We start from the raw sequence: 60,948 nt of genomic DNA on the forward strand, positions 1-60,948 counted from the left end.
TTTTATTTTTATATAAAATTAACTTAAATCAAGTTTAATATTATTATAATAATAAAATTTTAATTTTAATTTTAAAATATATTTTAAAATATTAAAATAAAATATTATACTATTCAATATTACTAGACATACATATTTGATTATTTATATTTGATAATATAATTAATAAATTATTTAATATTATAATTTCATTTTAGTAATAAATTTTAACAATAATAATTTTGAATTTTAAATTTCAAATAATATTCTTAATATATTGTTGAAAAAATATTCAGATTAATATATTAATAATGTATATTACAATTTATAAATATTTAATAATAAATATTTTATAGTATAAAATATAAACATTTTAATAATATAAATATGAATATTTGTTTAAATCATGATTAAATTCATTTATCCTTCAAACTCTAATGTGTCACTATCCACTTGCATATATGTAATATATATAATTTTAATTTTAATTTTAATTACACATTGTTTATTATTAAGTTTATATATGATATTGATTATTTATAAAATATTATCTTATTATAAAATAAATTTTAATTGTCAAAAGAAAATGCTATTATAATATTTTGTAACTAATATATATGTTGTGTTTTGTTTCACTAAGAAAAATTGCCAAACAACAAAAAATATTTTACGTAGAATCATCGAAATAATAGTAAATATCAATTTTCTCGAAAACTAATTTACTTTTTAAAATTATATTTCTAAAGATGTTTTCAATGAAATAAATGGGGCCTAAAGTGCTAATTAAGTCTAACTCAAGAAAGTACCAATAGCCCATTTATTTTACAAAGTAAAAAAAATTATTTAGAGAGCATTTATCTTTTGTATTTTGATAAATATTGAAAAATATATACATACGATGAAAATAATGAGATTTGTACACATATCATCATACATTTTAGTATTTTAAATTTACCATTTCAACCATATATTTGGTTTTATAATAAAATTTTTATAAACTTATTACATAAATGTGTGTGTAATAAAATCCTGTATTTATAATTTTTAGGTTTGTAATAAAAATATTATTTCATGTACATGCTTCTTAGGTATTTATCACGGTTTTAGAGTCATAAATTCCATGTTTATTTTATGATGAGATTTGCTTGATGGTTAAGAGATGTTCACCTTCTAGAACACATTTGAGTAAGCGGTAGGTTTTTATTTGAGTAACTCCTTTTAAACGTAGTGTGTAAAATAATCCTTGTACTCTTTGAAAATTTGGAATTTAGTCCTTCACTTTTATTTCTAAGAATTTAGTTTCTCTACTTTTTAGATTTTAAAATTCAGGTCCAATTGTTGACACTATTAATTTTTTTAAAAAATATTCAACTTCATTACTTTATTTTTTATTTACATGACTACCAAATAAATATTTTTTATTTCAAAATATTACGTAAATAAATATAACAGTGTTAATAATTAAACTTGAATTTTAAATTTTAAAAAGTAAAGAATTAAATTGTTGAATAAACGTAGAACAACTAAATTGATGACATATTCTAACATGTGAAACATAATTGATTGAAACAATTGGGATTAAAGATCATTTAGGTAAAGTTTAGGAATGGATACAATAATGTGTGGTCCAAAACCAATTAGCTGTTTCCTGTTTGATTCAGATCTTACATGTTTTTCCATTAAATGGATAAGGTGATGAAATAAAGAAAATTTTAATGGAATCAAAGCATCTCACAACAAAATACATGCATTATAAATTCCTAACATTATCCACTTTATATACAATTGTTCTTAGAAAATTAAAATAATTTATTCCCAAAAGGAAAATATAAAAAAATTACTCAAATTTAAATATGAATATATATTAGTTTAAATGACACGTGATATTATCAAATTTTAGTATGATAGTTAATTTAATATTTTTTATAAAGATGTGGTTACAATAATTTTATTATATTAAATTAATAGAAAATCTAAAATTTGAATTTGAATCAGAAATAAATATAACAAGAATAGAAAATAAAAATATGAATTTCTTAGGGCAAAATGGAAAGGTTGAAGGATTAAAGATACAATTTCACCAAAAGTGAGAATGACTCTTATGTAAATATCAAATTTTAGCAGGGGCAAAATAGTTATTTTAAAGTGAGGATTTTTTGACAAAATTATTAAAGTGTCCTTGATCATGTGTATTGAATTTGAGCCAATGATTTTACTCGATGAATATGGAATTAATATTGGCATTTAAATTAAGATAGTTATATTTTTTAAAATATGGAATTTTGGCAATATATTAATTATTGGATTTTGATGAAAATTGAGATGAAATTACGACCCTTAAATTGAAATTATGGTGTTGGGATATTTTTATTATTATTTTAAATATTCAATATTATATAATTATTAAAAAAAAGTATGAAGAATTTTCTTCATATTTCCCATACAAGAAACGTCGCATGCATGGAGGACGAAAAAAATTTCTCCATCCAATAAGCAAATCTCCACTAAAAACCTTTGATTTTTAAGTAAATTTCTAAGTGAAATCAAGTGGCTAGCAACATCAAAAGCTTTGTTTTCATGTTAGAATTCATGAGTAAATGGATGGAGGTCAGAGAAAGTTAAGAAAATAATAAATTTTTGGTGAAATTGTCATGGAAATTCCTATACTAAGAGTCAAATTATATTTTGGCCCCTCTACTTAAAAAATGGGTAAATTAATCCCTTTACGTTAGATCAAAGAGCAAACTAATCATTCAGTTAAAATATTCATCAATTTCTACTATTAAAAATTGATCCATGTATGTCAACATGAAGTACACGTGGCATGTCACATGTCACTGTCTGGTTATTTTGCCGGTTACACCAATTTTTACTAATACAAAGGGATGAATTTTTTAACAGAATGGACTAATTTGCTTTTTGATTTAACATATAGGGACTAATTTACCATTTGTTAGTAGAAGGGGTAAAATGAAATCTAACTCTTAGTACAAGGACCTCTATGGTACTTTTACCATTTTTTTTCACTTCAGTGCAATGCAAAGATTTAATTATATTTAATAATTAAAATATATTAAATTACTTCACATAATTTTTTTTAATTTAAAAGGATTTGCAAATGATATAAGTAAAAAAATTTAAAAATTTATTAAATAACTTTATAATATATATGATATACATATATACATAGACAAATATATACACATATCAAAATTTTGGTCAAGCTTCTTCGAGTCTTCAAACAACTTGGATTCATCTCCTAGGCTAACAAGATTCATTCTGTATCATTTGGTATAAAATTTGGGTGTTTTTAGTTGTTTTTCTTTATGCTAAAAATGTTTTCACTACTGCTCTTTTGAAAAGCCTTAAAAACACTATTTTACCTAAAAAAATTCAAAATTTTAATTTTTTGAGTGGGTAAACGAGCTCGTTTTGAATTAAAATTTCATAAAAAGATCTGTGGCACTATGATGTAGATAAAAAAATATGTCCATAAGAAAAAATTGAAAAAAAATTAAGAAATTCAAAAAAGTATATATATTATATGAGTGAAATTTTGTGTCGAAACTTTCTATATATGTTTTTTAGCATATCAGAAGGCTCCAGACTAAATTTGGTGATTTTAGCACTTCGGGAACACTTTGAAGAAAAAATTCAAGTTGTTTTTCCATTATTTCGGTTTCTGCCGAGTAGTTTATTTTTATTGACCCTGGTCATGTTTTTAATCTGTGGTTAGCTTATTTTTGTCCTATTACGCATTCTAACACATTCTTGTTTCTTGTGTTAGTTGGTGCGAAAAGGGTTGCCTTTCCTTCCTCCGTGCAACTCAGTTTCTATTGGAGTCGAGCTTTTCTTTGGCTTCTTAGACGAATTCTATAAGAATACTAAGTTTGATTACTCTTTAAAATTTACAATCGAGATTATCTCATTTTATTCTTTGCCTCATAAAATTGTTTTTTTGTTTGCAAGTGCTAACGACGAGGTTTGTTTTTACTTAAATAGTTTTGTGTTTTGTTTTTGTGATTTCATATTCTCATAATGGTACACACATAGTATTGAAGAAGAGAATGATAAACCAACACTTACCCTTGAGACTTTTGCGAGAATTGTAACGACCCAAAATTTACGGGTATCAAAAATTTAAATTTTCGGGTCATAATTTCTGCAAAATGAATTCGTAAATATTTATTAGAAATATTTAAGAAGCTAGTAGTATAGTTAATTAGACTTTGGTTAAGTGAATTAGCTTGAATTAAGGCTAATTTAGTGAAAGGACTAGATTGAATATAAGGTAAAAGTTTAATTATAGACTAAAGAAAATTGAAGGGACTAAATTAACAAATAAGCCTTATGTGACAAGTGTGTGGTAAGTATAAATACATGTGTATTATTTTAATTGGTACAAATGTATGTATATATATGTATTTACTTATTATTTAAGAAATAATAATTATAATTAAAAAATATAATATAATAATATAAAGTAAAATAAATAAAAGAAATAATAAAAAGAATAAAGAAACAAAAGTAAGAAACAGAATAGAGAAGTAACGAAAATTGAGGGAAAGAAAGAAGGAAAAAGGGAAAGAAAAAGAAAAGGGAAAATTAGGGTTTTGAAGTTTCAAGTTTGATTGGTAAGTCAATTTAATCTTTTTTCTCGTAATTTTGATGTTTTTGGAATCTTAGAACAAAGCTCTACTTGAATTATGTTGAAATTTAGAAAGTTAGTGGATTTTTAGATGTTAAATAAGTTGAATAAATAGATGAATTATGTTATAAAGTGATAGAAATTCAAGTTAGAAATGGGAGAAGGATTGAATTGTAAAAAGAGATATAAGTTTTGTTATAGTAGGGACTAAATTGTCTAAATTGTAGAATTGATGTTTTATATTGAATATGAAGAGCTGAAACTTGTTTAAAGTAGATATTAAATGAAAATATGAGATTTATTTGAAGAAAAATAATGGTTATGGTAGAAGGACTAAATTGGAATTTTTGTAAAAGTTACATGGAAAATAGAAGAGTGTGTTATTAAATAATATGTATTGATGATTTTAAATGTTAATTTTTCCGTAGCTAACGTAGCATCGGAAACGTCATCAAAGAAGGGAAAAGAAAAAGTGAGAGAAGATAACGAATAAACTCGAGAATTACGGTTTGTATTTCTATAACCAAACTTAATAGTTATTTTGATACATATTATTGATATTATGTATGGCTATTGAAATTAAGGTAAGTATTGATATTGTGGTATTGTGTTGATTTATGAATATTTGAATTGAAATGTATATTGATTTTTGATAATGAGTTGAAAGTGAAATAAAAACCCTATTGACAGTGTCGGGATAGTCGGATATAGTTGGCATGCCATAGGATTGGAAGTGTTCAGGGATATTCCGACTTTGTGTCGATGAGACACTATAAGTGTCACCATCATTATCATTCTCGTTAGGATTTGTTCCGATAAGGTACTCGTGTACCGCCATCTTTCATTCTTATCGTTATTGTTACTGCTACGGTGTATTCCGGCTTCGGTCGATGAAACACTGTACATTATCTCGGCGTGTGGGTTGGATCCGTGTATCCGTCCAGGTCCGAGTTATGTTAATAGGGGTAAAATACTGCACTGAAGACTGAATGATACTGACTGGATTGTATATCTTACTGGTTTCGATTCTAATGATAAATGTTATTATGAAATGAAGATAATTAATTGAATGTTCAGGATGTGTTTATTTATTGAAATCTAAGGTTTAAGTATAAATGCATAAATTAAGTATTGGTTGATAGAAATACCATTGAGTACATACTAAGCATACGATTTGTTTCCGTGCGCAGGACTAGGTACGAAAGAAAGCTAAGGATTCAGCATCCAAGCCAATCCCGGACTCAAAATGGTGAATGCTTTTCTTTTGGTAAAATGGCATGTACCTAAGTTGTCAATGTGTTATTTTGTACATGATAGTGAATGAACATGAAAGATGTTGAAGCATGGTATGAAATATGTATATTTTGGAAGTTAAATTTATATGAATTTGTTTAGTATGATGCTGTAGTATAATTTCAATATGAATTGTGGTATCCATGAGGGTACATTGCTTAGATGATTTAATGTTTAATTGAACATGTATTAAGTGTGTTTAATTGAGTTTTGGTTGAATTAAAAGTTGAAGAAATTATTAGCTTAAAGCTTAAGTTATGCAGGGTTGGTAAACTTGAGACGAAAGGCTCATTTTGAGTCTACACGGCCTGGCACACGGGCGTGTGATCAGACCGTGTGAGACACATGGCTTGCACATGGGCAAGTTGATAGGCCGTGTGTCCCCTACATCCTTAAATGTGAAGTCAGGATAGTACACGGGCAAAAGACACGGCCGTATGTCTTGGCCGTGTGAAGGACACGGGTATTAAGCATGGTCGTGTGTCAAAATTATATGAAAATGGCCTAAAATGGTGAAAAATCATATTACCACACAGCCTAGCCACATGGGCGTGTGCCCCTCTGATGCCTAAGAATTTGTAAGTCAGATCTGCCCACTGGCTGGCCATACGGCCATGTCCCAGGCCATACGGGCGTATGCCCCTATCTTCAAGGAAAAATTTCCAAAGTTGCCAGTTTAGTTCCGAACCACTTCCAAAGCATGTATTGGGCCCCGTAGGCCCATATTAGGGACTTTATAGTGAAATTTGAAAAGAATTGATCTGGAATGTAAATTTATAACTCGGTTTTGTATAAATGTTAGTGTATAAGTCCGGTAATGCCTTGTAACCCTATTTCGATGACAGATACGGATTAGGGGTGTTACAAGAATGATCACTAAAGTACAAAAAGACGTTAGTGAGTGGAACGACAAGTTGAAAAATGATGCTAATGGTGATTATGAGCCAAGACAATTATCTGATCGTAGTAAACAAGGTTCTCATTCTCATATTGAGAATTCAATTTCAATGGCAAAGTGAATATGTCAAATTTGCTCCAAACTTGCATGAACATGTTCAATGTAGCTTAACCTACTATTGTTCATGGAGATGTCAAGAAAGACATGGGTAAAATAGTCATAGCAAGTTCTATGAGCTTGAATGACTTCTAGCGGAACAAAGAGAACATGAAAGAAAGTTGCATGTTTTGTGATGCAAGGGATCACAAAGACACTGCATGTGTAGCAGTCTCAAAAGATCTCTTGTCGATTTTGAAATGCCATTAGTGTGGTTCAAAAGATCACAAGGGTTACCAATGTCCAATTCATTACCAACCTAACAATGAAAGTGGTGATGAAGAACATACGTATGACATTGAGCTTATTGATGAGACTTCTTCTAATGCTTTCGTTGAAGATGTAGATATGTGTGAACAAGAGACTTCTAGTGCAACGATTTGTGAAGACAGTTTTTGTGACCCTATGCCTATTGTTGAGACTTTTTCCTTTACTATTGATATTTTTAAAGAAGAAAGTTGTGATGGTAACCTTAACAATTGAGAATACATTGATAATGAGGAAATTTCACATGCGACCATGCCTTTGGAAGAGCTTGCCACGTTGAATCCTACCACAAGTTTGTCCTCTAACACATGCTATATTGAAGAGTTAATTTATACCTTCTTCAATGACACACAAGATTTGAAGATGAATCTTTTTGAGGAAGGAGAGGGGCGGGAGATACAAGTCTGAGGCTTAAATTCCAACCCAAGAACATGTTTGACTTAACTTTTTACAAGCCTAAAAGATCACGAAAATTGAAGCCCAATTTTGGATGTGATACATGCGTGGGTGGGGTAAATTTTATTAACTTAAATTCACACCAAAGTTGTTGTTTTCCAAGCCCAAAAGATTAGTTGATTTGCAAAGAGTTTTTGGATGGGGTCCAGATATTTTTGGGTTGAAATGTCTTCATATAGATCAAGGAGCTATCTATTAGCTTCAAAATGCACTTCGAATAACTCGATTCAGAGTTCGAAAGCTCAAGTTATGACCGTTTTAGTGAAGATTGCGCGAACAGAATTTTTGGAGGAGATTATTACGAATAAGGTTGTAAATGAACTGAGCTTGAACGAATAGCCCTCTATTCATGTTCGTTTGTTTATCATTAAGCTTGTTCGTGTTTGGTGTATGTTTATTAAGAATTTCAAAATTTTTTGTTCATGTTTGTTTATTTAAAATTATGTGTGTTCATATTCGTTTGATTAAGTTAAACGAACATGTTCATGAATGCTAAACGAATATGTTCGGCAAACATGCTCATGAACATATATAATTGAACATGTTCACATACAATATTCATGAATAATAATAATAAACAAGCAAACAATAAATAAATATATATAATCTTTTAGATATAAAATAATCAAATATTAATATTAATAATTATGTTATAACTAAAAAAATAAGCACACAACCCATAATAATTTCATTAATTTATACCAATGGAACAATAAAAGAGCTTTAAATGATTTATTAAACGAGTTTGCTCATGAACATAAAAGAACTAAACAAGATTTGTTCCTGTTCAGTTTGTTTAATAAACGAGCCTCAAAATCTTGTTCATATTCATTTATTTAGCTTTAATAAATGAACATAAACAAACAAAACTAAACTATTCATTTATTGTTCATCGAACACTTTATTCATTTACATCCCTAATTACGGGGAATTACAAGTTCTGAACTTTAATTCAAGTTTAAATCATACCTGATTTGTTTTTAAGCCTTAATTTTGACTATACGTGAGCTTAATATTGTATTTATTAGGTTTTATATTTTGGTTGATTTCGTATTCCGAATTTTAGGATATTTTTTTAGCATTTCCAATTGTTTAGAACTTCTATGTTTCTTAGTCAATAAAGTTTAGTTCCACTAGAACTATTTATTGTTTAGGTTAATTAGAATTTCACCATGGTTAGGAGATTTATTTCTTATTAATGAACTAGCATATATATAAATGCATCTTTATTATTTTTAGAAAAATCGTTCATTATATTTGATCATTTGATTCAATACAACTCTTTGCAACATATTTTTCTTGTGATATTTTTTTAAAACTTATTTTCTTCTTGGTTTTTCCAAGAACTATGGAAATACACTCTTCACCTTCCAATTTACTAAAGTTTGACCTTAAGGGTTGGTTAAAATTATTTGTGAAGCTTATTGAAGATTTGTCTTCAAAAATTTCATAGGGCATCGCGTTTTTAACACAATCCGGCAGTTTTTTTTATTCCATCATCCATCTTATTTTCAATTCTTTTATTTAATTTAATTGGTTAATTTTATTACTTCATTCATTCGTTTTCTTAATTTGTTTTCAATCTAATTTAATTAGTTAATCCAAAAAACTCATCAAGATAAAAAAATTTGGTCAAACTTTTTTTATTCTCGAAACAACTTGGATTCGTCTACTGGTCAAGCTCTTAAAAAAAAAAAAAATTCGTTCTCACATTGTATTTTTTTGCCATTTGGCATTTTAATATTTATTTTTCTTCCTAAAATTCCATGTATAATAAAAACTATTAAAATATTAAATCCACTTAATTAACTAATTAATTGCAAATCTAAGTTCTAATAGAAAATTATTTTAAATCCACTTAGATTTTGAATATTTTGTTATAGCTTTTCTTTTTATATTATTATATATTGTATTAGCATTTTGAAATGGAGTTTATTTTTATAAATATATTTAAAATGTGATAATTTGATAATTAAATGCATTTATCTTTTCGAAAAATTATTTAATATTATTAAATAATTTTAAAAGATCATAAATAATGTGATGGAAATGATCTATAAAATAATTTCTCAAGTATATGGTATAGATATAATAATAGAAATAAGGAAAAAAGCTAAACAGGAAAGGGAAAATTTCCTGGTTATACAGTTATATATACATTTTTTTTCTTCTAGTTTTAGTTTAATCAAATGTGGTAAACTGGCTTTGCATGCTTGCCTACCGAAATTTAATTAAATTAAGTGATTTAATGAAAGTTGCTACTAAAATTTTGGTTTAATAATAAAGTTAATACACTGAGTTTTTTTTTCTTTTTTGATTTCTCAAATATCCGATGCGAGCCAAGTAATTAATCTTCCGTATTTTATAGGTATATTAAGGGGATAGATGCTGGTAATGAATTTTAAAGCTGTTTCACATGCAGGGCAGGAATCAAACCCTCGACCATTGGTTAATGTAAGAGAAACTCTTGTCATCGCACTTAACTCTTATGATTAATATACCGAGAATTTTGATGTTCCAAGTTATCAAGTTGTAAATTTGGGAGGTTTTTTATTTTATTTTTATGAATAATTAATTTGGTAGTTGCTTGGAAACTCCTTATTTAGTTGTTTGGTGATTTGTGGTTGAATTAATAAATTCCTTTAAAGAAAAATAGTGGAAGACTTTTGAATAATGAAAAGTAGACTCAAACTTCTTCGTATCTTCCCATTAAAGAGATAATAGAAAGTTTTGTTTGTAGAAATTCAGAGACTGGAAAAGGGAGAATATGCAAAAGAAGAAAAAAGCTTGCCTCATGGAATTGAAAATCATCTTATGACTTTGTTGCTCTTAGATGGAAAATGTCATTACTTTTCTCCTAATGATTTAATTTTCATATGTAATAATGAAAAAATTGGTTCATCAAAATTGTTTTTGATTAAAATGTTATTAATTATATATTATAGTGAGATCTATGATATAATAAAATGTATATTTATATGGTAGATTATAATATATACAATATAACATTTATATACATATTACTAATAATATGTTATTTTGCTTATAACGAAATACATGATATAATCACATATTTTAATCATATGGTAGATTATAATGAAAAATATCAATAATTGTATAATATTTATTATATAATACATGTATACAACTATTGATGTAGAATATATTATTTTATATTATATTTATTAAAATTTATGGCTAAGTTTAGTTAAATTATTAATGACTCATATTATATTAATTATGTCTATAACATTAATTTTGGTATCATTAATAATAAGCAATACACATATTATATAATTTTCATCGGTTATATATGATAATGAGATCCACTATATAATATCTTACTTATCAAGAAAACTCTTTTAATCCACCTATAAATTCTTACTAAACAGATTCAATGTCAAGCTCTTGTATAACACATTAATTCAAATATTGTTTTCAAGAAGATTCTAGTTCAATCTCAATTCACAAAGCATGGACTTTACTTCTTTGCTCCTCTTGAATGTCTTCCTAATCCTCCTCATTTCCCCTCCTATCAGCTTGCTCCTTCCAATATGCAACCAACTTTTTCAATCCAGCCACTTCTTTTGAGTTAATGTCTTCATTACCCATGATCAGTTCACAACTCAAAAGTTAAGTTACGTTTGAGGCTGGAGTTTTTATCCTTTTGCTTCTATTTTTAATTTTTATATTATATTTTACATTTATTTCGGTTTTATTTGTATAGTTTAGTTATATTTTAAACTTTTTTTTTATTTATTTATGCATGTTTGCAGTTTGCACAAGTCTTGAGTACAAAATTATCCACGACACATCCGTAATTCTTTAACTATAAATAGAGGTGACCATGGGTTGGGCTACCCGACCCAGCTCGAAGGCCTGTCCGAAAAATGTGAGGGTTCAAGTAAAAATACAGGTTCGAAATATGGATTTGGGCAAAAAACAAGGCCCGTTTCGGGTAAAACTTTTTTGGCGCCCGAATTATATACTAAATATATATTTTTTTTATTTTTAATCATATTTACTTTTTTATTTTCAATTTTAATATAACCACTTTTTATTATATTTTCAATTTGTGTATTGTTTTAAGAATAATTTGTCTCATTTTTTATTTGTTTTTTGTTTTAATATTTATTTTTATATTTTTAAATGTATTTGTCTTATTATATTTTTAATTTTTTTAATCAATGAAATAAGCTAAAAAATTAATACGGGCTGAAGGTGGGCCTAAAAAATGGGCTTAAATTTTTGCCTGGACCCGGCCCAAACCTAGCCCGACCTTGCCCATGATCAGCTCTAACTATGAATTTAAATTTTATTTTATACATAAGATTTTTTTTTTAGTGAATTTGGCACTCATCCGTAAATCTTAAAATAGACAATTTTGTCTCAATATCCAAGAGAGATATTTTGGTTTGCTTCTCTTGCTTTTTTCACATCTTAGAGGAGATTCTTTGACGTCACATTTATTATTTATAGCGAAGGATTATTACATGGTGAAAATTAACGGTAAGTGTTGATAAGTATACAATAATCATGGAGTTGAGTACCGTACATGAGACAGAAAGTAGGAACACAGAAGTTGGGATTGAAGACAAATCCAGCGCGTCAACCTTATTCTTCAACATCTGAGCGTAACAAGCTACGCTTCCTTTTCCAAAACACTTATGGTGAAACCGTTGGCAAATCCCAGAGTGGGTGCACGAACCACATCTCCCCCCTTCATCTTTTTCCACCTAACCCAAATTTACGTACTCTTTTATTCTCAATTTTATCATCTATATATGTACATATAGTTTCTTGCATAACATATTAATCAATATACCTGTACTTGGTTACCAAAACGTGTAAAAATATAGCCATCAGGACCTTGCTGAACTCTGCTCCCGCACATGTCCTATTGCCTCCTCCAAATGCCATGAAATTCTTTGCCGTCGCATTGCTTCCAATGTTCTTAAAAAAGTAGAGGTTAATTGCTTATCAAACTCTTATTATTATTATTTTTATTTACATAGTTACACAAGTAATTAAATACCTTCCATCTTGAAGGGTTGAAGGTAAGAGGATCTTCGAAAGCCTCAGGATTAAGCTGTAGGGCTGCAGGCACAACCATGATAGCCCAACCTTGTGGTATTATGTACCCTGACAAATTAAGAAAAGTTAAATATGCACACACATATATAGAGAGATATTTAATTTAACAATGTATATATGGTTAGTACTGTGTGTTTAAGAGATGATTACCATTGACATGAATGTCTTTTATAACCCTTCTTAAGATCCCTGGAGCAACATTTGCTAATCTAAGCGACTCATTGATGACCTTATAAGCACAAAATTACATGAATTAATTATTAAACATCACCCTTGATTCTTGATAAAACCTAAATAAAGGAACAAATTAAAATTAATTAAAGAATATATATATATAGGAGAGATTTATTTTGTATCTTTTGTACAATTAATATAAATAATACATGCCAAATTTGATGCAAATTTAAAATTTCTAATTATTTATTTTATGAAAAAATACCAACTGTTGAATATATATTTTAGATCGATATAATAGAGATATTGGATCTATTAAAAACTTATATGCGTGATATAAATAATTATATCGATAGATTCAACTGTCGAATAATTATTTTTACACTAGTGTAAATGAATTCTCCTTAGCTGTATATAAAGGAGAGAGATGATATATATATAACTAACGTTATTAGTAAAATGCATGGATTTGTAATCCTCCCATTCAAGTCCATCTTCAAGTCCAGGATTACAATCTCTTCTTTTCTTATTAAGAATCTGCTCATGCTCCTCCTTGTCAAGAGTTAAGAAAGAATAAATAAATTTACAGATAACGAATTATACAAGTATATATATATAAGAAAAAAGAAAGAAAATATTAAATAATTATAAATCTTGATTACTTACGTACCGTAAGTTGTTGTAGTAAAGAAGGATGGTCGGATAAATACTTGATGGCTAAGGCAATAGTGGAAGAAACAGTCTCAAAGCTAGCCAGGAGGATTCCAAAGAGAACATGAGTGGCAAATTCCTTTGTCAAGAATGATTCTGTCCTCATGTCTTCGACAATTTGGTCCAGAAAATCTGTTTTGCTAATTCGTCCACCTTCTCCCGAATTCATTCTCTCTTCCACTAATTTACTTATTACTTGTATTACTTTTTGCTGCCTCTGCAATGTTTATATATAAAAATTTTAATTCCGTTTTGGGAATTCTAGTTTTCTTGAATGGCTTACCTTTTTACATCTGTAGAAAGCAGTACCGGGGACGCGTATAGGAAATGCCATCAGTCCCTCCAAGAAGTTGGATAGGTTTAGGGCTATAGTATCTGAGGATTTTTCGGGTTCGTAACTAAGCATGTGCTTCGCAGTAAATTCAAATATCATCTGCAAATAATTGTTTATTAGAAAACTAGTGGTTCAATGAAGAGAAAAATTAGTAAATATATTGAAAGAGACTTACTGCAGCTGTTTGGTCTTTGAGTTGTACCTCCGGCTGCTTAACCCACTCCTGCAATCTTTGATTTATGGCACGTTCTAGTTGAGGCAGCAGCCTGTGTTTAAGAGTCTCAACACCAAAGTGATTCAAAACAAGGTGCCTCAGATATTTGTGTACATAGCCACTTGCTGCTGTAGTATCTTGGCGAAGCAATTTTGCGAAGGAATCCATGTACCACACCTCAACAAGTTTACCTTCTTGTTGAAACAAGAAACTATTGAAATCGGGATCCGCCGATATCACAATTGATCTACCTGCTAAACTTGTTTTGAACAGTGGACCATACCTACTCATTCTTTCCTTAAAAAAAGGATGGATGTCTATGGACTTGGCTGTGACAAGTAAACTGAGGGTCTCTCCCAAAAGTGGGAGTCCCATCGAACCTGGAGGCAGTGTTCCTTTACATTTAGGGTTCCTCCACCTATAAATCCACCTAATACTTGTTACAAGCAAAGGAAACACGAAAAGCCAAACAGACCTCACCATCATCTCCATCAAACTCAACTCAAGTAGCGAAAAATATTTAAGAGGAAAACTAAGATCCAAGAGTGCAGACTAGCAGCCACATTGGGTTATTCTATTTATATGCTTCAATGTTCTGAGCTTAGTCCTAATTTATGTAGACTAACTCCATTCTCATTATTGTGAATGGTGGACATCTTCATTTCCACATATTTTCTCAAACTTAAAATATATATTTTAAAATTATATTTTATAGAGAGAAGAGATTATATAAAATTATGATTTCACTCCATCCCTTTCCAATGAAGAAAATAACAAATCAAATTTATATAATTAAAACTTGACAACTAAATTAATAAATTCATTAAATTAAAACTTTTTATTTTCTGTAATGTGAAAATATAATTTAATGTAAAATAAAAGTTTCAACTTATAATTTTTTTTCTATACAGGAACTTTAATAACTGTTTCATTTAAGTTAAGATCGTTTTCAACTTATCATATTAATGCCTCTATCTTCTTGAAAAAATTATTTAAAAGTTTTGATGTATTTTCAATTTAATATTTAGTAAGTTAATTAAGAAAAATTGTTTAGCAATTTTATTGCAATAAAAGAATGGTATTCATGATTTATAAATAAAAATGGAAAAATCCATTATATAGATTTTAAAAAGGTTAATATGTTTAGGTTTAAACTTTATTGTTAATATTTCACATATATATTTCGTTAATACATTTGAATTTTGAAATATCTTATACAACAATAAAAATATTATATTTATAGTTCGCCCTCGAAATTAACATACTTTTCCAACTCTTTTTTTGTTATGAGATTTTTTTTCATTTTGATAGTCTTTATTTATATTTATACACATTTCACTACATTGCGATGCATGGATTTAATTTATATTTAATAATTGATATATATACATATGCTCAAATATAGCTAGGTATATGGCGAAATTATTTTATGAATCATTCCCAACATATCATTTATGATCTTTTCTAATTATTTAATGACATTTTAATAATTTTTTCATATCATTAATACATAATTTTGGTAATTATTTTATCCTTGAACCCCAAATTTAGAATCCTAAACCTTGACCCTAAACTTGAATTTCGAAGCCTGAACCTTGAATCCTAAACTGATTCAAGGTAAAAATTATCAAAATTATGTATCAATTACATGGAAAAAATTGTTAAAATGTTATTAAATAATTGAAAAGAGACCCTGAATAATGTGGTGAAAAGAGTGCATAAAATAGTTTCTCAGTATAGATATAATTATGAAAATAAGGAAAAAAAACAAAGCTAAACAGGGAAAATTTCCTGGTTATATAGTTATATATACATTTTTTTATTCTTCTAGTTTTAATTTAATCAAATGTGGTAAAGTGGCTTTGCATGCTTGCCTACTGAAATTTAATTTAATTAAGTACTTTAATGAAAGTTGCTACTAAAATTTTGTTATAGTCATTAATTTGGTAGTTGCTTGGAAACTCCTTATTTAGCTGTTTGGTGATTTGTAGCTGAATCAACAAATTCCTTAGAAAAAAAAATAGTGGATGACTTTTGAATAATGAAGAATAGACTCCAACTTCTTCATATATAGAAAGTTTTGTTTGTAGAAATTGAGAGACTGGAAAAAGGAGAAAATGCAAAGGAAGAAAAGAAGAAACAAGGTTGGTTCATGGAATGGAGGGAGTGGAAAAGCTTTCCAAAATCATCATATGACTTTCTTACTCTTACATGGAAAATCTCATTACTTTTCTCCTAATAATTTAATTTTCATATGTAATAATGAAAAAAAATTGGTTTATCAAAATTATTTTTGATTAATTATATATTCCGTGTGATGTATGGGAAATTCGTTGTTTTAAAATTTTTGAATTTTATATAATTATAAATATTAATTTGTAATAGATTGTAAAGTTTAAAACATGTATTGTATAAGTTAATTGAGTCTTATCTCGGTTGGCATTGGTATTGTTGTCGTGCAAGAGGATGTGGGTTTGAGTGCGTTGAGCTGCATTATCCTTCCTATTTAAGGATTGAGGAGGGGCAATGGATAGTTTTAGATATTATATCAAAACTCAATAAATGTATTTGATTGTTAAGTTTTAGTAAGTACTAATTTTTTATTTTGATATATTAAATTAAATTTATTATTGTAGAATAGATTTTTTTTAAAAAAATTGTTTAAAAGTTATGTTTATTTTAATTTTTAGATGATTTTTAGAAAAGTTGGAAATAGAATCGGATACAAGGTTGAAGGCAATTGAATCCTGAAACACCTCTAGATTTTACCAATTTATTTATTTATTTTATAGGTCCACCAAATATGAAAAACACAAATAAGAGGCATAGTGTTATGAATGGGATGATATAAACACAAATATGTAAAAATATTAAATATAATAAAATATATTTGTTTGTAATTACATAAACAAATTCAAAAAAAATTATTCACTTATTTAAATATGTAAATGTGTAATTATCACAAAACTAATATTATATTATATTAATTTTAAGTGTGTTTTATATTATATTAATTTTTACAAAACTAAAGGAAATATGTACTATAAAATATTAAAAATTATGAAACTGTAATTAGATATGTAAAAAAAAAGTATAAAATTAAAATATAGATTGTAAATTCTTATAAAGATTAAATAAAAAAAATTAAAAAAAAAGAAGAGCATTTTTAATAAATATATCACAGACACAATTTTACTCAAATCCATCTAACCCGACTTCGAAAATTGAAACCTGATGGTTCAATTTTCTTTACAAGGGCTTCTTTTTCTACTGAACATCAATGCGAAACATGCATACAGTGTTAACAAAAATGAAGAATCCAGAGAACATAATCATTTTTGGAAGAATTAAGACAGAACTGCACATTAAATATGATTTGGACCAAAGTCATATGGCATGGCAGCAAGATATTGTTTTAGCTGCACTAAAAATGAGTTAAAAGAGTTTGTTTTTTTAACAAGTTACTATAAAAGTGTCATCAAATTCAAGGTAGCTTTTCTTTTTTCCCATAAACAATACCAACACAACTGCATTCATAAATCAATAAGCACAAAAGCATAAATTCCCCAGTAGATCACCTGAGTTCCACGCGTTTTCCACACCATCCACTGTACGATATCGGACCCATGATTTTAGGTTAGCTGCAGAAAAGCAACAAAACCTTAGACAATGGCCGGCAAGAAACCGAGATCAATGAACAGCTCATAGTGACAACAGCTACAATACCAAGAGGCTTATAAGTGACAACAGCTGCAAAACGTACTCCTGAAAACCCGGACTTGGCATTTTCCGGTACCAAAAGGAAAATATTCCTTAAACACTAGCACGATCCACTTCACTATCACAGGTAGATAGCGACAATATATCAACAATTCAAACCGAATCACTATACTGAAATGAATAAAACAACCAAAGCTAGGAAAAAGATGAATGCATATTAGCTGGTCTTAGAACATACCCTTGTTAAAATGCACTATAGGGGTCTTTCAGAAAAGTTCGCATGGATGAAAATGAACGATTCAAGATTCTCGTCTTTCGTTCGAGGTTTTAAGTAAAATCATACTTAGTGTTAAACTATGAAAAGAATGAATCTAAGGAGATAACAATGATCAAGAAGAATACATTTTTCATATCTTGAACTCTGAGTACATCTGCTATTTAATAGAGAGAAAGACTAACAGCCAACTAACAACTAGGCTTAACAGCCTAACAGACTTAACAGTCTAACTAACTTATTAGCTACTGTAACACTTAGACGGTGTTTGAATCTGCAAAATCCTACTGCATATGATCAAAAGGAAGTCTAGAATGCAATGCAAAATGAAACTTTAACAAAAATGCAAGTGCTTAGGATGCAAAAGTGAAAAAAATAAGGGTAAATTACACTAGTAGTCACTCAACTATTAGTAAATTGCTTTTTTGATCACCTAACTATAAAAAGTTACAAAATAGTCACCCAACTACTAGTAAATGTTTTAGTCACCCAACTATGAAAAGTTACAAAATGATATCTAACTATTTAATTTTGTCTTTTTTGGTCACCAACTGTTAATAACTGTAGCTTTTAAAGTTGGCATAATAGCAATTTAAGCTCTCAACATTTATATATTGTGTCAGTTTAGTCTTGATTCTAAAAAATCTAACCCTCAACATTTACACATAAATAATAATTTGGTCTTTTCTTGCAATTTTTCTTTTCTTTGACCCTTTCACATAAAAACTAAAAAACCAAAATTATCAGCTAAAAAAAATGAAAACACCAAAAAATCTAGGATAATAATTTTCATCTTTTCTCATTCTTTTAAAATTAACCTTAAATGTCACAAAGAAAAGAAAAATTGCAAAAAAAATAAAAATAAAAAATCAAATTACACAATGTGTAAATATTGAGGGTTAATTTTTTTAAAATTAATACTAAATTGACATAATTTATAAATGTTTGTTATGCCAATTTTAGAAGCTGACACCATTAGCTAGCAGGTAACCAAAAAAGACAAAATTGTATAGTTTGGTGACCATTTTGTAACTTTTCATAGTTGTATGATCAAAAAAGGTTTATTAATAGTTAAGTGACCATTTTATAAATTTTCATAGTTGAGTAACTAAAAAAGAAATTTATTAATAGTTGAGTGACTACTAGTATAGTTTATCTTGAAAATAAACCAAACCAATGAGATGATTAACTAGACATCCTGGTTGCTACATGGATAAGGGGAAAGATTATATGTTTACTTCGAAGGAAGCAACAATGTTACTCGAAGTCAGGTGTAAACTTTGGGCATGAATATGTGTTTTATATGAGTATGGCCACAAATACTTCAAGCAAAATGAAGAGTCGAGCCAAACACAAGTGACTATTCGGAGCAAAAGGAATGGGAAAATAACCGGATAAGGAACCAACCAGCAATTCAAGGACTACGTGCAAACCAGCCCATTTTCATTAGGAACTAAATGACTGAAAATGGAAAATATGATGCTAGTTCCATGCCATAACACAACATTCAATAGTGACACATGACATGCCACATGCACCTCACGTATAAAAACCAGTTTTTACAAGTAGAATTAAGTAAAACTTTTAACAGAAAGACTAGCTTGCTCTTCAATCTAATGTACAGGGACTACTTAGCCCATTTTTTAGTTGAGGAGGCAAAATGCAATCCGACTCCTAATACAGTACCTCCATGGTACTTTTACTAAATACCATCACTACATAACTATCATATCACTTAAAGGCTAAGTGAAATAAGGTGGAAAAAAATGCAGTTTTACATTTAAATCTAGCAAATTCAATCAATAAAAATGGAACCTTCATACCATAACCATCAAACAAAATGCAAAGATGGCATTAAACCAGTACTTGGAATGGGGAAATGGTTTAGAAAAGACTAAAAGGGAACCAGCTCCTTTGACTAAAGTTCAAAGCATTGGTATCTAATTCAACACTATTCAAGCAAAATTTTCCTTATCCTACAATATTGCAAGAGTTTAAGAAAAAGAACATAATTTTGAATGCAATCAATGGCTAAAAAAGGAAAGCAAAACTTTAATCAAAAAAACAAACCCAGAAATTGAAAATTCTTAAAGATGATAATAGAACAATATGATAAAGAGTTTTAACGGGAAAAAAACTAAATTTTGAGTGGAACCAATGTCTAAAAGGGCAAAAACAACCAAAATTTTAATTAAAAAAATAAATCCAGAAATTGAAAGGTTAAAATATGCTATTAGTCCCTGTATTTTGATAAAAATTGAAATGTAGTCCAAATTAAGCTTCTACTTTATTTTTAATTTACAAATCTCAATCCAATCATATACTTGTTAGTTTTTTTTTTTTCTGTTAAAATTTGTCAACTTGACATATTAGTTAGACTACTTCATAAATCATGACATGTTAAATTAACAATTTTTTAGTAAAATGATGATAATAATTGGATTAAGATTTTAAATTGAAAAAATAAGAGGATTGAATTTTAATAAGGTTAAAGTATAGGACTAACAACATATTTTACCAAATTGAAAATTCTCAAAATTAAGGAAAAAAATAACATACCCTTGACCGTCAAGATTCCCTTGACCACCGGTTACTCCACTGCCATACGAGCCATCATCAGTCCCCGCCGTCTGCCAAACACTCTGCCAAGCCTGAGAAGGTGGCTGACCGTAAATACCTCCAGTGGGATCGACGGCAGGCCGGCCAATCATCATCCCACCAGGACCACCACCAGCAGGTTGACCCATAGGGGGATAAAAGTAAGGTACCCCACTGGCGGTAGCACCGACCATCGGAGCCAAAGCAGTTTCATCCTTGATCTCATCCCTAGGCACAATATCTACCAAGAAATCGAAAATGTCGGTCCTCGTAATAGCCGCAGCGATGTCGTTTTTCTGAAGTGTCCGTCGCTTGTTTTCCTCGGCGTGAAGCCAAGAACGGATAGTGAGTTCCAAAATGAAAAGCTCACAAGCTTTGGCGAAGAGAATGGGAGCCTCGGCGGAGATCATACGGACGTCTTCGTCGGCTTTCATTATCTTCTTAATGCGAGCTAATGGGAGTTGGTGGTTCTTAAAATCGTTAACTTGCTCGATTTCTTGGCGTTGGTATGACCAAAACATTTGGAGCTGTTGCTGTTGTTGTTGAAGGAGGTGGTGGAAAGGAGGCGCAGTTGCTGTGGCGGATGAAGGAGGGGTAATGGCGGATGTGGGAGGCTGAGGTGGGTATGGGGTGGATTGAGTTTGCTGGTTACTGTCCATTGGCTGGTGAACAAATGGCGGGAGATGGGGATGTGGCGGTGGTGATCGTCGTGGTGGTGGCGGCGGTGGATATTTTTAAGGGTCAGATATGGATGGGATAAGGTACAGCGGGCATTGCATTTTGCGCTGGCTTTGTTTATTATTATTATTTTCCAAAATAAAAAATTATTTATGAATTATTACTTATCTGTATTAAAAAAATCTTATTTATCTAAATTTGGTACCACCATCAACCCAACAACAGTCGATAATTCTTTAAAAAAATATATTTTTAATATTTTAAAATAAATTTAGTAAAAACTAAAACAAAAATCAATTTAGTCAAAATTATTTTGGGTGGAATTTTAATGAATTAATTAATAGTTTGAAGAAGTTGGTCCAACTTATTTCTCATGCTTTCTTTCGCTTTAACTCATCTTAATTAATCATTTAATACGAATTAAGATTTAAATAAAAAATTCACAATTCATTTTATTAATAAAATTACTTTGTAACTCTAAAATTTATTTAAAATTATTAGAGCAAATCTTTAATAATTAAATATCCCTATTACAGTTATTAAATTAATTAATTATATAATTAAATATCCCTATTACAGTTATTAAATTAATTAATTATATATCATTGTCAACTTTATAGATTTGCTTTTTGACTCATAATGCCATGTAAGCATTAGGATTCTTATTAATTACTCAATGCCACCTCATCATCAGTTAAGGTTAAACTTCATCCTCATTTTAGACCCTTCCTTCCATAAATTACTAATTTGATACTTATATTTTAATTTGATTAATTTTAATCTCTATTATTTAACTATTGATTTTAATTTTAATTTAATTACTGATCAAATGATTAAATTTTACTCTCATTATTGTTTAAATGCCTAATGTTATAAATTTAATCCATATTCTTCGATTGGATCATTTATTAGTTCCTTTTGAAATTTTAATCTTATCGTAAACGGAGAATCTTTAAATCCATAGCTGTCTTTTTTAATCATATATAAAATAACAAGTTAACATGGTGTTATATATATATATATATATGATAAACTTATAATATGTGTCAGATCAGATTTTAAAAAACTTTACAATTCAACTGTTACTATTTCGTCAATTTTAAAATTCATAAAGTATAAAAATTAAAATGATCAAATTAAAATATATAAACTAAATCAACAATTTATGGATAGTACAAGGACTAATGGCAGAAATTAACCTTTTTTTAATGAGAGGCAAGAGCATAATGATAACAAAAAGAAAAGAGTTAATTGCATAAAACATCATCAAACTCTTATCAATTTTTAAATTGTTCATGTTTCAATTCAATTGAAAATTCCAATACTAAAATACATAATGAGATTCAATTCAAGTTTTAAACTTTTCCAAGAAAAGCAAACATTTTGAAGGAAAATTTGTGGTTTTTAACTTTTGAACAAAGAAAAGGCAGCTCCTGGATGAAATTTCATCACCAGGTGTTGCAAAAAAATTAGTCCTTTCAAATAAAAAAATGAAGAAGCAAAAAAAAAGCTGTTTTGATCTTTAAGACGTTTTCTTCAGATTGATATAGATATATATACCTGAGTTGAACTCGGTTTTTTGAAGAAGACCCTATTAGCTTTGAACTGAGTTTCATTGTCCACTCATTTCCAGCTTCCTCAATTTCCATTGTATATGTATATAAGACTATGAACATTGTGACTTTCAATATCCTTCGATTTAACGAATCCGTTTTCGCCAGTATCTTCTTCCCAAGGATTCGGACATAAAATTGTTGAATCCTTGTAAATTTCCACTTCGATAAATTTCTCTATTCATCCAAAATTGTTTCCTACGTTTCCTGTTTTCTTCGTTGTCGTCTACCATAAACAAGCATTTGGGGTTTCTTATTTTTGTTTTCTTCGATGATGGCTTGTCCGGCAGATTCTACTTTCGTTTCCTGCACTGTTTTGGTCATCACCTCCATTTCTTTCACTTGTGCTTCGGTTAATACCTTAAGAAGTTCCAATGGAGTAGCTGCAGGATCGAGCTCCAAGCAACCCTTTGGAGTATTTAGAGCTTCTTGGCCTGTGAGCAAATATGAAGGGACCTGATGAGAAAACCGAAACAACTCTTCTCTTGGAATCATCCCTGTTTTACTTTGTTCAAAATGCTTCCTAAACACTGTCTTGAACCCAGGCACCTTAACAAGTGGTACAACAGCAACACCCTTTTGTTCATTGTAATCTTCGAGAACCTCAACCATGTCGTATCTGTGTATCACTTCATCAGGTGTAAGTTCATTCCAATCAGTAGACCAGTTCCTATAAAGAGCCCAAACATCTCCCTTCCTTGGATATATTTGGATTGCTCCTTTCCGGCCTTTCGACCACTTCACTTTGTGCGAAAACGAGTTAAGAGACTTATTAACTTCATATTTGCCTATCCAGAAATCCCCACTAGTTTTGTAAAAGCCTGAACCAATCCAGTTTAACGGAGCCAGTTCCGCATTGCTTTTAGAATTAAGCCAACTCATCCGTACTTTGAACGGTTTTAATGATATCACACCATGAATCATTGCATAATGACGAGGCATCCCATCATCATCATCATAAGCAGCCCAAACCTGGTTCTCACCGAATGACTTTTCAGTACGATCCTGATCAAAATCATGAAAATCGGGATCTGGAACGTTCATGGACATTGGATCAGGTTCCTCTGTAGCAGGATCAAGATCGGTATCAACAGAGCAAGACATTTTGGGCTGATGAACACTAGATTTGATATCAACAAACTCCACAGATTTGTGTGCATCGCGTTTCATAGTCAAAGCATCTGTTCCATTTCCTTCATTGTTACCACTAAAGCCCTCATCGAATGCCTTTGGTTTATCCAAAGCAGCTGATAGAGAAGTCAGCTTCCACGAATTTAGTTTCTTGTTGATTTCTTTCTTAGCCAATTCCATCAAAATATTACGGATTTCCAGTGGCGAAGGCTGCTTTATGCTATTAGTTCTAGAGATTCCGGCATTATTTTCGAAACTGCTAACCCCTTCATTTCCCATGGCCGAGTGATTTCCCATCTTGGTTTCATCTATGCGCCTCTTCTTAGGTCTATGTTTCTTTCCTGCAAAACTAGAAACCGAAGCTGAAGATCCCATACCTAAACCTGCATCAGTTTTCTGGGAAGGATGACATTTCATGTGCAAGCTTTCCTTTATCGTGATATCGGCCTTTGTTTCTTTGTGCGCACGCTTTAATGTTTCGCTAGCTGCATTAGCAACACCAGTAGCTTGAGTGGTTGAATTCAGTTGAGACACATTTATGTTACTTCCTGAACTAGGGAACTGGCCTTTCCGGGAAATTTTTGTAGATGAACCAGAAAATCTTGCCTGTCCCTTATTATGAACCTGAAACTTCATGAAGTCGGAAAATGAAGTATATTTGCTACTGCTGTTTATAGCTGGGGCTGGTGTTTCAACAGCAAAAAAGGGTGTACGACAGTTGATACAAGGAAGATTTAAGTTGATGTAAACCCGAGAGTACTCGAAATGCATCTTACAAGAGTTGCAGGTTGTCCAAAAGGTATCGATTCTCGCTGAGCGAGGAGTAGGCTTAGAATAAGTAGCACCATTCCTACCAATGGTGTTCGAAATATTCTCATTGGTGAAATTTTGGGAAAAACCGTTATGACCGGTTGTCGTTGATGACGATGGTTTCACATGTGAAACATTAGTATAACTGCCCCTTAAGTTCCGTTTCTGGTCATAAGCAATTCTCTTCGCTTTATCAGACAACAAATTCCAAGCTTCAGATAGAATTTTGAAAGCCCCATCTGCACCAACGGATTTATTTTTGTCGGGATGAAGAACGAGAGCTAGCTTCCTGTAATGTTTCCGAATGGTATCCTCATCAGCAAATGGTTGAACAGCAAGCACCCGGTACCAGTCAACTTCTCCATTGATCTTTTTATCTGCGGATATGTACACGTCGAGAGTTGCAAGCAACTGAGAAAGACCATCAAGCTCAGGATACAAGTTTTGAGCCTTCAAAGCAAATCTTTTGGCCCCAACAACATCCATCTCCGCAAGTTTTTTCTCGGCAAGCTCTTTAGCTCTAATGGCCTCATCTTTGTTACATTCCATCTCTGCCTGTAGCTAACCGTTGCTGTGTCCTTCTTCAGTTCATTAACTGATTTGTCATTGAACACGATATTAGAACAGATTCTAACATTAAAAGATATAATCTAAATCCTCCAATGCATTACAAGACCAAAAATGGAAAACAATGAAACCGAGATTAGGCAGTTTGCAACTCAAGGATACATAAAGCAATAAGAATGAAAGCTTCTTGAGATTAATCAAATTCCATATATTCCAAAAACCCGAAAATGAGACAATAGTGACTGAAATAATAAAAATACCCGAGAAAGTGAATCCATTCAAACTCAACTCAAGCTTTACAGATTCGAAAACAACACATTGCAAGTAACAGATACAAACAAAAAGCTATACCGATATCAATCAAATTCCAGAAACTCTTTATCGGAAAATCTATTTGCTAAAGTACACGGGGAAGTAACTAATTTAAGAGTCAATGAAATCAAATATTGAACTTCCAAAAGAAGCACACAACAGATTTGGAAACAAATGTGTCTCAGAAAATGCTTTTCATCCAAGAAACTACTTAAAAAGGAGAAAAACAAGTGCAGGAAGGCAATTCATCGATCAATCAATGAACTTCAGTACCGAATTCTTGAAATAACTAAAACAGATTCTGAAACAACGAAATGCATAACCAATATAACAAACAAAGCACACAAAGGTCATTCACTAAAACTAAAGATACTAGAGTACTGAAATTTCAAATAAACTAATCATTTATTAGTTTTTTAGGTACTCTCCATATCTGTTTTAGTTCCATGTTCGGGGTTTATGAAAAATGAATTGCTAAAACTGTCCTTAATCCGAGGATTCATCAACTGAACTAAGAAAAACATGAGCTGGAGGTCATTTGTTTTACATCGTAACATACTAGGAGTACTGAAACTAAGAAACAATCATAAATGCTTTCAAAAAGAACAGATTGCAGAGAATGTGGTCACAAATGCTATAATGTTAATACTTACTGAAAACAATCTATCAAGTTACAGTTTCTAATGGATATTTGCAAATTCCTCTCAGAAAATTCTTCCGTAAACCAAACGCCATTAAACCCAATCCACATTGAATGAACGAATACAATCTAAATACAAAATTCAACAAAAAAAATTAAAAAAAAAAAGATACAGAAAAAAAGAATGAAGTTCATCGATTAACTTGATTTCTGCCAAAAAAAAAAAAGAAACCGATAATTCCAACACAGTGATTGAGATTAGTTAACACATTTTGCCTTAATTCAGTAATTAATTTATTCTGATTAAAACCCCAAAAAAATTCTCAATCAGAAGTAAACAATTCAATCAATGGCTTTAATAAGAATTCGTAAAAGAGTAAACTAAAAAACAAGCAAAAAAGTGGGAAATAAATTACCCATTTAACAGAGAAAATTCAATCCGAGAGACGCCATTGAAGAATCCCCAGTTTCAATTTTGATTTTATTTGCCTACTTTTTACCTGAAAGATTAAAATATATTTAACTAAATAAAAATCCCCAAAACCAGAATTTTGAGAATTTTCTTAATAATACAAATTTTATTATTTAATGGGAATTTTTCAAAAAAATAATATTTTCTATTTATTTATATAGGCATAAACCTAACCTTTTTATATATGGTAAAACCCTAACGATGGTTAATTTTAACTCTGGTTAATGTACACATTGCCAGTTAGCTAAAATGAGCAAGTAAATTTTAATTAGTAGATATCCTCATTTATTTTTTAATGTGGTATTTAATTATGTAAATTAATTAAATGTATATATGAAAATTATTATCCATGAATAATGTATGATTATTTGATAGACTTATATATTTATATAAAAAATTATAATATTAAAATATTTAACTATAATAATATAGAAAAATAAATTCTTTAATCATTTCAATGTATGTATTCAAAAATTGAAAAAAATTATTTCTTAGATCACAAGTAGTTTTTAGGGTCCATTAGCATCATTTACATGTATTTACAATCTTTCCTTGTAGGACAAAATTCTTTGGATTTTGTTCTAAAATGAAGAATCCAACTCTTATATTAGGTTAGCACTTTATTTCTAGGTGTTAGACACATATTTTCAGCATAATTTTATTGATCTTCATTATTTTTTGAACAACACAATTTATTTCAGTATTTTTTTTACTCAGATTTATGAGACATTAATCTGTTATTGCTTGAATTAAGAAACTGACATTCTACTCGCACATTGAACATTTATGATTGCTATTTTGCAGTCTCTGCAACATATTTGCTCAAATTGACAAGGATCAGCAATGTTCTTAAATAGTCTACAATGGCTCCTCCTTGCAACTTAATTTTGGGACTTTATATAAAGTTGGCTCGTACATGCTTTTAGTCCGATAATCAACGATTAAGTTTAATCGCATCGCAATGATATAAAGTATCAATAGAACAGGAATTATCATCTTAGATAGTAATAGTGAGCATTGGTTTAAAAATCGACCATCGAAGGCTACCTTGTTTATTGTCGTAATAGTCATATATATATATATATATATATACTACTCGCAATGGAATCAGGAGGGCTTAATAGGGGTGAATAAATTATACAAAGCACCAAATGAAATAATTCAGATAGCTCAGAGGTTGAGGTCGGCACAATATTCTAATGTGCAACATATTTAAGTCTGGTTAACATAATGCTCACATATCTATCAGCAATATCACCAAAGAAATTAAAAACGCAGACAAACTAACGATTATGCTTGTATCATTTAATTTTTTCATATATTTAAAGGATTTAATGGATATCAATATATTACAATTTGCTAAATAATTGAATATAAACAATAATTTTAAAGAAACAGATAAATGTTGGTAATGGATAGTCTAAATTAGGTAATTATCTTTGGCTGGTTTATTAACATCTTATAAAGTTAATTAAAGGATCGGATAAAATTCTTGGTAGTTAATAATTATATTAGACCTCAATCAGATTTAGGTTAAGTTAGATCAGACTTTTAAAGAGGACAAAATATTTTTAATGCTGTTTTATAAAAAAAAAAAAGTCTCTTCAATTCCTCTTAATTTTGATATTGAATAAATTAATCTCTCTCGAAAAAAATTGGAGCAATTTAATTCATTTCAATTTCAAATGTGAGTAACTTAAGGGCAATTAATTATGACGATTATGTTTTTATATCAATTATGCATGATTTTGATTGATAAAATAACAAATTTAAAGCTCAATGTTCATATATTTTGTGTAACTGTTTGCAGAATGTGTAAATGTTGCTGACTAAATTTGTTAAATCAATACCAAATTGACAAAATGTATAAATATTAAGACTAAATTTGTTATTACATCAAAATAAAATATGAACAATTGAGGAACTTTATTAGCGTAGTGATTAATTATTCTTAGTTACTTACTTTCAAAATTGGTTTTTTTTTTATAGGAATTAATTTGCTCAATATCGAAATTAAAAGAGAGAGATCTTTTGACCTTGTTTTTTCCTATATATTATAACGATTAAGTAAAACAATTTCCAGCAATTAAGCAACAACTGTCGATATGTCCGAGTGGTTAAGGAGACAGACTTGAAATCTGTTGGGCGCTGCCCGCGCAGGTTCGAACCCTGCTGTCGACGTCCTTTTTTATTTTTTACTAATTTTTAGCCCCAAAAATGGCTTCAAATTTGACGTTTAGGGCTCTAACCCAGATTTATTTTTCATTCGTGCACTTGGGGAAATTCTCCATTTTATATTTTCTCGGCGTCCAAACAGAAAATCAATAGCAAAGTCAGAAACCCTTGGTTGATAAATGGAAGAAAATCCCACGGTAAGTCCTACAACAACACCAACAAACAGCAGCAACAAAACGACGCAGGAACTTGCATCAGAGGGTCTAAAACATCTAGAAGAAACCATTGAAGCTGCTTTTCAAATCCTCTCTTCCATGAACGACGAGCTTTGCAACCCTGCCTTATGGTCCACCAATCCTACTACTAATAACACTACTACTAATACTGCTGCACCTAACGGTTCTTCTCTCTCCAACGGCGCCGTTTTAGGAAACGGTGATTCGTCGTCCGACGGTGGACATCACTTGGAGATGGGTGGAATTGGAGGTAGTGGCAATGGTGCGCTCGATGAAGCTCGCCTTAGGTATAAGAACTCCGTCGCTGCTCTTCGCACTGTGCTCACCGCCATTCCCAATTCTCAGAAGGTATTGAAAGAAAATTTTAGGGTTTTTTTGGTTAAAATTTCTGTATTTTGCGCAAGTTGTGAATTTAGTCCTTATACTTTTGTTTAATAATTTTAGTCATATACTTTTCAAATTGGTCAATCTTAATCGAATTTTAAAATTTTAGTCTGATCTAAATAGTAATAATTAAATTCATTTATTTAAGTTCAATTACTAGAGCGTACAGATATAGACTTAGTCTATATTCTCTAATTTAATCATTCTATGTTTATATACTTTTCAAATTTTGAGATAATTTTTAGAGAGTAATATGTTTGCCATTTAGGATTGAAATTTTAAAATTTAAAAAGTACAGGGACTAAAAATAACTAAATTAAAGTACAGCACTAAAATTCACAACTTTTGCAAAGTACGGGGACTAATAGGTAGAATTTAACCCTCAATTTTAGCTCAAATTTAAGACTTGTAATTGTTATGTAGGATTCATGGGTTTGTTAAAATTTCAATTTTTTTGTTATTTGAATATGAATTTGATTCTGCAGTTTTCTTATTGATATTTAAATAGGCAAAAGCATTTGAAACGGGTTCAACGGCAACTAGTCCTGCAGATGAAGCTGATATTGAAAAGCTGGAAGAAGAAGCCTCGAATCTCAGGAAGGTAATTTTGCAGTGAAATTTTCATAATTTTATAGTCTTTTTTAAGTTGGGCATTTCATAATTTAGGGCTGTAATCGAGCTGAATTCAGCTTGAATAGTGATAAGTGATAACCTCAAACTTGTACCTTGAGCTCGATTGGGTATCTTTTTCTAAGCTAGAGCTTGGCTTGAGATATAATTTAACTAGCTCATTTACTTGATTACCGTATATGAGCTTGAGCTTGAGCTCGAATTAAGCTCTTGATTTTGAATATATAAATATATATTTATTTATTAAAAGTAAAAAATTCAATTAGGCTCATGAGTGGTTCGAATCAAGTATCAAGATGATTGAATTTTACTCTTTCAATAGCTGAAGCTCGACTTGAAGCTTGTGGTTTGATATTAGGCTTGAGCTCAAATGAGTATCAGTTTCTAAGCTTGGATTGAGATATAATCTAACTACTCAAGCTCGACTTGATTACCACAGCTCAAATTAAGCTTTTGTGTATTTGAGTATTTAAATATATATTAGAAGTAAAGAATTTGATTAGGTTCATGAGCAGTTCGAATTGGGTATCAAGTTGCCTGAATTCTACTCGTTTGATAGCTAGAGTTACTTGAGTTTGACTCAATAACTATCGAATTGAATTCAATTTTTTTTCGAGTTGAACTCAAGTAGCTTGTGATCAAAAGTCTCTTGTTTACACCCTTTGAAGAATTGTGGTAATATCATTCGCTCCTTAAAATGGGCCTGGATTTGGGTTTCTGTGATGTATACTCTTATGTCACCCAGACTCGGATGAGTGTCGAATATGGTTTTCCCTTTTTTATTTTTTTGCATATATCTCTCTAGAACTCGAACGCCTATTTCTTGCATCCGTTATCTGCTTACTCCGGTAAACATTGTCCAAAACATGTCAAACACTAGTATTTCAAGGAAAATGCAGGTTAACGCCCTATATTTAATGCCTGTAAAAATGCAACTAATCTGGTATATGTTTTTTTGTAGGAGCTTGCAAACAAGAATGTATACGTAAAGCGTCTAATAGATCAACTACGGGAGCTTATTACGGATGTATCGACTTGGCAAAGTCCTTGTTCCATGTAAAGTTTGGACGATAAAACTGACTTATCTCAGTTGCCGAAAAGAGTGCCCTAGGAGGTAAATATGAAACCAAATATCTACATTGAATGATGATGATATATGGTTTACTTGGAGGAAAATTACCTGTGATAGGTGCTATTTGTGTTATTTGATGATAGTGCTTAAGAGTTTGAATGAGACATGACACATATACTCACAAGTTACTTAAATTTGACTACAAAAAAGATCGAGTTCTGCTCGATCATTATCAAGTTGGGCTTGAGCTTGCTTTATGGAACTAGTCAAATTCGAGTATCCTAATGCTTTATTCAACCAGCTTCTTTTGATTGTTTTGTTTTCTTATTTTGTATTAGAACTTGAGCTCGAAGTTGAAGCACAAGTTACTTATGATGATGATTGGGTATCGGATTTCAACTTGTGCTTGAGCTTTTTATAGCTGGAACTCGATTTTTTTTTTTTTCTTTTAGTTTCTTGTAATTGAATTTGTGTATATGCTTCAACCGAATCTGTAATGAATCCAAAAATTACCCAACTTCGCAGAAACTGAACAGGACAATATAATACATGATTCAAACACACTTCTTTCACTAAAATACTATTGTTTTATTGCATATTACTTTAACAAATTTTAATTGAGAACATCCATTTTTTTCTAAACCTGTAAGAAAATTTAGAGGGTTGATAGATAAAATACAGAAGAGGACCGAGGTTTTCGAGGTCAACCAGTTACGGATTCGAAGATCTCGTTGTAAGCGATGATCGCATATCTACAATGGCAGACTCGGCAGCTCCCAACTTGAGGGCCTCTTTACTTGCTCGTATGAACCGGGAAATAGCCCCTTTGGTGTACTCATGAGCTTCTTTCACCGTCATTTTCTTGCTCATCTCATCGGGAAAACTGCTCAAGAAATGGTCACCGTTAAGAACAGCAGCTAGTTGAACAACCTCACTTTGAAACTCAGACAGAGCAGCATCTTCTTTTGCTTCAGTTGCCCTCAAAGGTACAACATCTGGCAATGTTTCTGCAATAGATTCAGATGAAACAGCTTACATACATGGTCTTATTAATTCATATTCTTTTAGGGATTTTTAAGGTTTTTCTTAGGTAAAAGAATCATGGAAGTCCCTGTATTAAGTTAGATTGCATTTTGTTTCGTTTACTTAAAAAAGTGGACAAATTAATTCCTCTATATTAGATTAAAAAGTAAATTAATCATTTCTATTAAAAATTGAGGTGACTGACAAAAAACTAAGTATTGACATATGACTTATTATGTGTATTTCATATTGATGTACACGGATCAGTTTTTAACAGCAGAATTGAATGAAATTTTTAAAAGATTGATGAGTTTACTCTTTAATTTAATGTATAAAGATTAATTTATTTATTTTTTAATAGAGGGATTAAATGCAATCCAACTCTTAATAAACTTTTATAATAAACTTTTATATGAAATACCTGGACAATCAGTTCTTGGGGAAGTTAAGTGGGAAACAACATCTTCAAAAGTGCCGGCCCAAGCATCTCTGTGAGTTAAGAAATTGGAAGAAAGGTTGAAGATTTTCTTTATTGTTGCAGGGATTGATGAGTGCTCAAATTCTGAGTTTGGTGTTGGTCCTTTTGGACCACTTATCACTACAACAAAAAACATCAAACAAAGCAATGAGCTTATTTATTACGAATTCAAGAATATCGAACTTACGGAATGTCAACGTGACAACATGAATTGACTGATTACATCAAGATTAACATGTTTTTTTTTTTTTTTCCCTACGAAATAAGGAAAGAGTTGTAGGTGAGGAGATTCAGTTTCAACACCTACTCTTAAGAGCAGAGTATAAACCAATCAAACTAAGCTTTGGGTTTGAAGTAGCATATGTTCCTACTAACATTAATATTAACATTTCTTTTCTTAATTCAAAGAAGCCTTGATTTTGGAATAGGAGAAAAAGTTGCAAATGTTGATATTCAAGCAATGATAACGTATATTGCAGTTTTAAGAAACGAATTTAGATTTAAATCCTGGAGCTATCATGAAACTTGAAGAAATTAGTCTTCATGGGTCGTAAATAAGAACCAATTAAATATTAACACGTTTTTTCTCGAAATAAGTAATATAAGAAGTAATATTAACGTGTCACCTCAATTTATTTTTAAAGCGTTAACAACAATTAACAGTTTAATGATTAAAATATTATAACACAATAAAATAAGTGACTAAAACATAATATTTTAAACATAGATGACTAAAATATAACTTAAGGAAAATAAAAGTGAGTGTAGTTTACCCAAATAAAATTACAAACAGTGAAACTTGTTAAATGCCGCCTCTTAAAAATGTCATATGAACTCTATATCCAAAGTAACATGTTTCTAATAACCAAAAAAAAAAAAAACAGAACTAATGGTCAAAATCGGTGGAGTCATACTAATAAAGACTGTTTTGTAAGAAAATCTACCAAATCGCAATTTGTCAAAATCAAACAATGCATGAAAAACACAGGATCTATCTTTGAAAATCTTAATGTTGTCATATGACAAAAGAAAGTCAGCAACAAGTGGTTCAATTCCACTTTTAACCCCTCTTAAACTTAAACAATTCAAACATAAAAAAAACTGCAATTTTGATCCTTTGAAAATTAAATAATTCAAAACTTACCAGTGCCTTTCTTGATCCAAGGAGAGACCATAATAGTAGGAACACGAACACCAAGTCTATCAAACTTGAAGAAAGAAGGAGCAGGACCAGTGTTCCCATCAGGGTTTGGAACATTAACAAATGGTGTCTTAACATGATCATAAAACCCACCATGTTCATCATAAGTAATCACCAACAATGTTTCGTTCCACTGAGGGCTTGCCCTCAATGTCTCATACACTTCTTTGACCAGCTTTTGACCATTAGCCACATCATGTGATGGATGATCATCATTAGCAGGTAACCCTTTAAGATCAAAATACCTTGGTTCAATCACACTCAAGCTAGGTAACTTGCCATTCAAGGCATCTTTTTTAAACTTCAAATCAAATTGATGGAACTTAAACACATATTTGAGTTTCCTAAGGTTTCTATAAAACAAAGTTGTGGGTATATTCTGGAAATAAACCCCAAAATCTTTGCCATTTTCATGAAGTGAATCAAAGATTGTTTTTTGAGGGTACCCTTGTGCTAATTGTTTTTTGACATGGCTAGTTGAACCATGGGAAGTAGCTGAATAAACAAAGAGTCTATTAGGTTGTGTTGGACCAGGGATTGATGAAAACCAACGATCAAACACAGCAAATTCTTTAACTAATGTTGCATAAATAGGGACAGCTTCTGGTTTGAAACCTTTCATGACTGTTTCAGACATATTTGGGGAGATTGAGAAGGCTTGTTCTACAAAACCAGACATGGAAGGGAATGAGGAGAGAGTTGAACCAAATACCTGTTGTTCAACAGCTTCAAAAGAATGACCCGGATCTGGATCTACGAACTGAGCATCATTAGTGAAACAAATGGATTTTGGGTTTGGAGTTTTGGTTGAAATGGGGTTACATTCATTACCAGTTACACCATTGATGGTTGGGTTTATGCTTTGTTTCATCCAACCAACCATGTGATCAAAGGATCTGTTTTCCATTACCAAAACCACTATTGTCTTAATGGGCGACTCTTGGGATACTACAAATGGTAAGAGAAACAGCAAGAAAATGAATGAAAATGAGCCCTCCATTGACGAAAAAGATTGGGTTTTTTTTTTCTTCCTTTTTGGGTCTTTATATAGTGGATTTTCTAGGAATCCAAACACCTTAAAAACTCTTATCCTATAATGGAAAACAAAGTGAATGATATTTTTTTTTAAAATGAAAACTTGATTGAGAATTCAATATATTATTAGATAAAGAGAGTAACTTTATTGGATTATTTTCAGAGTAAAGAAGGAATGCAAGAAATTTAAAATAATTTAGATACAAAATGACACACACACCCACAGGAGGAAAAAGAAGGTTCTGGTTTTTCTTTTCTTTTTGGTGTTCTTTATATAATGATGAATGCTTTTTTAAAGAATAAAAAATTAAATAAAAAAACAACAAAAACGGAGAATAATAAAGTGGCGGAGCCAGAGAAAGTAACATATGGAATTAAATATGGAATCTGTTTTTTTTTTACTAAATTTTACTAGTATTTTTTTCAACAATTTGAATATTTAAAATTACTCGTTGTCCCTCCTCAACCTATAAATAAGAAGAGTGTACTCGAACTTAAATCCTCCTATATTGACAATAATACTCATGCCAATCGAGTTAAAAGACTCAAGTTAAAAATTTTATTAGTATAGATATCATTTTATTATTGGTTAAAATATGTTGTTAGTCCTTCTACTTGTATAGAGTTTGAAATTTAGTTTTGTATGTATAAAGCTAAAATTTAATCAGCTACTTTTTAATTTAAAAACCTAATCCAACCATTATGTCATTAATATTTTTTATCAATTTTTTCAATTTATCATATTTATTTTCGATTTGTGATATGAGAGTAGCTTAAGTTTTCAATTTGACAAATTTTAATAAAAATAGTTACGATGGTTGGTTTATCTTTTTAAATAAAAAGGTAGAATTTTTTTTACTTTTTAAGTATAGGAATTAAATCTTAAATTTAGTCAATGACTAATAATATAATTTAAACTTTATTATTTTTAAGCTACAAGAATTTGATTAATAATTACCATTTAAATTAATTATTATAGACACTACATAAATAATTTAACAATTTAAGCCAAATCAAATTAAGGTGTTGTTTGATAAATTAAAAATTAAATGCTAAATGATTTTTTTTGAAAAATTAAGTACTAAATTTAAGTTATAAAATTTATTATTGTATTACTTAAAATTAAGTACAAAATAAAATTAGACTGTTTGATAAATGTAAACTTTAAATTTTAAATTATGAAAATTGTTTATCTTATATTGTTATCTTAATTTTGAAAATACATTTTCATATTATTTTAAAAATCAAATTTTAGAACCGAAGTTTTTAAATGATAATAGTAATGTTAAAAGAGATAAAATAAAATAATTAAAATATTATACATTAAGTTTATCATTTGGTTTTTATTATAAAAATATTTTAAAAATTAAATTATTTATTAGAGTTAAAATAGAAAATTAAATTATTAAATATGGTAATTTTCAGTTAATATTAATTTTGGGTTCAACGAGTTTTTTCTTAAAAATGAATTTATGGTTTTAATTTTGTATTATAAAAGAAATAATAAATCTATTACAGTTATAAAGAAATGTTAAAACTTTTGTCTAATGTGAAGACAGAAAAACAAAGAATGTCAAATGTAATTTGATTATGAAAAAAGTGAAAATCACTCACATTTGCTTTTTATTTATTTATTTATTTTAAAAATATTAGAGGTAGACAATGAAAATTGTGCTGGCGGTGCCAAGATTTTCTATTTTAAACTTAAAATAAATATCTCTAATTACAATTTGCTCATATAAATATAATAAAAATAAATCAATAAACTATTTTCCAAAAAACATTATAAATTTAAAATATTCTTAATTAGAAAAAAAACAACAACATAATTTCTGTACTTTTTTTCCTTTTATAGAAATAATTATAAATAAAAATATTTTTATTTTTAAATCTTAAAATCTAAAAATTTCCTCTCATTCTTTTTATTGAAATTCATTTATATGAAAAAATATATTATTAACAAAACCCATGATGAAAAAGTTCATAATTAGAGTGGTGGATTGAGATGGCAATTTGGAGTAAAAGTGGGTGAGTTGGATTATATTTTATTTTTATTAAAAGTAGATAAATTGATTTTTGCATTTTAAATCAATGAGTAAATTAATATTTACATATTAGTATGAGATATACATGGCACCTCACGTGTTACTATTTAATTATTTCGTCAATTACTTTAATTTTTAACAGTACATATAAATAAATATTACAGAATTAGAATGAATACGGATAACTATTCGGATTTAAATTTCAAATTAAGAAAGGAAGTGATAAAGAAATTGGTTTGCCACTACTTTGCATTTACAAAAAGAAATGTTCAATCGACCGGATTTATTGCACTATTAACATGTGAACTATACCTAATCTAATCATTACTTAAATAAATAATTTAAAGATCAAATTGCGTACAAGGTTTTTGTATTTTGTATTTTTGTAGATTTAGTCCTTTTTTATTTTCTAAAGTCAAATTCTTAAGGAATTTGAGGTGGCTCACTTTTAAAAATATACAATTTTGTATAATTAGATATATATATATATATATATATATCATATTTTTTCTTATTTTTTTCCTTTCTAAATGTGTAAATATATATATATAAACATTAATCACATCAAATTATTTGACAAAATTAACAAGGATTTTTAAATTGAAAAGATAATTCGAAAAATAAAAGATGGAAAATGATTAAATTATAATGAAAGAATTAAAAGTAGTAAAACAATAAAACACAAGATTTTGATGAAAAGTTATAATAAACCAAAGGTTTGAAGTAAGAAAAAGAGCTTATAGATAATTGGATACAGATAAGTTGAAAAAGGAAGTGTGTTTGGTCCTAAATGGATCTAGTCTTCATCAAGATAAACACGCTTTTAAGTGGTGAAATTACGATGGAGGTCCCTTTATTAAAGTTAGATTGTATTTTGTTTCTTCTACTCAAAAAATGACCAAATCAGTCCTTCTACATTACATCAAAGAGTAATTTGATCCTTTTGTTAAAAGTTTCATATGTTTTTATTATTAAAAACTGCTCATGAAGTACATGTGGCGCGCCATGTGTATCTGTCTATTATGTCGTCTGTCACACCAATTTTTAGCATACAAATGGATAGAATTTTTAGTAGAAATGACTAATTTGCTCTTTAATATAATGTTCAAGGATTTATTTACCCATTTAAGTAAAAATAGCAAGATGCAATCTAACTCTTAATACAAGAGCCTCAATGATAATGTTACCACTTTTAAGCTCATCAATACTAATTAGTCGCAATTTTTAAAATTCTCATAGCTTCAATCTTATTAAATGAAAGATTTGTGGCTTAGATTCACATTAAATAGATAGAATTTCTTTTATAAATCACAAGTGTTTTCATCCGTTTTATGGTTAGAGTATAGTCCTATTTAAACCGAGGGTGGTATTCAAGTAAAGATGAGTATTTTATTTTATTGTATATTTATAATTTTTAGTGTATAATAAATATGTGAATATACTATATATTAAATATTTGTCTAAGTTGATGTCACAAGTCAATCGGGTACTATTTTAATTAGGTAATGATAAAAATACTCTTAATTTGTAAAATAAATTGTATTATTTTAAGTGTATTTTTTCATTTTATATCTACACATAATAAAATTTAACTAGCCTATGTAATTTTCAATGTTTAAACTTCACCATTCAAATTTATTATTTTTATCAACTTTTATAAATATATTTATAACGTATTCTTTTTTTTACCTACAACATAAACGTGTCATAATCCAATTATACATTATAATTTTATAATATTAAATTGAGTGTTTCATAATTAAAATGAATCAGCATAAAACATGGCGAATATGTTACATTTTTTTATATAGGGATAATATATTTTTAATTTGTATTTTCTATTGTTTTTAATGGTGCTCAGTTAATTTCTCTAACACTAACTTCTAAAAAAAGGGTTATGTATCAAATTAAAATAATTAATAAGAGTGGAATGCCTCTGTTTTAAATGTTGAAATCTTTGGTTAGGAAGTTTGAAGATCAAATTGATAGAATTTGTAAATGTGAAGGGCTAAATTTATTGAATTATTTAGAATTAGAACCAATTTGATAGAACAAGCAAGAATTGAGGACTAAATATGTTATTATGTCAGTTAAACAAAGACTTTCTATTATCAATGTAACGGTGGATGATCCAAATAGGAACGAAATCAAACGTTAGTGCCTAAATTAAAAAATTTAAAATTGGGTGACTAAAACAGGAATGTGACCATAATTGGGTTACTATTTGTATAATTTACCCAAAAAGGTTACAAGAAAGAACAAAAAAAAATCACAGAACTTATACATTTCATCATCTAGGTGCTTTGGAGCTTAGGGACCAAGGAAATTGTTCCTTTCTTTTTATTTAAATTAAAATGTCGCACATAGTCCCAAGAACAGGGTGAGAGTGTGACCTACAAACCGACAATCTTTGGAACTTTAAGCCATTTTTGAAGCCTCTACACTTCCAAGTTTCAACCATTTCAACCCCATATCCAAACTTTAATCATTTTATTTCAGCCTTCCTTTTGAATTATTATTTGTGTCACAAAGTCTTCCATTCATACCTTAATTTCATCTCAATTTTAATATTTTTTAAAATTTCTAATACATTAATATTATATTAATCAAATCTTTTTATTAATCAAGTTAAAAATAAATTTAAATTTAATATGAAAAATGTTTAAAATATATGAATTAAATTTTAAATATATATATATATATATATATATATACACGCTTGTTACATCCACAACTTAAATTCAACTTATTAATAAAATTACTGTTATACCCTTATCAAAGCGCGACGTGTAATAAGTTGTTAGACAATTTACAAATGACCTTTTATCAAGAACGATTGTAAACAATCCTATGTACAAAACAGTCCGGAAGTGATTCTCTATAAACCTTAAGTAACCCATAAACAACTCGTTATGCACTCTCATTGGACTACCAAAGCAAAACCAACACGTATAAATTTAAATTTTAAAATTTAAAATATTGCTTGGAACCATATAATGTAGTTAACATTTTTTGTCATCTTCACAAATTTGTGTTTGTTGTTGCAATTGTGAAGGTGAAAATGAACCGACACTGTTGAAATTGTTTCATTCTTAAAAGTATTATTTTCGGTTCAATTAATTTTCTTTCAACTAAACCAGTCAAATTATTAATTTTTGGTTGAATTAATTTATTCAATTCAATTGAATAAATTATTAAAAAATATAATTTTTTTAAAAAATAAAAAAAACCGATTCAATTGGTTTACAAATCAATTAATCTAATCTCTTATTCTAGATCATTATCCTTATCAATTCTTAATCGAACCCATATTCGGTCTGCGTCATCCTTTATAATAGAGGGAATCCAAACATTGAAATCTGAAACAAACGACTGTTATCATATAATAAATTATATTTTATACATTGTAATTTCACCCTTCATTAAAGGGGGGAGACAGCCACACAGCTCAACCTTGTAAACTAAGCAACAAGCATCCCCCCCCCCCCCCGGCTAAAAATAAAATGATATCTTAATTTGTACAGACCCCCAAAAATTAAGGAAAACAAAATCAAACATAAAAGGAATTTGGGCATTCAATCCTAAAGAAATTCATTGTATTGTTCTTCATATATATATATATATTGGAAGTTTTTTAAGAATGCTAATTACCGGCTTTCCTCAAGTATGCTAATAAGCTCAGCCCAGCAACAACGGCTGCCCCTGCGGCAACGGTGTTGCATGCCGTATTCCATGCATCGGAGTTCGCATAATCCATGCATCCTGAACCCGAGCCCCTTCGACGATGATCTTTCGTTCCCGAATAATCTAAATGTAATCTTAAACCCTGCACAAAGCATTGATAAGATGTCTTCTAAACTTAATCGAACTATAAAAATACCAATGAAGTTTTTTATTACTATCATATCAGGTTTTAGTTTTAAAACAATATGTGAATGGTTAAAGTACCTGGAAAGTCCCTGTTTTATAGGTACTGGATCAATTTAGTCCTTGTACTATTAAAAAGAATCAAATAAGTCCAAATTCTAACAGAGTTAACATTACTGCATAGAAATGTCTTGACAATTATTTTTCTCAATTTCAGTTCAATTCCAAACAAAAAATTTCATTTGCAAAATCATAAAAACTTTTAAAATGTTAACTCTATTAAACAATAAATGATATTTTTTAAACAATAAATGTAAACTCTATTCTAATTTGGCTTTATTTGATTCATTTTAATAGTATAAGGCCTAAATTGATCTATTTAGTAATAGAGAGACTAATTTGATCAAGTCCCTACAATAAAGGGACCTCTTAGGTACATTCACCTATATATAATAATAGCAGCAAAAGAACAGTCTCCTGTGCTTCCAGACATGGTAAGCTGCAGATTTTCATGTATTGGATCGAATCTGTAAAAGATAGGTTCAGTAAACGGAAATTCACTGAAAATCAGTCTTTGTGAGATTGTCAATATTGTACCAAACAGTACTGAATTTCAAACATTGTAATGTAAGGGTTCCTGCCACGACCCATCAACCGGTAAAGTACTCTCATTTTTTTGGATCGTGAATATATAAGCCGGCATTGTTCCCTCTGGGCACCCCATAGATCCTTCAAGGCTTTGTTACCATTGTTACCAAGTGAAATCCTAAATGGGCAGGGCTTGAGTTTGAGAACTTAGAGAGGCACACCTTCGGGTGACAAAACTTTGAAGGACAAGTGGGTGCCCAAATGAGACAATATAGGCTTATGGGCAGAACACACGGTTACATGACCCAAGAAGATCAGAGTACCTGATCAGTTGGCGGGTCCTGACAAGTTCTAGTATTGGCTTTGCCCTATAAACGAAAGATCAAGTAACCCATGAATCCAACAATTTGGTTTATAATAATTCATGAAGTAAATTATCATATTTTTTCCCAATCCAAATAAGAAGAAGAAAAAGAAAAAAAAGAAAAAACTAAAATGTGAAAATATCCAAATACAGTAATGCCTGATGCCACCAATATCGGTTGCAGCTTGACCTGTATTCGACATGAATTTCTATCGGAAAACTATTGTTTTGAAACTTATCAAGTTTTTTTACACTAGAGGGTTGTTTGAGGCTTACATGATATGAACCAACTAGTGACCAGGCAATAAGCAAATATATTCAAAATTTCCATGCCAACTAGATCAATCATGCAATCATAAGTTAGGAAAATCTAAGAAGTGGTCATGCTTCAAAGGAAAGATTATATCGCTCCAATGAAAGAATCTAGTGTTAGATACTTTCAGAACTTGTACCACTGAATCAATGTTTCGCTCCAGCGTTATCTTTTCTGATTTTTACATTACATAGGCATGCTTCACCAAACTAGTATGTTCACCCCAGCAAAATCCTTTTTGATTTTTGTGTTATTCAAGCATACTCCGACAGGGATCTAAGTCAATGGAGGAGTACCATAAGGAGATGGAGGTAGCCTTCATACGGGCTAATGTAGAGAAGGACCGTGAGGCAACCATGACTCAATTCTCATGTGGGTTAAACCAAGAGATAGCTAACATTGTGGTGTTGCAGCATTATGTCGAGCTTGAGGATATATGATATGACAATGAAGATGGAGAGGCAACTCAAAAGGGACTGAGCCACTAAACTTGAAGCCACAGCTTCTGGTTCAAGATGGCACCAAGTTGGGGTAAATCTGATCATGACAAGCCTACTTCAAGGCCCAGAGGAAATACAGATAAAGGCAGAGGCAATATCAACAACAACAATCAAGGTACCGGTTCTTTCGAAACTAATTGACTTCAATATCTTAAATGTTTTCGGTGTTTGGGAACAAGACATATAGCATCCCAATGTCTGAATAAAAAGGGAATGATCTTGAGGAATGATGAGACAACTGAAACCAATGAGGATGGTGGAAGTGACTCAGCACCCTTGTCCAGAGAAGGAAAGGGCGTTGAGTACGCTGTTGTTGGAGACAATTTGATGGTTGAGCGTGCTTTGAGTCTCTAAGCGAAGAAAAAAGACAAAGGGGAGCAGCACAATAATCTCTTTCATACTCGGTGTCATTTCAAAGATATGATATTATATGATAATTGATGGTGGTAGTTGTATCAATATTGCCAGTACTACCTTGGTTGAGAAATTAGGATTGAATTATCTTCGTTGAGTATGCTAATTTTTTTCTTTGCGTTCTTCAAGCACACTCTAGCGGACCAGTCTTTGCTCTAGCAGCACCAACATTTTAATTGATCAGTGGAGCAAAATAAGAACTCCACTCCCACAATCAACATTTTAGTTATCTTGTTTTTTTTCAATTAAACATTTAATTGGACTTATGTTATTATTAAGTTACGCTTAAAGGCTTTTGAGAAGAAACCCTAGTTTTATTTTAAATAAGAATGAATCAAATTTGAATACTAAATTAAACATAGAAGTTTCTTGTCTTCATCTTAGGTGAACTCCGGCAATTCCAATGGGGAAACCTTGTGAATTTTAATCTCCTGGCTATAAGGAAAGGATCAATAATCCGAAATCTTTCAAACCTATTTTTGGACGATCCAAGGATTGATTTCCAATTATTGTTATCGGGTTTCATGACAAATGTTCGAGGTTCATATCATTTTCCCCTATAATTAAGACTCAATATAATGCTAGCCATTTCTAAAGTAAATTCCACTGTTAAATGTTCTATCAGATATACATATAGATAACCAGAGTTCAATCATACCTTCAAACCAACTGATTTTGCATGCTCCACGGCCACTTGAAGATCATTGTCCGATGCCAATACAACTTTGTCATGGTCTTCATCTTCATACTGCATAATAAACCCACCAATTAGCATAAATTTGAGGGAGAACAAATTTGAAACCAATGTAATCATAAAAAAAACTAATAATAATTCTAAAGTTATACCAGGATTTGAGGCACACTATCTCTATCCCTGTCATCCCCTAACCTCTGAAGGACTGCAGTTATTAGATCCGTCAGACTACGTGTATCTGTATCCAACAATAATGAGCAAAAAGCCTATTAAATACAATTTTGTAGACAAAATAGTAGGTATAAATGCATGGTATCAATAAAGAATTAGATTCTCTAATAGTCTCTCTTGAACACAAGACTCAACTTATGGTTTTTGTTAGTATACTACACTCAACTTGAGGATTTAGGTTCCTGAATTTTAATTTGATATAATTCAGCCCTCCTACTATTATTAATATTATGCTTTAATCCAAATCACTAACCCCATTAAAAATTGCATTAGTTGACTGATGCATAAGTAAAAAAAAAATTCCTTATCCATTTAAAATGTGAAATTATGGTTAAGAAAATATTTACTTTTTACTAATTTGTCATTTAAAAAATTCTAACTCAATCTCATGATTTGGATTTTTAAAGTAAACTTCATAACCGAATAATGGAATCTTTTAAGAGTGTTAGTGGTTTGGAAAAAGACAAAACATTAATAATAGTAGGATAATCAAATTATGCCAAATTAAAGTATAAGAACTAAATTCACAAGTTAATTATTTGTACAGAGACAAAAACCATAACTTGAAAAAAAGAAAAACGAACGATCAACTATTTTCATGAAGTTAGTGTCATTAACAAATTAACTTGCCAAGAAATGTTTTGTTTAGGTTGCATATTTTGACGGGTGAAAAGACAAGCAACACTTGCTTATGAACCTCATGCAAAAGAAAAGACCATATATTCATGGAGGCGCCTAGCTTATGAGTAGAAATAGTAACATACCAGATGTAAATCTATGCATTCGGCCCATTCTATCTTGTATTTTGAAACCAAATGTAAATGGAAAATTGGATGAAGGATAGGGAAGAGATCTCTCTGTCTCTGCTGCTTCAGAAGCTAACTTCAATGAACTATAACTGAAATATTGCTGTCAATAAGTTAGTAAAACAGTAATGGAACAAAGCACAACTATATAAACAGAGCAACATCAACATAAAAAACCTTCTTGTCTCATCCTCATCTTCAATGGGAGGTAAGGCCATTGCGGAATCCCAAAATTTCTGCACCATTGTTGAGGCAGCCTCATTATTGACTCCAAAATTTTTCCCAACCTAGTGATTGTAGAAAATTATAAGATCATAAGAAAAACATCATGAATCCCTAACGAAATAGGAAAAGAAAATAATAATCTTAGAATTCACAAAAACAAGTTTGTTACGTGCTTGGGAGTAACAAGTTTCCTCCAAACTGTGTTGCACGTGTATTACTTACAACATAATGTTATATACTTATATGTAAGAAAATAATGAATTTGTGAGTCATAATCTACAATTACTTAACATTTAAAGCGCAAGGAAGCTTTATTTATGCAAGTAAAAAAGATGGATTTCTATAAAAGATTTAAGTTAATTAAATTTCATTATTGTTTTGCTACTCTTCATTCTTGTTTGTCAGGAACATTTCCTTTTAATAAAAGAATTTAAGGTAAATACGCAAATAGATACACAAAAATTAGTCAATATTTGATTTAAAAGAAAACTAACAAGCAACAAAAATATACTGTATTAATCAAGGAGTTCAATATTTTTATTTAATAGCAACATAAATAAAAATTAGTCAAGATTTTAATTTATAAGAAATCATTAATTAATCAAAAGATTAAATTTAAAATTTTCCAAAGATATGCCTTTCACTATTTGCAGTTTCGGAATTCAGCCTTTTAGATATAGTATAAAGAGATAGATTGTTTGTACACTACAAGATTTATTTACTTTAAGAACACCTTAACCTTAGACTGATACTCACTTGACTTACTGTAGCAACAGCGGCATGAGTAACTTCGATCACATCAACAATAGAAACTAGTTCTCCATCTGCATCTAACCACAGAAACTTATTGAGAACCGGTATGATGCACATAGAAAACTATATTCTTTGCAAGGTAGCAACTCATATCACCTCTATCTAGCACAGGAAGGTGTAAAAAGTTGCCATCATGCATTGTATGCAAAGCAGAAACAATTGGTGTGTCGAGTGTTGCACATTCTGGGTTAGGAGTCATAACCTATACATCAAATCAACAGCAAAATGACTAGAACTCAAGAATGTGCTTATTATAGAGTTCAAATATGATACACTGCTACTGGTATATAAGGTTAAGCCTTAAGAACAAAACTTTGCTGACATAAAAGGGGGGGTGGGTTGGGGAAAGAATCCAAGAGGCAAAAACCTGTTCCACTGAAGTAGTCTCCGGAGGAAGGTTTTGTGCTATTACCCGCATTAATATATCCTTTGATCTGTCAGAAATTCAGAATAATAAGTCAGAGTATACATCAATGGAGATTGTAACAAGAAAAATAATAAAAGTTGAAGTGACAATGCTCCTTCCTTCACTCCCTCAACTACACATGGAAAATTGTTGAATTGCAATTTGATTCAAAAGAGACTCACGTTAGAATCCCCCGGGGTTTATTTTCAACAAGCACAACTGCAGAGTTTATTCGACATTCTTGCATCTTTTTTGTAGTAGTTAAAACTGTGTCATCTGGTGAAACTATTACAATCCTGACAGAAAGGCATCATATTAAGCAAAGTTACTCAAAATACCATAAAGGACCAAATAAATCTACATTAAAAAGAAAAAACAAAAGCATTACCTACTTTGGATTGTCTGCAATTATTGTTGACAGTGAAGGCCTGAACATTTGCTCTCGAAGTGTCTCAATGAATGTATTCTGACCTGCATATCACCTCAAAAGGCAGCATAGACTTAAAAATGTTAAAAGTGGTCAGCTGATAGCTAAACTATAAAAACAAAAACGAGTAATACAAGGACCAACAATAAGCAGAAAAGGCACAAAAAGACAACTATTGAAGATAAAAGATAAAACTATCTACCAACCAGAGAAAGATGTTCCCCAATTCTTTTCTACACCTTCAACAGCAGCAGCAATAGCTTTTCCCTTTTCAGCTGCCCTTTCCATTCGAGCAATAGCATCATACAGACACTTAGCTATATCAAGCAAAGCAATGACCTCCCCATTCTGTACAACAGGCAAGTGTCTAAATTTTCCTGTTTAGAATGATATCAAAACAATATTAGAGGGTAAGAAAAAGTAAAATATATCACATCAAAGGGTGTTTGTCAACCACAAAACCCAACCTTGCACCATCTTCTGGAGTGCCTCCACAGCAAGAGTATCAGAAAGAACAAATACCGGGTTCTTTGTCATTACTTTAGAAACTGGCGTTTCCTCCATATTAAGTTCCTGAGCAATCACTCTTGTTACTATGTCCTGCAGGAATGAAGAATCAATAAATAAGAGACATGATAATTATCATAGTTCATAAAGAATAAATTTGTAAGCATAAAGAATGTTCTTCATGCCAACATGAAATCCAAAGTGCCTGAGAGAGCAAGGTGGAAGATATCATATCAGAGTAAAGAAACTAGTTCATGTAGTTATCTCCACTTGTTTTGAGATTGAAATAAAGGGAATTTGTTATAGTCTGGAAGGATTTAAGCCATACCTTGTCCGTGAGAATCCCGCAAAGCAATGCATTAGAATCAGTAAGCAATAAAGCATCAACCTTACGAGCAGCCATCCTCCGGCAGGCCTCATAAATGGTGGTACTTTCTGGTACCGTTAAGGCCTTTGAGAGCCTCAACTTCTTCACAGTACGCTCTCCAGCAAGTCCCCTTTCCACAAGCAAGTTGAAACAAAAAAATTCATTGCTATTTTTTACTTTTTCAAGATGAAATATTACAATGATTAGCACATTTAAACATTTTTCATCACTAATTTCACAGAATGTATACATTTCAGAACATGAATTTTCACAAAATATTACCGTCTGAAACTATCAATCCATTAAAATTAAAATTCAATCATTCATTATAACTTTAACGCTTCTTCATCCAAAATTATTAGAAATTCAAATCAAAACAGTAATTTCTTAAAAATTATGAAAAAAAACGAAATGAAATGAAAAACTTACGTAGGACGAGGAGATGGTAAGAGTTTCCGGATAGAATCGGAACGTCCATTCTCCAATGCTTTTCTCCTCGCTGATGAAAAGCTTGACCTTGAAATATTCCGCCTCGGCGAACCGCTGTAACTTGTCATCTTCAAGCCCTTTTACACGCATTGAATTTCCAACTTTTCTCATGTGAAAAAACGGGAATTAAAAAAATACTAATTAAATTAAATTAAAAACTAACCAGAATGAGAAGCTTATTTGATTTTCAATTCCAATCGAACCTTTAAAATTTCAGGTTGATTTATTGATTAAACGAAAATGAGATGAGGTGAAGCGGCAAAATCAATAGATTCAGGAAGAAAAAAAAAGAAAAAAATTGAGGACTCTCGGGGTCAAAAAAAGCGCGGGGAAGTGTTTAGAATAAAAAAGAAAGGAAAATCGTCGTCGGTCGGGAAAATTGGACTTTTCCCGGAAAATGCACCGGGCGGAAAAAAGAAAGAAAAACGAATTGGACGATGATTATAAGAATGAGCAAGGTAGGGAAGGGAAACCAATGAAACTTTGCCACGTGGAATTATTTTAACTGAAATTCCTCCCTTTTTACGGGAATTTTGTGAGGTTTTCCAATTTTCGCAAAAGGAGGGAATTGAATTTTCAATTTTATGATCGGCATAATAACAATAATAATAAAATATAGTTAATTTTACGTTGCAACATATCTATATCCTTCCCTTTCCCTAAACTATCCCTATTGATTATGAAGATAATGCGGAGCCGTAAAGTTTAATTTTATTGTATAATTATTTAAAATTTTATAAATTATAAGGGGAGTTGGGTTCATGTCGACCCTCTTAGCTTTACTACTATCTAAAGTTAGAGCTAAGATTTTTATAATTGAATTAGTGATTTAACCGATTAGATTATCGGTTATTGATCTAATTAGTTTTAATTGATTCAATTTAATTAAATAAATTATTAAAAAATAGAGAAATTAGTTCAAATGTTAGTTTGTATTGGTTAATGGATCAATCAGTTTAATCTCTCATCCTGGACTGATACCCTAATTAATTATCTATCTAATCAATTTGGCTGACCAGTCCGTTTTGAAAACAGTGGGTAAGATTGATTTAAAGAAATTGAATTAACTTCCATAATCATTGCCTCAAAAAATTTAGCTGAATCCAAAGAGTGAACGACTTAGGGGCCTGGGAGTTCAAACAAGGCCATGAATGAACTTACATTATCAATCGTGAGAGCCAGCATCAAACAATAGATTTTGTTGATAAATAAGAGCAATAAAAATGCTACCACTTTGTATCTTTACGATGATGTCCTTGCATTTGACTGAATGAAAAATTAAAGAAGAAAAAGAAACAAAATTATCTAAAATTTGAAAAATAGTCCATTTCTTGAAAACAAAACATACCCACTTCATTCATTCAACCTAATTTTAAGTTTAACAACTTTAAAAAAAATGGATTTGCTTCAACAATGGAAAACAAAAAACGAGTGAATTGTCATTGAAAAATATCAAGTTTTCAACCATTTGAAGTATAAGGAAAACAATGTATATGAGATTATTTAGTTTAGTAATAAGTATGGATTTTTAAAATTGTTTTTATTTCTAATTTACACATACAGCATTAAATTATATTTTCATGTAAAAATAAGACAATATTAGGTAATGTATAAATATTGATAGCTAAATTTTTATAAATTAAGACTAAATTGACACAATATATAAACGTTGAGTATTAAAGTTGCTATTATGCCTATTTTAAAAGTTGAGGCATTGTTTTAGCCATTTAATGATTGGGACCAAAAAAGAAAAAAAAATCAAATAGTTGTGGGACCAAAAAAAAAGTTACTAATATTCGGATGACTACCAATATAATTTACTCATATTAAAAACTAATTATTTTTTAAATAAAATAATAATTCAGTCTAGATATTTAAAATCAAAATTGTTAACCACGAGTTGTGGAATAGTGGTCACCTTGTTCTTTAACCATATGGTTAGGGTTCTATCCCCACTCATGGAAATGAAGCATATTTCATGGCCAATTGTTTTGTTCTTTAGAGATCTCATGAGGGTGTAATCGAGTTGAGTTGAGTCCAAATACTATCCAGCTCAAGCTCAACTCAAATTCAAAACTCGGTACTTGACTCGAGCTCGATTGAATATTTATTTTCAAAATTTGACAAATTAAGCTTATTTTTTAATTTTTGCACTTAAACTCAAACTCAACTTAATAATTAAGTTCAGCGTTAATAGTATATATTAAAAATAATAATATAATTTAATAAAATAATAATATAAAAACTTCATAAAACTCTTAAGTTGTTCAAATAAAATGTTATTGAACTTGAATTTTGTTCAATCAAACAACTTAGCTCAACTCTATAATTATCAAATAGAATTTAAATTTTTCATATCAAACTAAAATAATTTACAAAATTAGTGTCCCTGAGAAATTTCCACAACCAAAGGAATAGGATAATTTTTTTTTTTAATCCAAACGTGGGCCTACATGACCGGTCGGTCTACAACACCCGATGACAAAGATTCAATTATTGGTATACGGATCGTCTCATTTCGTCGTGGTCTTCTTATTTACTCTCTCATTCATCACCACACGTTTTCTCTGTTCTTTCACCCCCAAGAAAAAACCTTTCTCTTCGGTTTCTAATATTTTTCTATCAAAAGTTCAAAACCCCAAAGACCAAAACAAGAGGGGGATCGATCGAAAGCATCAATGGCGGATTGGGGTCCGGTAATAGTAGCGACCGTGCTGTTTGTGTTGCTAAGTCCCGGACTGTTGTTTCAGATACCGGCGAAGAACAAGGTTGTGGAGTTCGGAAACATGCAAACCAATGGAGCTTCCATTTTCGTTCATTCCATTATCTACCTTGGTCTCATTACTATCTTCCTTATCGCCCTTGATCTTCATATTTACGTTTATGATTAATGAACGATATCTTTTGGAATTGCTAAATTCTGGCTGTATTTTGTGATAGTTGTGTATTTAGTTTTGTAATTTAATTTTATAAATTTTAGTTTATATATTTTTGATTTTTGAAAATTTTGCTTAGATCTAAATAATAACTATTAAATCTATTTGATTAAATTTAATTATTAGTATTATATTATATACACATTTATAGATTTAGTCTATGTTTTTCACTTGGATCATTATAAGTTTTATACCTTCTGAATTTTGAAATTCTAACCTTGATGAAAATGTTAATCCATTAGCTAGATTTTTACTTAGTAATTTAGGTATTTGTCACATCGAACTCAATAGTTAGAGTTAGGCAAAATTAAAATTTAAAATTTAAAAAATAAAGAATTAAAATGATAAACTTAAAGTATCGAGATTAAATTCACCATTTTTATAAAATACAGGGACTAATAGCAGGTTTTAACCCTTTTCGAATATATTGTTTCTCATTTTTAATGCTTCTTTTTGTTGTTTTTCCTTTTTGTCATTGATCTTATTGTTGTTGCTTTAGTTTGAATTCTGTTTTATGTATTGATATGTATATATATTTGAATTGTAAATTAATAGGCGGAAATCATCCATAATCAAATTGCATTTCATAGGAATTTTTTCATTTTTGGTTTGAGTTTTATTAGGCGTAAATGGTACAGGATTTTCTCTAATTTTATTATGATTTAAAGTCTCATAACTAGTTTAGGAATACTTAAAAGTGATTTTGGAAAAAAAAAAAAAGAACACTGTTGAGAACTTTGAAAAAAAGTGTTTATGGGTCAATTTTTAGGTTGAGAGATATTTATGGTATGAGCTTTAGAGATGAGAATAGTCTTTTTAATTTTGTTAAGAAACTTTGAATGCTTCTCTTGTTACACTTCATTCTAGAAGTGGCAATTAAAAAAAAAAAAAAGCAGCGTTTCACTTTTTAACAATATGACTTTTGATTTAATTTTGTTGAACAATAAATGAAAGGCATTAGAGATGAGATTAATGAGATTATTATTCAATTGAATGATTTAAAGAAGAAATAGGCAAATTTAAGATGATTGAAGATTCTTATTTTTATATTTTGGAAGTGTTTCGAAGTTAATGGAAAGCTGATTAATGAAGAGTTTGGTTTGAATATTATTTAAGTTAATTCAAGTGATAAAAGACAATTTTGATGGGGTTAAAAGCTCAACTTATGACAAAGATTCCTTGCAATTAGATTTAAATCAAGAAGGGGACTTATTTACCAAGAAGCTGATCATGATTTAGTTTAAGTGGGATTCAACTTGTTGGTTTTTGGGAGAGTGATTGTGATAATTTGAGTTTAACTTTGGGGTTATAATTATTTATTATGAAGGGTAGATCAAGCATAAATTAATAGTTGTACTAGATGAATTGTTAATTATAGGTTTTTATCATAGATGTTCTTTTTGGTAACATGCCTAGAATTATTCATAGTTCCTCCCAACTTTTAAATAGGAGGATAATGCTCTTCAGCGCATTCGAACTCACATTCTCCTGCACTAACAACAATATCGATACCAATCGAACTAAAACTCAATCGACAATTATATCAGATTTATTTAAATGCTAAAAACCAAATCAAAATGCATGGTTAAACCATGCTATGTTCTAAGTAAACAAAACATAAATTTATACTAAACTTCACTCTCAAACAAGCTAAAACTAAAGTTTGAAGGATACAAAACTAGTAACACTACTTTTTCAGTAACTATACATTTTGGTACATTAAGGTTGAAATTGGCATCTAAAGAGTTTTTTTTTTTTTTTTTTTACTTCAGTTAGGTACTTGATTTTGGCTTATTGGTTTAAATTGGTGTCTGAACTTGATTTTTTGGTCCAAATATGGGCCGAGCCAGGCTCAACTAAAAAGTTCAGGACCGTTTGCTAGGCCTGGCTTGAAAAATGGGCTTAAAATTTTGTTCAAGCCCGACCCAAATAAAATGATAAAACTCGGGCTCAACTCAACCCGCCATATTATTTTTATATAATTTTAAAAATATATAATACATCAAAATACTAAAACATCAAAATAAATATTTCCCAACAAATTGAAAATAAATTTTAAAAATATATATACTTAAATAACACTGAAATAGATACAACTTAACAAGTAAATATCTCTAAAATAATAACAAAATTAACAAATATCTTTAAAATAATAACAAAATTAACAATAAAATAAGTTTTGTACAATATTAAAAAAATAGATTTTTTTGTCCTTTAATAGATTCGGGCTGAGCCAGGCCGGGCTTAGGACAAAAAATACCTTACACGAGGCCCGATCCATTTTTTAAACAGATTTTATTTTTTGTCTAAGCCTATTTTTCAGGTTTATTTTTTACTTAAACCCTCCAACATTTTCGGCGGGCCTTTAAATCGAGCCCGGCATAGCCCATGATAGATAAGATTGGGCTAATCAGGAAACCCACTAAAAATATTCTCTTTTCTCTCCATTTCTTCACTCGTGTTGAAGCTCTAAATCCCTTGTGTTCCTTCACTCCATTGCCAGTTTGCCACCACTAATGGCGACATCCATAGCAGCTCGCATCTCCAGGAAGGCCGCGGCCTCTGCTTTCTCCGCTCACCGTCATGTAATCTCATCCCGTTGTTTCGCCACGGAGTCGGCGAAAACGATCTCGCCGTCGTCGGATCGAGTCAAGTGGGACTACAGGGGCCAAAGGAAGATAATCCCTCTCGGACAGTGGGTCCCTAAGGTCGCCGTCGACGCTTATGTGGCACCTAATGTCGTCTTGGCCGGTCAAGTAACCGTCTACGACGGAGCGTCGGTGTGGAACGGCTGCGTCCTACGTGGAGATCTCAACAAGATCACCGTTGGATTCTGCTCTAATGTCCAGGAACGCTGCGTCATTCACGCCGCTTGGTCCTCACCTACCGGTAATCCTCTTTTCATTTCTTTTTCCTGATGTTTCTTTTAAATAAAATTTAGGGTTTCTGACTTTTTTTACTTGTTTATAATTAAAATTCTTGATTTCGGTGTTTTTTTCTTTCGAATAAGCTAAAACGGTCAACGCTATAATTGATTATTATGTTTGAATGTGTTCAATGCAGCTTAAAATTGTTACCCCGAATTTTATTTAGGGTTTCTGAGTACCTGTTTATAATCAAAATTTAGCTTGAAATTAGATTTGATTTTGGTGTTAATTTACCGTGTAAATTAGTCGAAGCTTTAACTGATTGAGACTTGTGCATTATGTTCGAATGTGTTCAGTGCAGCTGAAAAGCTTCTTAGGGGCTCTTGATGTCCATTTAATACGAAACTAGCTAATTTATTCAATGAAGGAACCAATTTTTTAGTTTTTATTTTTATTTTATTTATGAGCCTCACAATTTAGATGCAATAACAATTCGTATTTAGGTATCATTTGGAGCTTTATATCCATAATTAGCTTCATTATTGTCACACCCTTATTCTGAGGTCTACATGCTGATCCATTGGATAATAGCTTTAAGGATAATCTATTATCTTCGGCATTTGATTGTTAAAATACCCAGAACTCAAGGATCAAACATCATATGAAAAGGGTAAAAAAATCCGTCTTTAATGTAGCTCTCATAGTTGCTAAGAATGTAAATTTTGATGCCAAGTTGTAATCAGTATAAGCCATTAACACGGTTCTTTTGCCATGTTCCATTGTGCAGACTTAATTTTACATGTTTTCACTCTGGGATACTTAAAACATGATCTTATATGTGCCCCCCAAAAAAAGAGAAATATTTGTCTTATGAACCCCTTAACCCCCTAAACAATCTTGTTTGATAAAATTTTCATTTCTATTGCCTCCTCTAGTAGATAGATAGAGCTCCAGGAGCTATCATATCGTCTTTTGTTCACAATTTAGTGTCTATATATGTTACGCATAGCAGCTGTAGAAGTGAAGACATAGTGGTTTTTCTCTTTGATAATAGCTTTAGTGAGATTATTCTCACCCACATTTTCCAAAGGGTGTTCTACTATAATAAGGTTTATGTGCTGATGATGAAAAGCCTGTTGCAATTTGCTTCTTGTTATTTCTATCACATGTCCTCCTGAAAATGCCTCTTGTTTTTGGAACAATGAGTTCACTTGACTGTTAAGAAGTGGTTCATTCTTGAGTCATGTTTATCGGTAGCTTCTCTTTTGTTATTATTTTATAATGTGGCTCTTGGATCCTGCATGCCTATGCTTGACTGCAAGTAATACTTGTCGTGTGTAACTGGAGATATTTTCAATTGTTTATGCTGTGAATGTATGATGTAAAAATGAATCACATATGCAATTACTTTGTTGAGAACTTTATTCTGTCCATGTGTCATTTCTATGATCTAGTCAATTTCAATTCCTCATTCGCATCATCATGCGAATACCATTTCTGAATTATGACTATTTAAATCGAAGCATTTTCTATATTACAGGACTTCCAGCTGAGACATCAATTGAGAGGTTTGTGACAATTGGTGCATACAGTCTCTTGAGGTCATGCACAATTGAACCGGAGTGCATTATCGGACAGCATTCTATTCTCATGGAAGGTTCCTTGGTGGAAACACACTCAATCCTTGAAGCTGGTTCCGTAGTACCTCCAGGCAGGAGAATCCCAACCGGCGAACTTTGGGCAGGTAATCCAGCCAGGTTTGTTCGAGCTCTAACCCATGAAGAAACCTTAGAAATCCCTAAACTCGCGGTAGCAATCAATGACCTGAGCAAAGAACATTTCTCAGAGTTCCTTCCATACTCAACAGTATATTTGGAAGTTGAGAAGCTCAAGAAGTCCCTGGGAATAAATATTTGATTGCCTTTTGATTTTCATGTTTCCATAGATGAGTTTTTTCCATGCAACGAAATAAGCAGTCTGGTAAACACGTCGAAGAACCCTTTTTCTTTTTGTTTATCCATGTATTCGATCGTGTTGGCTGTCGGAAAAAGAAAAAACCCTAAACTTGTGAGTTCCAATGAAATGGAACATAGTTGCAACTGAAGCATCTTGTGGATTATGCCAAGCACATTCTATGTTGAGGTTACTTTTTCTATTGTCCTCTTGTGATAGTCCTGCCCTTAAAGGCATTACAAATTTGCTAGTTTTTTTTTTTTTCACATTAAAATTCAAAAATCAAATTGAATGATTGATGAATTTTGTTTGTGAGACTTATATAAGTAAGCCCTAGCTACTAGCTTTTGGATCACATTGTTCTCTCATATGGATATGCAATTTTTTAATTTAAAAAAAAAATCTTTTAAGTATTTGGAGTATCATATCAATACCAAGGATGTTTGAATTAAACCGGATTGGTTGGTTGGATTCGAAAAAGGGTTTTGAATAGGTTTTGAAATTTAGCACAAATTGGTTGAATAGGGATTTTTATTTTTATTTTTAATTTTTAATAATTCTTTAATCAAATCAGTTGGACTAATCGAATCTATGACCTGATCAGTCTGATCATTGATTCGATTTAAAAAACATTGAGCAATACTAGTATCCAATTATGTGTTAACATATGGCTGGTAAGAAAAATTCAATATTCGATTTTTATTTGGCTTATAGGGTTTTAAGGTGGTTTGATGGTTATTATTATTGATGCATTCGAAATTAATTAAAAATTTGATTAAGGGAAGTGTACCTATCAATCAATTAATATTATAGTTACGATGAGTAAAGATATTGTTTCCACGAAGACTACTATTAAACGATTTACAACCAACAAGCGAAACAATACCCAGAAAAAATTCACCTAGATTTTATCTGTCAATATCAATCTAAATTATGCAATTTCTTTACTTAGTAACTTGATCCGTATAAATTCCTAAATTATGCAAGATCTATTATTAAACAGAGTCTATTCCCCCTCTGATTTAGGCACATCAAACATGGATGAATAATCTAGAAATATCAAACTAAGAATTAAACACACATAATTGAGAACAAGATCTAAATATTTATTACGTAAAATAAAAATCAAAAGACAATATTCATCATAGGGTTCATCTCTTTAGGTATTTAGAAAATTAGTTCATATTTGAAAATAAAAATATCCAAAATACAATTCAATCGAAAGAAATAAAAAAACTCATTATAATCTCCTAAGAAATCAAATGGGAGTCTTTAATCTTGGCAGAAATCTGCTTCAGAATCGGTTTTAATGGTGTTTTTCGAGTTGTTTTCTTAAATATTATATGACGGCTCTCTCCTATCTTCTTATTTTTGTCATATATTATTAGAATACCTGAAAAATCTAAAAATCACGTTTTCCCGTAGTTTAGAGTGCCAATTCGCAAAATCGACACGGCTTTGCTACATGACTGTGTGGTAGCTCGTATGGCTCACACGACAGTGTGGAAGGGGTCAAGCTATGTGACTCCTATACCTTACTCAGACTTTTCAATTTTCATTCGTTTTTATTCCTTTTGCTTTTAAATACTCTCCTAAATATAAAAAAATGAATTTAAAAGATTATGAGCATAAAATTCACCATTAACATCGAATAATCACCCAAAAACGTATTAAAAATGAGATTATAACATGTTACTTTTATCACTTATCAATTATTATTATTATTTGGTATAATTATATGTGTTTTTTTCTATTTTACAATTTGAGATTAATTTTGTTTGAGCAAGGATGATATTTAGATAAACCCTTCCGACAATAATAATTCTATAATTCGAACTAGGTTCAAAATTTTTAATTTAGTTGAGGATAGAATTAGGTAAAATTTGGCTTTTATGTTTTTAATTGTAATTTTTTACTTCAATAAGAATTGATAACATATAGTTTAATTTTATAAATACTTTTTATACATTTTTGACTATAATTTCTCAATAAGATTTTATGACATTTGGTTTAGATGTATAAAATTAATATAATATTATTTAATTTTCTGAGTCCAATATAATTGGAGAAATCATTTCCTGTGTTTGTCCCTATATTTTAATTTTCAGACATTGAGTTTCTATAATTTTTTATTTAAAATCTTAGTTTCTCTAATTTTATCATTAAAGTTAACAGTGTCAAAGGTAAAATAATATTTTTAGCTTTCAACATTTGTAGTTCTTTTTTATCAATTTGGTCATTACCTTTTAAAAGTACATAAAATTTTTAAAACTATTCTTTTATATTTTAAATAAAACATAAAATTTTTAAAAATATTTTAAAATAAAAATATAAAAATATAAAAGCCACTTTAAAATTAAAAAATAAAACAAATTTTAAAATATAAAATAAATTCTAAAATTTAATATTATCTAAAATGGACTAGCCCGGCCAATTGGACCGAGAACTGGCTGGGGTATTGATTCGGCAAGACATAAAAAAAATGGTTGGCTTGTGAATCGATACGAATTGGTTGAATAGATTTGGAATTAGTCTGACCAATTGGTTCTCAAAACGACCAATTCCACCGATTCAAAGCAAATGAATTATTAAATATCAAAAATAAATTTAAAAATTATAAAAATCGGTTCAACTGCCAATTTAACTTGTTTTTTTGCCTAATTCAACCAATCCATATCGGTTTGTAGGTCAACTGGTTTTTTACCTCTCCCCGGATCGATATCCCAAATAATTATTAATCCAATTCGTCTAATCCGATTTAGATAACATTGAATTTTAGAATTTTATATTTTTAAAATTTATTTTTATTTTAAAGAGTTTTTTCATATATTTTTAAAATATAACTTTTATGTTTTTTGTTAAATATAAGAAAAAGTAAATTTTGATTTTTTTTAAAAAATACGTAATTTTAAAGGGTACAAACCAAATTGACAAAAAATTGTAATATTGAAGGTTAAAAAAGTTTAAAAATTTTAAAAATCGGTTGACCTATGAACCTGTACAAACTGGTTAAATAGCCAATTTTCAATGATGTTGGAAACAGTGATTCGAGATCACTAAATCCGACGAGTGAGTTCGAAAAAAAATTTATTAATCATTATTTATGAGTTAAGTGTGATTTTAGAAATATTTTTGAATTAGTGAATTTTGTGTTTTAAAAGATTTATTGGGTTAATTAGTTTAAAAAATGAGGTACCGAGACCTCGATTTCATAAACCAAGCCGTAAATTTTTTTATAAATATTTACAGAGTGTTATTGAGTTAGTATTAAACGTTAGAAAATTTTAACATTTTGGTAATTAATTAATTAAAAAGGACTAAATTGAAAAAGGTACAAAAATTGTTAAAATAATTAAATAGCTTAAGAGGTAATTAAGAGAGGACCAAATAGAAAATTATACACTTAGTATAAGGCTGGACGGCATGTGTGTCCAGGAAATAACAAAAAATTAGTGTGAACGAGGGGTAAAATTGGAAATTTAGTAAATAAAACAAATAAAACAAAGACTAAATTGAAAATCTAGATATTTCTTCATCATTCTTCAGCCAAAAACGCCATAGGAGAGTCCTCTAAGCTGGTTTTTCATATTTTTTTACACCATGTTAGTTCAATTCTTGCTCTTTTCTTATAATTTTTGTGTTTTTAAGACTTTTACAATTAGGTTCAACTATTTATTTCATTAGTTTTTGATTTCATGGGTAATTTTGAAAGTTACCATTGATGAGTGCTGAATTTTATGATGAATTAACATGGAATTGAAACTCTAATTTTGTTATGTGATGATTTTATTTACTAATTTTGATAGATATTGATTTTAGGACCAAATTGTGAAAATGTTAAGAATTAGGGTTTGTTATTGGAATTCTGAATTTTAATGGCTGTCTGGTAGCCTAAAATAATTAGATAAAGTGTTAATTGAGAAAAATTAGCTCAATTGATAAGGGACTAAATTGTAAAAATTGTAAAAATTTAGGGTAAATGTGTAATTTCAAAAATTGAAAGGTATAAATTGTAAAGTGAATTAGAATTGAATTAGATGCTAATGAATGAATAATTTTATATTATAGATCAAGAATCCGACGACAAACATGAAAAAGAGAAATTAGCCGAATAGTCCCTAAATTACTACAACTTTCACAATTTACCTCAAGTAAGTTCGTATGGTTAAACCTTAATATTTATGTGTTAAATTGATGAATGGTAATATATATATATATATATATATATTTATATTTATTGTTAAAAATAAATTATTGTTGAAACTATGAAATTGAATTGAAATGATAAAAAAAAATGGAACGCCGGATTGAGTACAGTCATTCAGTGCAAATGATGAATTAATGGATAATACTATGATTGGGCCATGACAATGTTTAAATGTAAGACCATAGTTGGGCTATGGCATTTTAATGAAAAGACCATAACTGGGTTATGGCACAAAGAAAACGATTTACTCACATCCGTAAGTTGTTCTCCGATTTGGAATGACTTGGTTAGTGACATGGAAAATTGATGTATATTCATGATTATGAATTGTTATTGAAATAAATATACACGAAATTCATAAAAATGATGGTACGTGAATATTAATTGTTGTAATTATTATTTAATGTGTATGATAAGTGGAATGAGGTGAGTGTTTGATATTATGATATTGAGTTGAATTCTTGAGGATTTGTGATTATTTAATTGAAATGAATATTGGCTGAAATTGAAAAGTGATTTCAAACCCTATTAATTGTATCGGGCTAAGTTAGATATAGTTGACATGCCATAGGATTGGAAGTGTTCAAGGATTACTTCGACTTCGAGTCGATGAGACATTGAGTGTCAAATTGTTACTTCGGATAAATTCGATAAGG

The 60,948-nt window shown here is 30.1% G+C and overlaps 8 protein-coding genes and 1 non-coding gene across 14 annotated transcripts; 4 read left to right on the top strand and 5 right to left on the bottom strand.

Annotated features, from left to right (window-relative positions):
- Window positions 1-12,147: 12,147 nt before the first annotated feature.
- LOC108477206 (beta-amyrin 16-alpha-hydroxylase CYP87D16-like) lies at window positions 12,148-14,805 on the bottom strand. Its single transcript, XM_017779719.2, has 8 exons — window positions 14,186-14,805; window positions 13,960-14,109; window positions 13,636-13,893; window positions 13,413-13,517; window positions 12,942-13,020; window positions 12,733-12,839; window positions 12,523-12,650; window positions 12,148-12,433 (listed from the first exon to the last, which is right to left on the bottom strand). The coding sequence occupies exons 1-8, from the start codon at window positions 14,714-14,716 to the stop codon at window positions 12,340-12,342; spliced, it is 1,452 nt and encodes a 483-aa protein (XP_017635208.2). The 5' UTR covers window positions 14,717-14,805; the 3' UTR covers window positions 12,148-12,339.
- Window positions 14,806-17,559: 2,754 nt separating this feature from the next.
- On the bottom strand, window positions 17,560-21,660 carry LOC108477284 (nuclear transcription factor Y subunit C-1). 2 transcript variants are annotated; one of them, XR_008285904.1, is made up of 3 exons: window positions 20,778-21,660; window positions 17,951-18,062; window positions 17,560-17,865 (listed from the first exon to the last, which is right to left on the bottom strand). XR_008285904.1 is itself a non-coding variant. In XM_017779892.2 (2 exons), the coding sequence occupies exons 1-2, from the start codon at window positions 21,473-21,475 to the stop codon at window positions 17,862-17,864; spliced, it is 702 nt and encodes a 233-aa protein (XP_017635381.1). In that variant the 5' UTR covers window positions 21,476-21,657; the 3' UTR covers window positions 17,560-17,861. The 2 variants fall into 2 exon arrangements, 1 of the variants encoding a protein (XP_017635381.1); XM_017779892.2 differs by lacking the exon at window positions 17,951-18,062 and having other exon boundaries at window positions 20,778-21,657.
- Window positions 21,661-22,775: 1,115 nt separating this feature from the next.
- Window positions 22,776-27,190, bottom strand: LOC108471414 (uncharacterized). The gene is made up of 2 exons (XM_017773036.2): window positions 26,984-27,190; window positions 22,776-25,643 (listed from the first exon to the last, which is right to left on the bottom strand). Exon 2 carries the CDS (start codon window positions 25,595-25,597, stop codon window positions 23,306-23,308), a length of 2,292 nt encoding a protein of 763 aa, XP_017628525.1. The 5' UTR covers window positions 25,598-25,643; window positions 26,984-27,190; the 3' UTR covers window positions 22,776-23,305.
- Window positions 27,191-29,138: 1,948 nt separating this feature from the next.
- Window positions 29,139-29,220, top strand: TRNAS-UGA (transfer RNA serine (anticodon UGA)). Its single transcript has one exon. It is a non-coding gene; the product is annotated as a tRNA-Ser (tRNA).
- On the top strand, window positions 29,162-32,378 carry LOC108451724 (mediator of RNA polymerase II transcription subunit 30). The gene is made up of 3 exons (XM_017749384.2): window positions 29,162-29,798; window positions 30,343-30,435; window positions 31,426-32,378. The coding sequence occupies exons 1-3, from the start codon at window positions 29,394-29,396 to the stop codon at window positions 31,522-31,524; spliced, it is 597 nt and encodes a 198-aa protein (XP_017604873.1). The 5' UTR covers window positions 29,162-29,393; the 3' UTR covers window positions 31,525-32,378.
- Window positions 32,101-35,571, bottom strand: LOC108451715 (non-specific phospholipase C6-like). The gene is made up of 3 exons (XM_017749376.2): window positions 34,182-35,571; window positions 32,981-33,157; window positions 32,101-32,543 (listed from the first exon to the last, which is right to left on the bottom strand). The coding sequence occupies exons 1-3, from the start codon at window positions 35,236-35,238 to the stop codon at window positions 32,248-32,250; spliced, it is 1,530 nt and encodes a 509-aa protein (XP_017604865.1). The 5' UTR covers window positions 35,239-35,571; the 3' UTR covers window positions 32,101-32,247.
- A 5,099-nt stretch (window positions 35,572-40,670) lies between these two features.
- On the bottom strand, window positions 40,671-48,919 carry LOC108451687 (CBS domain-containing protein CBSCBSPB1). Of its 5 annotated transcripts, XR_001866290.2 has the most exons (16): window positions 48,493-48,913; window positions 48,270-48,406; window positions 47,802-47,970; window positions 47,434-47,566; window positions 47,173-47,343; window positions 46,932-47,010; window positions 46,722-46,835; window positions 46,501-46,567; window positions 46,230-46,335; window positions 46,077-46,150; window positions 45,273-45,382; window positions 45,054-45,187; window positions 44,211-44,296; window positions 44,023-44,112; window positions 41,629-41,712; window positions 41,026-41,144 (listed from the first exon to the last, which is right to left on the bottom strand). XR_001866290.2 is itself a non-coding variant. In XM_017749366.2 (15 exons), exons 2-15 carry the CDS (start codon window positions 48,395-48,397, stop codon window positions 40,962-40,964), a joined length of 1,638 nt encoding a protein of 545 aa, XP_017604855.1. In that variant the 5' UTR covers window positions 48,398-48,406; window positions 48,493-48,919; the 3' UTR covers window positions 40,671-40,961. The 5 variants fall into 5 exon arrangements, 4 of the variants coding, with proteins under 4 accessions (XP_017604855.1, XP_017604850.1, XP_017604845.1 ...); XM_017749366.2 differs by lacking the exon at window positions 41,629-41,712 and having other exon boundaries at window positions 40,671-41,144; window positions 46,077-46,144; window positions 48,493-48,919; XM_017749361.2 differs by lacking the exon at window positions 41,629-41,712 and having other exon boundaries at window positions 40,671-41,144; window positions 48,533-48,896.
- Window positions 48,920-50,826: 1,907 nt separating this feature from the next.
- LOC108484983 (uncharacterized) lies at window positions 50,827-51,334 on the top strand. The gene has a single exon (XM_017788858.2). It carries the CDS (start codon window positions 51,008-51,010, stop codon window positions 51,218-51,220), a length of 213 nt encoding a protein of 70 aa, XP_017644347.1. The 5' UTR covers window positions 50,827-51,007; the 3' UTR covers window positions 51,221-51,334.
- Window positions 51,335-53,652: 2,318 nt separating this feature from the next.
- On the top strand, window positions 53,653-56,328 carry LOC108468205 (gamma carbonic anhydrase-like 1, mitochondrial). The gene is made up of 2 exons (XM_017769130.2): window positions 53,653-54,154; window positions 55,673-56,328. The coding sequence occupies exons 1-2, from the start codon at window positions 53,782-53,784 to the stop codon at window positions 56,047-56,049; spliced, it is 750 nt and encodes a 249-aa protein (XP_017624619.1). The 5' UTR covers window positions 53,653-53,781; the 3' UTR covers window positions 56,050-56,328.
- Window positions 56,329-60,948: the final 4,620 nt, after the last annotated feature.

This window comes from Gossypium arboreum, chromosome 7, assembly GCF_025698485.1.
Source record: "Gossypium arboreum isolate Shixiya-1 chromosome 7, ASM2569848v2, whole genome shotgun sequence".
NCBI classification, from domain to species: domain Eukaryota; kingdom Viridiplantae; phylum Streptophyta; class Magnoliopsida; order Malvales; family Malvaceae; genus Gossypium; species Gossypium arboreum.

Excerpts from the sequence above, each read along its gene's own strand:
- LOC108477206 (XM_017779719.2), bottom strand. The coding sequence starts at position 14,716 with ATGGAGATGATGGTGAGGTCTGTTTGGCTTTTCGTGTTTCCTTTGCTT. Across the intron at positions 12,651-12,732 it reads TCAACCCTTCAAGATGGAAG|AACATTGGAAGCAATGCGAC; the intron begins GTATTTAATTAC and ends TACTTTTTTAAG. Across the intron at positions 12,434-12,522 it reads GTTTTGGTAACCAAGTACAG|GTGGAAAAAGATGAAGGGGG; the intron begins GTATATTGATTA and ends AATTTGGGTTAG.
- LOC108477284 (XM_017779892.2), bottom strand. The coding sequence starts at position 21,475 with ATGGACAGTAACCAGCAAACTCAATCCACCCCATACCCACCTCAGCCT.
- LOC108471414 (XM_017773036.2), bottom strand. The coding sequence starts at position 25,597 with ATGGAATGTAACAAAGATGAGGCCATTAGAGCTAAAGAGCTTGCCGAG.
- LOC108451724 (XM_017749384.2), top strand. The coding sequence starts at position 29,394 with ATGGAAGAAAATCCCACGGTAAGTCCTACAACAACACCAACAAACAGC. Across the intron at positions 29,799-30,342 it reads CCATTCCCAATTCTCAGAAG|GCAAAAGCATTTGAAACGGG; the intron begins GTATTGAAAGAA and ends ATATTTAAATAG. Across the intron at positions 30,436-31,425 it reads AAGCCTCGAATCTCAGGAAG|GAGCTTGCAAACAAGAATGT; the intron begins GTAATTTTGCAG and ends GTTTTTTTGTAG.
- LOC108451715 (XM_017749376.2), bottom strand. The coding sequence starts at position 35,238 with ATGGAGGGCTCATTTTCATTCATTTTCTTGCTGTTTCTCTTACCATTT. Across the intron at positions 33,158-34,181 it reads TTGGATCAAGAAAGGCACTG|TGATAAGTGGTCCAAAAGGA; the intron begins GTAAGTTTTGAA and ends TTTTTGTTGTAG. Across the intron at positions 32,544-32,980 it reads CCCAAGAACTGATTGTCCAG|AAACATTGCCAGATGTTGTA; the intron begins GTATTTCATATA and ends AATCTATTGCAG.
- LOC108451687 (XM_017749361.2), bottom strand. The coding sequence starts at position 48,397 with ATGACAAGTTACAGCGGTTCGCCGAGGCGGAATATTTCAAGGTCAAGC. Across the intron at positions 47,567-47,801 it reads GCGGGATTCTCACGGACAAG|GACATAGTAACAAGAGTGAT; the intron begins GTATGGCTTAAA and ends TCATTCCTGCAG. Across the intron at positions 46,336-46,500 it reads AGACTACTTCAGTGGAACAG|GTTATGACTCCTAACCCAGA; the intron begins GTTTTTGCCTCT and ends TTTGATGTATAG.
- LOC108484983 (XM_017788858.2), top strand. The coding sequence starts at position 51,008 with ATGGCGGATTGGGGTCCGGTAATAGTAGCGACCGTGCTGTTTGTGTTG.
- LOC108468205 (XM_017769130.2), top strand. The coding sequence starts at position 53,782 with ATGGCGACATCCATAGCAGCTCGCATCTCCAGGAAGGCCGCGGCCTCT. Across the intron at positions 54,155-55,672 it reads CGCTTGGTCCTCACCTACCG|GACTTCCAGCTGAGACATCA; the intron begins GTAATCCTCTTT and ends TCTATATTACAG.